General features: G+C 45.2%; 2 protein-coding genes and 1 long non-coding RNA gene across 3 annotated transcripts; 1 reads left to right on the top strand and 2 right to left on the bottom strand.

The window, feature by feature from the left end:
* Positions 1-31,153: 31,153 nt before the first annotated feature.
* Positions 31,154-33,040, bottom strand: LOC149450106 (uncharacterized). Its single transcript, XR_016315308.1, has 3 exons — positions 32,881-33,040; positions 31,732-31,860; positions 31,154-31,312 (listed from the first exon to the last, which is right to left on the bottom strand). It is a non-coding gene; the product is annotated as an uncharacterized LOC149450106 (long non-coding RNA).
* An 8,266-nt stretch (positions 33,041-41,306) lies between these two features.
* On the top strand, positions 41,307-43,160 carry LOC149450105 (uncharacterized). Its single transcript, XM_089692364.1, has one exon. It carries the CDS (start codon positions 41,366-41,368, stop codon positions 42,503-42,505), a length of 1,140 nt encoding a protein of 379 aa, XP_089548490.1. The 5' UTR covers positions 41,307-41,365; the 3' UTR covers positions 42,506-43,160.
* A 12,017-nt stretch (positions 43,161-55,177) lies between these two features.
* Positions 55,178-55,787, bottom strand: LOC149450104 (uncharacterized). The gene is made up of 2 exons (XM_089692343.1): positions 55,560-55,787; positions 55,178-55,452 (listed from the first exon to the last, which is right to left on the bottom strand). Exons 1-2 carry the CDS (start codon positions 55,785-55,787, stop codon positions 55,300-55,302), a joined length of 381 nt encoding a protein of 126 aa, XP_089548469.1. The 3' UTR covers positions 55,178-55,299.
* Positions 55,788-72,089: the final 16,302 nt, after the last annotated feature.

Here is a 72,089-nt window from a genome sequence, read left to right as displayed (position 1 = left end):
ATTCAGAGAATGTGGTGAAAGGTATCCTCAGTGGATAAGAGCACTGTTAGCCAAACACATTGTGATAGGTATAGCTGTATCAGACAAGTCTCTATCTCACATTCACAGCAACACATGTATTACTGAAAAACACTCTAACACCAGAATAATGACATCAGCACAAAAAACAGTTATGCATATTTCTAATATTATAGGGATGAGAACAAAGGCATAATCCTTTGTCATCTCTGGGGTGATACAAAACCTTTCTTTGTTTAGTAAAACGGGGTTTTGCGGTCATGACCTATGATGAAATATTGCTGACCTATGATGAAACATTTTAATAATCCTTTTATTCTGATACTTACATCCATATTAGCATAATATTAATATTATTATTATTTTTTATTTTTACATATTCATATACTGAATGTTTTTTGGTTAAAACTTCACAGAGTTATTCCAGTTAATAGAATATCTTTTGGTAAAAGGTTAAGAAACATATTACTCTTATAGGAGCAATATAAACTTATGACATATTTTATGGAAAGTATTGTTGTGGACCTTTTGAATTATGTCTCAAAAATATGACTTTATCAAGACATAATATTATATGACAAACAGCTCAGTATAGCCGGATGCTAAGAGTTAATTTTGTCTTGGTTGAACCCTCAAGGATTCTAGTTAAAGAAATGGAGAGAATGGGGGAAGTAAGACTTTTCCAAGACAATAAGACTGTTTGGACTGTCAACAAGGACTATTTGTATATTGAGGTTGAGAAGAATGCATATACAGAAAGTCAAACAAATAGCCAGATAGGACTTCGACTTTCAAACATTTTAACAATAATGAGACGGGAACTCAACTGGTTGAAAGCTTAACCAAAACTTGCAGAGTGTGATGAACTAACAGACCTCTGAAACTATTACAATATACTATTGTTCACCAAGGGTGAAAGCATTAACAGTTGTTTACCATGAGTCCAACACAAGGGCCAGGCAAACAGAGAGTTTTTTTTTCCTACACATAGAAAATGTTGATTCTAAAACAAAGAGGTGAAATTCAGGACATTTAAGTCTAAAAGTTGACTGTATATAATTACAAAAATATATTACAAAAACATATTATAAATGAGATGTTATGGATTTTACACACCACTAAATATTCAGCAATGGGAACTATATATCACTAACTTGAGTATTGAGATGATGGGAAGTAAGATGTATTATAAACTAGCATTAGTTACATGTCTTATCAGGAAACAAACAGGATGGTATTTCAAGAAGGAATAACTGAATATACACCTATATTCCATGGTCCCTATTTAGAATATTATAGGTATGATCACTTATATCTGGAAAAAGACGTATATTTGATCCCTGAAATTACCTTAAGATTCCACCCGAGGTATGAGTCATCTCAAATACTCAAATTGTTCTATGATACATGACCGCCACCTGGCGGGCAGTTGAGAAATAGCTTATGTACACACATTTCTCAACTAGCCAATCAAGAAGCCTGGTGGGAAGGTATCTTAGAACAATGGATTAGTGGATATAAAAGCCCTTGTACCCTCATGAAAAAAAAAAAAACCTCATCAAGAAAAAGATCAAGAAGAGACCTCATCAAAAGAAGACCCTGACATCTGAAGAAGATCTCTGCTGAATAACTACTCTTCCATCCTTTCAAACTTCCTAAAACTTTAACTAAATTTTTAAACCTCTATCCTTATAACTTCCTACATTCTCCCATACTGAATATCTATCACTTGCCCTATGATATCAGTCTAAAGGCGTTCCACTGCCAGCTAAATCCACGGGAGAGTTGCCTAGTCTGAATGCCGGGTGCGGTGAGATATTTATTTGATTTTGTATTACCTATTTTCTCTGTTGTGTGGAATCATAAAATTACCTTAGTGTATCACAACAATATTGGGTAGTTAGATATATGTAGAGAGATCCTGTTTTACTGTAAAAAAATTGTTTGTTGCCATATTATAATTTTTTTTTTTCATATTTCATAATTTATTGAATATTAATAACCAGAGTATCATATATCAAGGGCTTGCTTCTTGCAATCCTATGGCCACGGCTTGTGAGAATATAACCTTTGAGATATTCGAAATTATTAATTATTAATAAATTTAATTAAATAATCAGATCATTTAAAAAGTGTGATATTGATGTAATTAGTCAGAGACCTTATTATTGTGTCTTACATTGGTAGGATATATTTTTGATTGTGTGTACCAATATTCATTTATCACCAGTCTTTTGCGTTTTGTGTTAATATATATATAATTTTTGTACATAAATAAATTTTTATATTTATCTATTATAAGGCAAATTTTGTGTGTATGGTACGAAATCATATTGGCTAAAAGAATTCAAGGTATAATAATAAGTGGTGATCAAATTATCAAGGTGTCCAAATTATTGGTTTACTAAATATTTGCCGTATTTTAACGGCTGGAGGCACTGTAATATTTCATCTAAGGGAACGGGACACGCCCTTTATAAATAATATATATCCTTACATAAACCACCACAGGATAAATTTGGAGGCACTGCTGAGATCCATAGAAATCGTACCATAACACAAAACGCACTGGTGATTGTATATTTGTACACTTTGTCAAACATATATTTTATATCAAAATGGCATCCAGTAATCACGGATCCACCTCTTCCAAGCATAACGAGGAAAATATGGCGGCTCAAGGCATTGAGCAGGAAGCTATGAAGCCAGCTCGGAAAGCTGCCGGTGCTTGGCAGAAGTATGTTGAATGTGAAGTAATAGATTATCTCCGCAAGAGATTAGGTCTGGGGGATAGCAATAATGAATTTGTGGATGAAGAGAAAAAGCAGGCCATGAGCACCTTTGAGGACCTGTTCAACCAAAAGGGCCAGGTTGTTGGGTTTTTAATAGCATTTGCTGGAGCAGAGAGTGATAGAAGCCGTGACAGACTTCTCCTAGAAGCTTGGCCCATGTTATGGTTCATGACCGCTGGAGCTGCCCAGCGGACCATGACTCTAAGGGAAGAGTTGTCAGAGGCCCGCCTCTTGTTAGAAAGCAGAAATCAGGACATTGAATCTTTGAAAGGGAAGCTTGGTCATGCCGGTATTCGTTTAGACGAATCCCAGAAATATTATGATAGATTGGTCGGAGACTTTCGAAGTGCTCAGGACCTGTATGAAAGAAACTTTCAGGAATTAAAACAACTTCAAGAGAAGTATCAGGACTTAAAAGATGAGGTGGAGTACTTCAGATCAGAGAGGTTATCTCCTGTCAAAATTAAAGTTCACCCAGGGGATAAGCATGACCAGTCAGAACTTACCTTGATAAAATCTGAGCAGAAAACTCTGGAGGAGCAGATTATGAGGTTGACGGCCCAAATAAATTCTGGGGTCCAAAGACGGACCAACCCAGTCAAGCCAGAGGCTGATGAGCGGAGATACCCGCATCACAGCGAAGTATCTGATAGTGAGTCAGGGTCAGAATATAGGTCACCTCCTAAGCTTTTAAGATACACTCCAGAGCGCTCAGAAGAAAAGTATGAGGTTTCATATAGGCAGGAAGGGAAATCCCAGGGGTCATTCAGGAGATATGACACCCCAAAGGTCATTAAGTTCCTGAAGGACACTGTTCCTATGTTTTCTAAGAAAGGGTCCCTTGAGATCACCGAACACATGAAAACATATGAACAGACGTTAGAGATTCTGGGCATTAGAGATGACCACACCAAAATAGAATTGCTGCCATGGGTGTTTGAAGAGAAATACCGGCAATTCTTTGAGACCTTGAGGGCCTATTCCAATCAGTCCTGGAGAGAGGTTAAACATAAGTGCCACATGGAATTTGGGCCTTATAAAACTGTAACCTCTGCCAAGGCTGCGGCCTACAATTTAAAGTGTGGTCCTCACCAAAGCCCTGCAGAATTTCTGGCTGTCCTCAGAAATGCCTATTTCCTGGCTGAAAAGGATCCCAATCCTAACCAGCCAGAATTCAAGACACTATTCTATGAAGCATTACCTGCTTACATAAAATTGGGACTTGCAAAGGATTACAGAAAGGGATGCTCTCTTGATTGGTTGGTGAGAGAGAGTGACTATTTATTCTCGATCCAACAGTCCAGTGAGGGCGGGATAAAAAGAGAACCTAAAAATAGCCCCAAGATAGTAGCAGCCACTACCGTTTCCCCTCCAAATCCAAATTTGCAGGCAGAGAAAAAATCATATGCGGAAGTAGTCCGTGGGGGTAAAACCAATGGTTCCCCTAGATTTGTACCTCAAACCCAGCAAGTGAAGGAGGTCCATAACTTTGCACCCCAAAACCAGTGGGTAAGAAAGGATAGACAAAAGCCAGGGAACTACGGTAGTGGAAGTGAGAAGAATAAAAAGTATGGTAAGGGTCAGTACAGTGATGAGAATCAAAGGAGTCAATGGTATCCTCGGAGGTTCTATTATCCTCGCCAAAACCAACATGGGAATTTTTATGGGAACCCCAATTTCAACAGGAACCATAATTACAATAAGAATCCCAATTTTAATAAGAACTCCGACTTCCAAAGATTTCCTCCACGCCAAGAACACCCTCAAGCTCAAAGGGGGGAAACAGTACCCCAGGCTCCCTTTAATAACAGGGAGACCCCAAAACCTCAGAGAGAACAATGGCGTCGGGACCAGAGCAGTAGTTCTGACTCTGAGTCTCATTACCAGTCCCGTCCAAAATACAAGCGCAAGTATAGGAAGAGGGAGAATCAACAGAATGACTCCTCTGAGCGTATTGGACAAATCGAGGCACAGGTCAGCAAAATGGCTGAACAAATGGACAGGCTTGTCACTCAATTTTCATCCAATCCTTTTTTAGGAGCAGCCCCTGTGACCAACCAAGGGTCACAGAATTAACAGGCAACCAAGCCTTAAACCAACAGGGGAGAACACTGAGTCAAATGACAGGAGATGTGTGCCCCGTCCCTGACACGCCTACTAATGGAGAAGCTAGTTCTCAGGCAAAGGGGGACCATTTGTTGGTTATTAATGATTCTCCTGTTTTTCAGTGTCCATCTATTGCCCCTAATATAGTCGCGGTATCGGAAGTCGTCGGGATTGACAAGCCAGACGGAGCGCCAACTTCTAGTTGTGCTTCTGTCTTGAGACAGTCCAAGAATCCCACCAGGGAGGATAAGGGTGATGTGTCCACCACATGCGGTGAGATAAGAGCTAGTCATATGTTATTGAAGGGCCCACAGATCTTCAACCACACTAATTTCATGTGTGAGCTGACTGAATCTGATGGGAGATATTATGCCACGGTGCAGGTGCAGGATGCCAGTGATCTTTCTATTGTCGGCCTAATAGACACTGGATCCCAAGCAACCATCATGTCACAGGAACATTTTGATAAAGTGGCGAATGTCATGCCCACCAAGCCGAGACTTAAAAGCTTTGACAGCTCATTGATTGGTGTAGGTGGAGACCCTTTACAAGTCATGGGTACCGCCTGGCTTAAACTGAAACTGGGTAATAAGGAACTGAGACACCCCATCATCATTGCTAGCATATCCCAGCACCACATGATAATTGGGATGGACTTCCTAAAAAGGCTGAACACCATAGTTGACTGTGTGAACCAAGTACTGTGGTCACAGGTAAATACCCCAATTAAATATGGGAAACTTAAAACTCCCCATTCCCGACAACACTGCCACCTGGTGGAAGAAAGGCCTGGATCATTAGAAATCCATTTCAGGAACAGCCAACTTCCTGATGTAACGGTTATCAAACCTGATGACCATAACCCTATCAGAAGAGATGAGGAACACATTTTTAGAATTCCCCAAGATAAAATAAAAGATATTTCCCTCCAAGATGACATCCTTACGATATCTTTTCATCAGGAGGATAAACCAAGAAAAGGGGGAGATCATACCCAATTCTTGACAGGTATTGAAAGGGTTAACAGCGACTTGTTCATCCCCATCCGGATAAATGGTCTTAATAGGTCAAAATATGCCAAACTAGATTTGAGACAGGAACACAGCTTTGTAAGCCATGGGCTGATAAAACACCTGACCGAAATGGAAATGATCCGTTTCTCCACACCTCAGCGTCATTGGATTTCAGACTCCCTTGATGACTCTGATGATCACAATTCAATGGCTAGGTGTCTCTTAAACGTCACTGTAGGAAACAAAACAGCCGCCCATGTGTTCCTAGTCTTGGATAATCCCCAAACTAAAATTTATTTTGGCAACGATGTGTTACATCGATTTGCAATGCAAGTCGACCTAATTAATGACTGTTTATGGAGTCGACTAAAGGGGGACCCCGAAAAATACCAAAATCTGGACTTAGCTTTAAAATCCCAGCAACAGATGCCTTATGCTGTTGAAGTCCAGGTAGCCCAGAAGATTACAATTCCTAAGGGCATAAATAATTTCATACTCCCCATCCAAGTTAAAAAGGGACATAGACTGAAGGGGTCAGATGCATTAGTATGCCTCTCCCATAAAATGCAGGGGGAGGGACTGAACATTACACACACGCCCCTAGTCAACACACATCAATCCCCGATGTACATTTACATACATAATCTGTCCAATCAGGACATCGTCTTACCCAAAGAGACCCTTATTGGTCTAGCGGTAGAGACTGAATATTATACCTTTGGGGTCACTAACCAGGTGATTGGACTCATCCCCGATGAATATTTGTCGGAGGAACAATTAATTGAACAAACATTCCATTCATTACCAGAGGGTATTTTCACCATAGAGTCCATTTATCCATTCGATTCTAAAGATGGCACCTGTCGAATCGAAGAAACATCAATTGTCTTTGATCACCCAATCAAAGAACAAGAGCACCCCAAAGAACCTGGATGGCAGGAGAACACACACACACATCACATACCTAATGACCTCACCACAAAACTTGAAGAGGCATATGAGATAGGTCAGCCGGAAAGCTTTCCTGGATTCAAGGAGTTAGTGGAAGAGATGGTGGCCCTTGCCGATGCATGTGCCAGTGATCTCGACCGACAATTGCTCCGAGAGCTTCTTCTTGAGTTCCAAGAGATCTTTGCCAAGGATTCTTACGATTGTGGGACTACTGACCTACACATCGCTAGGATCCAAACAGATCCAGATGCCCCACCAGTATTCGTAAGACAGTATAGGTTACCATTGGCTTCCTATGAATCTCTAGCTGAGATTATCAGGAAGTTACATGAAAGGGGTATAATTCGGCCCATCCACAGCTCCTATAACCACCCGATCCTGGGTATTTTAAAACCCAATGGACAATGGCGTTTGTGCACTGATCTCCGTCAGCTGAACAAACGTGTGTACATGTCAGGATGGCCGGTCCCATACATAGACCAATGTCTAGCCCAGCTCCAAGGATCCCAGGTTTTCACAGCCTTGGATTGTGCACAGGGGTATTGGACCATAAAGGTGAGTGAGGAAGACCAATACAAACTGGCCTTCAGTTTTGGGAATCGACAATATTGTTGGGTGCGAATGCCTTTCGGATTCATAAATTCCGGACATGAATTTGCTGTGTTCATGCACAAGGCCATGCCAGACGCCTTCGAAAGGGGGACGTTGGCATATGTGGACGATATCCTGATCAAAAGTACGGATATGGCCAAACACATTACAGAACTTCGGCATGTCCTGGGCCAATTAAAAGCAGCAGGAGTTAAACTGTCCTTACAAAAAGCCCAGTGGTGTCGCACGAAGGTAAACTTCCTAGGCCATGAAGTTACTGCTGAAGGTTTGAACCCACAAAAGAAGAAGGTTGAGGCGGTTCTGAACTGTAAAGTCCCTACTAACCTTAAAGAATTGAGATCATTCCTAGGTATGGTAAACTACTCGCGTAAATTTATTGATAATTACGCCGAGATAAGCAAGCCGCTGCTTCACCTACTGAAGAAGGATGTCGAATGGTCGTGGGGTAAGAAACAGGAGGACGCCATGAAGGAATTAAAGGAACGTCTCACACAAGCCCCGTGTCTCGGATATCCCGAAGGGGGTAAAAATTTCTATCTAGAGACAGGGTTTACGCAGGTAAGTATGAGTTCTGTTCTTTACCAGAAACGTGATGATGTCAGTAAGGTGATTGCCTATGCCAGTAAAACTTTGTCCCCGGTTGAAGTAAAGTTCAGTGACTGTGAAAAATCTCTATTGTCCACCGTGTGGGCGTTACAGAATTTTCGCAGTTACATTCAGGGAGAGAGAATCATTGTTGAAACGGCACACCAGCCTTTACAGTATTTAAAGAGTGAACGTATCAAGGGAGGAAATGTGTCTAATAGCCGCATCACTGCTTGGACTTTGTCTTTGCAAGGGTGGCCGCTTGAAATTCGGTACAAACAGAACAAGGAAAGTCCAGTAGCCCAGGGCCTAGCCGAGCTCCATGATTGTTCCGCAACTACGCCTGTTATGGAGGCCCCGGACACTGACTTTCTGGAAGAACAACTGTTCTCTCCCTACAAGGTTTACGATGAAGAATACTGTAAACAGCTGCCGTGTGTATATGTGGATGGTTGTGCTTTTCATCACAAGGATGGGGAACAGCTCCAACTAGTGGCAGGTATTGGAATCGTTTGGACCCAAGGTGTCACCCCAATTTCTGTGGGATACAAACTTGGACCAAAAAGCAGTCAGGTTGCTGAACTTACTGCAATTCTTAGAGCAGTTGAGATGGCTATAGAGTTCAACATCAGAGAGTGTGCCATCATAACCGATTCCAATTATGTCAGGAATAGTTTTGTGGAGTATTTCCCTAGGTGGAAGCGAAACAACATGAACAAGAGTAATCACAAACCCGTGAAACATGGTAAGCTCTTTTGTCACATCGATGAACTGGTAAGGTCCAATGATATCACCCTGCACTTCAAGAAGACCAAAGGCCACTCCAAGGTTCTAGGTGCCGAGAAAGAAGGGAACGATCTGGCCGATTCTCTAGCCAAGGAAGGGGCAATCACCGGTGAACTGTTAGACATTGATCAATTTTTAGGTACCGTACAGGTTGAAGCTGTCACCAGGCAACAGGCCAGAACAGCTGGTGATCCGAATGCATTACAGTGGAGTCACGATTCTCCTAGTGAGGATTTAATTACTGCCCAAAAAGAAGACCCAATAATTGGCTTGTTTTATAGTCATATAGAAGATCCCAACCAAAATCCCATAAATAAGGAAGTATGTAGTGGAAAGGAGGATTTACGTATCTTAATGAAATCCAAATCCCAATTCTCTTTATACCAGGGATTGTTGATACGAACCTCAAAGGGTGGCGTACAACAATGGGTCGTCCCACTTAAATTTAGAGGTTTGATGCTACAGCATGCCCATGATGCTCCCACTTCCGGTCATCGTGGAGAGAAGATCACGTATGAGATCCTGCGGGATTATGCCTACTGGCCTCATATGTTACGTGATGTGAAGGAGTACTGCCAAGGTTGCCTAATATGTCCCCAATTTCAACCTACCAAGCCAACTCACAGAGCACCTCTCCAGAAGAGGGGGATATGTATGCCTTGGTCAGACCTTCAAATGGATTTTATTGGGCCAGTAACAAAATCTTCACGAGGAAATCGGTATATGTTAACAGTTACATGTTTATTCACCAAGTATGTCGAATGTATACCAGCACCAAATAATAGCTCCGAGACATGTGCTGCATTGCTAATAAATCATGTATTTTCACGTTTTGGTCTACCACAGAGGATAGAGTCTGATAGAGGATCGCACTTCACTAGCGAAGTGATGGCCAAATTGTGGAAAATTTTGGGGGTCAAAAGGAAATTGCATATCGCCTATCGGCCAGCCTCTAGTGGTGGAGTAGAATGATACAATCAGACCATCGTTAACGTCCTTAAGAAATTTGTTAAGGAAACAGGCAAAGATTGGGATGTCAAACTCCCGCTGGTCCTGATGGCGTTGAGGGCTACTCCGAATACAGTTACAAAAATGTCATCTTTTGAACTGATGACAGGTAGACGGATGGTACTGCCCCAGCACTTATTGTATCGCACTACAGATCAAAATTTGATCAATGCTACCACCACACACCAGTACATAGAGGATTTACGTAAACATCTGCAATATGCTTTTGCCTTTGCCCAGCGAAATTTGGAAAGAGCTGCAACTAGTGCTAAGACATACTATGATCTCAAAACCTCCAAGAAGGAATATGAGATTGGTGACAAAGTCTATCTATACAACTTTGCAAGAGACCAGATCAAGGAACGGAAATTCCTTCCATCTTGGAAAGGTCCGTTCTCTATCATTGATAAAATCTCTCCGGTCGCATATAAATTGCAGGTTACCCGGTATGGTGAAATCAGTGATAGATGGGTGCACATCAATCAATTACGTGCTTGCCATCCGAAGTCTCAATTGCAGTTGTTGGAAGAATAACCCACCAGTTCCTATCTGGAGATATTGAGATCATTATTAAATTTCCTTTGAACATATAATTCATCTTGTTCCTTACAGGATCCAGTAATATAAGTTTGTATATATTCAATACTTAAACTCTTCATTTTAATAATTTAGAAAGGAAGGCCCAGACAATGACCAGACCGGCGATCGGAGGTGTCAATGACCAGACCCTAGAAGGAAGCTATAATGTCCTGTGGGAAAGACCAGATGCCAGAGATCGATCCTGAGACGATAACCTGATGTCCCAGGCCACCAAGGGCCAGTCCAGAGGAAAAGACCCGCCTAGGAGACTGTCTAAGAGACCTGTCGTGCGGAGGACCCATGGACCCCAAGGTGGATGTGCCAGGCCAGGCCGGCCTCATCACAAGACCAGGATCGTCATTAGAAGTGTCCATCTAAAGACGCCGAGTCAAGTTGAGGACCAACCAGCATCACCGCTGCCATTTTATTATAAAAAAAAAAAAATTTTTTTTTGTATTTCATTCACTTCACCGGAGAAGACGAACGATCACTCTAGCCAAAAGTCCCACTCATGTTTTGCGACACAGACACCCATCTACACGTGCCTGTACCCCAAAAAAAAAGGGGGATGTGTTGTGGGCTTTTGAAATTATGTCTCAAAAACATGATTTATCAAGACATAATCCTATATAACATCAAGTCAGCATAGCCGGATGTTAAGGGTTAATTTGTCTTGGTTGGAAAGTCAAATGACCATCTGGCTGGAGAGATGTAGACGGTGGGTGAAGGGATTTTTTTTTCCTCCCAGAGACAATATACTATTTTGAAGTTCTACAGGTGGTCAAACACCATTATTCAGACTTCAATAAGCAGGTAAACATATACAAGGTCTGGACATGACAATAGAGGAACCAAACTGATTGTCTGAGAGCTTACCCAAACCTTGTAGAGTGTGATGAACCAACAGACCTCTGAAACTATTACCATATACTATTGTTCACCAAGGGTGAAAGCATTAACAATTGTTTACCATGAGCCCAATACAAGGGCCATGCAAATAGAGAGTTTTTCCCTACACATAGAAAATGTTGGTTCTAAAACAAAGAAGTGAAATTCAGGACATTTAAGTCTAAAAATTGACTGTATATAATTGCAAAGATATACTACAAAAACATATTATAAATGAGATGTTATAAAGGATAGGTTTTACACACCACTAAATATTCAGCAATGGGAACTATATATCACTAACTTGAGTATTGAGATGATGGAAAGTAAGATGTATTATAAACTAGCATTAGTTACATGTCTTATCAGGAAACAAACAGGATGGTATTTCAAGAAGGAATAACTGAATATACACCTATATTCCATGGTCCCTATTTAGAATATTATAGGTATGATCACTTATATCTGGAAAAAGACGTATATTTAATCCCTGAAATTACCTTAAGATTCCACCCGAGGTATGAGTCATCTCAAATACTCAAATTGTTCTATGATACATGACCGCCACCTGGCGGGCAGGTGAGAAATAGCTTATGTACACACATTTCTCAACTAGCCAATCAAGAAGCCTGGTGGGAAGGTATCTTAGAACAATGGATTAGTGGATATAAAAAGCCCTTGTACCTTTAAAAAGAAAAAACCTCATCAAAAGAAAAGACCTCAGCAAAAGAAAACCTGACTGAAGAAAGACCTGATTCTGAATAACTACTCTTCCATACTTTCAAACTTCCTAAAACTTTACTAAATTTCTAAACCTCTATCCTTATAACTTCCTACATTCTCCCATACTGAATATCTATCACTTGCCCTATAATATCAGTCTAAAGGCGTTCCACTGCCAGCTAGATCCACGGGAGAGTTGCCTAGTCTGAATGCCGGGTGCGGTGAGATTGTTTATTTGATTTTGTATTACCTATTTTCTCTGTTGTGTGGAATCATAGAATTACCTTAGTGTATCACAACAATATTGGGTAGTTAGATATATGTAGAGAGATCCTGTTTTACTGTTAAAGATTGTTTGTTGCCATATTATAATTTTTTTTCATATTTCATAATTTATTGAATATTAATAATCAAGAGTATAAAATATCAAGGGCTAGCTTCTTGCAATCCTATGGCCACGGCTTGTGAGAATATAACCTTTGAGATACTCGAAATTATTAATTATTAATAAATTTCATAAATAATCAGATCATTTAAAAATTGTGATATTGATGTAATTAGTTAGAAACCTTATTATTGTGTCTTACATTGGTAGGATATATTTTTGATTGTGTGTACCAATATTCATTTATCACCAGTCTTTTGCGTTTTGTGTTAATATATATATAATTTTTGTACATAAATAAATTTTTATATTTATCTATTATAAGGCAAATTTTGTGTGTATGGTACGAAATCATATTGGCTAAAAGAATTCAAGGTATAATAATAAGTGGTGATCAAATTATCAAGGTGTCCAAATTATTGGTTTACTAAATATTTGCCGTATTTTAACGGCTGGAGGCACTGTAATATTTCATCTAAGGGAAAGGGACACGCCCTTTATAAGTACAATATATCCTTACATAAACCACCACAGTAGCTATAAGGCCGTGCTGCTGCTGATGGAAACCTTACATTGGCCGGAGTGAAAGGGTTCCACTAATGTACATCTGCTAAATCTGTATCTGAGGAGACCATAGAAGCAGCATTAGAAAGAAATGTGAGATTGGCTTCAGTCAGGCGATGGTCCTGGTGGTCCTGGTCTTGTTCTCCTTCAGGTCCTCTCACCTTGTAGATGGTGACATGGACTTGTGTGGGAATGAGCAGGAGGGGCTCGGGGTTCTCTTGTACCCAATCAGCTTGTTGTGGATAAAAGATGAAAGTGTCTTCTGGGAATTTACAGGGATTTGGATGTTTAGAGGGTCACATAAGTGGGTGGGGCTGGTATTAATGAGGGGTGTGTCATATGTTAATCAGTTTCTTAGCATAGATGATATAAATGGTATAAATAGATCCTTGAAATGTAACCGATTTATCTCTTTTCTTCTGTTGTTAAAGTGTCACATATATATGATTAATAAAGTTGAATTATAATTTCATCACACAATACCGTGGTCTGGGTTCTTCTACAACACATCCCCCCAAACATGTCCTCTTCCAGTTATAGGGGTCTGGTGGAATGGGACACCAGCTGATGGTATCTCTTAGGCCCCTTGTACATGGGGGATCCAGCCCCTGTGGGTGCAATGCTGGCATTATAATACACCTGGTAGGCACAGGTACAGCGTCCAGCCCCGCTGCCTGCAGCCTGTCAAAGTCTACACTACAGCTGGACGGGGCTCAATGCTGCACCACCTTTACCTCGTGTTTAGGGCGCTCTGTGTTCAGGAGAAATGACCGCCATCCTGATCAGACAAAGCATAAAGAAGATGTAGGCAGGTGCAGTCTGCTTCTTCTACTGTAGGGGGCACCCAACCAGGGCGACATCCCAGCCTGGAGAGGAAGTCGGGGGACACTTGGTTTCTCTGTGGTTTCCCGGTTCCTGGAGACTGTGTGGAATGAAGGGGTCCATGGAGTCCTGGAGACATTTTTAATTCTTTTGTTTACATGTTTTAAAAATAATTTCTACCTTAAAATTACTTAAAACCCCCAAATATTATATATATTTCTTCACAACAGCAGACACACTAGAGGATAAATTGTTAGTAGTTCTGATGTTTTATGATTTTTATTATTTTACACAATATTAGTGCAATGATTTATGAAAGGTACAATTTCAGTTACAAATACAGTAAAGTTAATTTCTGGGACATAAATGTCATTTATTATCTAAGGTTTCAGTAAAATATAAAGGATACATTTCCCCGCACTGAATATAATGGGATCCCACATAACAGTCGCTGTTCATATTCAGAATTCCTTTCTTACAATGGGATCTTGTGTCCGGATAAAATCTTTTATAGATCCCTTGTGACATTGTGTTCTCATTGTAAAATCCTAGATTTGTAAATCTGTCGCTGATATTTATAATGGTTTTGTCCAGAAAAAGAATGGAGTGATGTGGAGAGATGGAAACATATGTATAGATGAAAGATTGGTCTGTTGACTCCCCAGAGCTCCTTTCCATGAGAGATGTTTGTTTCCCCCCCCCCCCAGAGCTGAACAATGGTACGTTCCTGAATGGCCAGGCTGCTGGTTTGTTGAATCCAGAGTCTACATACAAGATGCCTCCACAGTGTACATTGATGGGGCTGGGAAGGCTGGTACATGTTGTTCATTTGCTCCGGGTGCAGGAGATAGGACAGAATCCCATTGTTGCCGGGTGTCCTCGCTTTCCTCAATTCTGTACTCACTTCATTTACAAAAGCAAACTATGTGAGTGGAGAAGGTGATTGTATCCGGCTGGAGCTCAGACCTGACAGGGACTCGGGATTTTGGGCCTCTTACGTCTAAGACAAATATAGTCTGAGTTGGAGAGAAGATAAAATATCATTTCTTCTCAGAGACATTCTGAGGGGTTTTCCACAATTTGTAATTGCTGACAATTCTTTTATGGACATTCAGCTGTCAGTGGGGAAACCTGCCGACAGATGAGGAGTCATTGGTTAGGGGTGTGACCGCCTGATTTCCAGCCAATCATTAACAACCAGATATATTTCACACAGAATTCAGGTCAGTCCATCAATTGTCAACAGATGAGAATTCTAGAGAATTCAGAGAAAGCTCCACCCTCATTCATTCTCCACCAATCAAGGATCTCCAGTTACCCAGTCACCGTGGGCATGATTTCCTTGACATCCATCATTGGTGTCAGTGAGATAAAATAAGCCCCATTGTTGGTGTCAGTGAGCTAAAATAAGCCCCATTGTTGGTGTCAGTGAGATAATATAAGTTCTATTATTGGTGTCAGTGAGAATAAAGTGTACCCCCAGCCCAGCATAGGTGGTCAGTGGTGGTACTTACCTGATCCCACCCTCCCACTACCTCTCTGCTGATGTCACAATTATACTTTCACTGTAGGAAAGGAGATGCCGGCTCCCAGCAGTCGGGTATAATTGCAATGTCTGGTGATGGAACCCAGAGAGTGTTCCGGAGTCATCACCTCACTGCCACTCTGAAGAGTCCTGGAACCTGCCAGACATGGACATGAACATTCCAGAACACTTAGAAACAACAAGAAGGTTCAAACTACAAAACATTTCTTGGAGCTGCAGTTCCTCTGAGCTCCACCAGGTGGTGAGTGCCCTTCTACCCAGAGAGAAAGTGATGTTAGATACAGACAGGAAGTGATGTCAGGTACATACAAGATGTGATGTCAGGTACACATGGGAAGTCATATCAGGTACATACAGGAAGTGATGTCAGGTATAGACAGGAAGTGATGTCAGGTACAGACAGGAAGCTCTGGGTGAGAGGTGAGTCAGGAGGAAGTGGAGAGGAGACATTGCTGTGTCACCCAGCAGACAGAAGATGTCAGTAATGAGGCTCCACCTGATGCTGGCTGCTGGGAAGGTATATAATCCCCCCCCCCCCCGTAGTTTTCATCAGTGCCTCAGTGTTCTTCCTGTGAGTCGCTTTCCTGCTGGATCCTGCGTCCTGTATCTTGTATACTTTCCCCTGATTCTGGTTTCCTGCATCCTGTTCCCCATCTCTGCTCCCCTGATTCCCAGTCCCGGGTCTGCCCGGTGTATGTCAGCTTCCCTCCATTGTACACAGTGTATTATAGTCAGGCTGTTGGGTTGGTTATTTGCTGTCACATTTATTTGTCACTTTTGCTTTGTTTATGGTCTGTGGGTGTCGGAGGGTGTCGGGTCCATTAGTAAACTCCATTTAAAGCGATTGTAAAAGCAACATTTTTTTTTCTTTTAAAACAAACATGTCATACTTACTGCTGTGTGTGATGGTTTGCACAGAGCAGCCCGGATCCTCCTCTTCTCAGGTCCCCACAGGCGCTCCTGGCTCCTCCCTCCTGTTGAGTGCCCCCACAGCAAGCAGCTTGTTATGGGGGCATCCAAGCAGGCTCGGGAGTGAGCTGCTGCTCTGTGTGTCCACAAAGTCCCCTCTCCCTCCTCATTGGCTCACTGGCTGTGATTGACAGCAGCAGAAGCCAATGGCCCCTGCTCCTGTCTCAGCCAATGAGGAGGGAGAGTCCCCAGACTGCCGAGGATCTTGTGCACATTGCTGGATCAGGATGGGGCTCAGGTGAGTATTGGGGGGGCTGCTGCACAGAGAAGGGTATTTACCTTCATATATAGAATGCATGGAGGTAACAAACCTTCTGACTTTACACCCCCTGTAATCACACTCCTCCTACTCCGTCTTATTCCACATTTGTTAGGCATAGCCCACCGATCTGGTCATCCCGGCTGTCGCTGGATACCTGCATTCCTTACAAGGGTTTATATTCCTCACCAGTGTACTCTGTATACCGGGCTGTATACCACAACATCCTGACCATTGTACTATGCATGCTGGGCAGTATATGACATCCTCCTGACCACTGCGCTCTGTACACAGGCCTAAGATATACTCCTGACCACTGCACTCTATACACAGGGCTGTATATGATATACTCCTGACCACTGCACTCTGTACACAAAGCTGTATATGATATACTCCTGACCACTGCACTCTGTACACAGGGATGTATATGATATACTCCTGACCACTGCACTCTATACACAGGGCTGTATATGATATACTCCTGACCACTGCACTCTATACACAGGGCTGTATATGACATACTCCTGACCACTGCGCTCTGTACACAGGCCTAAGATATAATCCTGACTACTGCACTCTATACACAGGACTGTATATGATATACTCCTGACCACTGCACTCTGTACACAAAGCTGTATATGATATACTCCTGACCACTGCACTCTGTACACAGGGATGTATATGATATACTCATGGCCACTGCGCTCTGTACATAGAGCTGTATATAATATACTCATGACCACTGCACTCTGTAAACAGGCCTAAGATATTATCCTGACCACTGCACTCTATACAGGGGACTGTATATGACATATTCCTGACCACTGCACTCTGTACACAGGCCTAAGATATAAACCTGACCACTGCACTCTATACATAGGTCTGCATATGATATGTTCCTGACCACTGTACACAGGCCTAAGATATAATCCTGAGCACTGCACTCTATACACAGGTCTAAGATATAATCCTGACCACTGCACTCTGTACACAGGGATGTATATGACATACTCCTGACCACCGCACTCTATACACAGGGCTGTATATGACATACTCCTGACCACTGCACTCTATACACAGAGCTGTATGTGATGTTCCTAACCACTGCACTCTTTTTGCTGCGCTGTGTATGACATGCTCCTGACCAATGGCCACATCTAAATGCTGGGCTGTATAAGACATGATCTTACCCACTGTGCGCTGTACATGAAATACTACTTCTGACTACTTCACTCTGTATGGGGATTGTATATCATATACTCTTGACCACTACACTCTGGGATGTAAATCACATACTGCTGACCACTGCACTCTGGGATGTAAATCACATAATCCTGACCACTGCACTCTACTCTGGGATGTAAATCACATACTCCTGACCACTACACTCTGTACTCTGGGATGTAAATCACATAGTCCTGACCACTACATTCTATACTCTGGGATGTAAATCACATACTCCTGACCACTGCACTCTGTACTCTGGGATGTAAATCACATACTCCTGACCACTACACTCTGTACTCTGGGATGTAAATCACATACTCCTGACCACTACACTCTGTACTCTGGGATGTAAATCACATACTCCTGACCACTACACTCTGTACTCTGGGATGTAAATCACATACTCCTGACCACTACACTCTGTACTCTGGGGTGTAAATCACATACTCCTGAACACTGCACATGGTTTGCAGGGCTGTATGAAGTAGTCTCCTGACCCCTGCACTCTGGGCCATTATTCATGGTGAACAAGAAACTGGAAGACCTGCAAAGGCTTGTAAAGTGTCTCCTGTGAGAAATGTTTGGGCCCCAGAGATCCCCATCGTGGCCCCGACACACACAATTCTTTTCACTCAAAAAATTCTTTATTATAGATTTAATTCTAACAAAATTGTAATCATAGAATCAGGAAATAACAAAGGGAGGAATCTGATTGGCCAGGAAGATCCCTTGTCTGGAATGTGGGGGCGGAGTCATTATTATTGGTGTACAATACAATACACAACGTGTTCCATTATTATAACAAAGTATTGTAGAAAAGATCCCAACATGTGACATGGCTGAATGAATGCTGGTCATATTAGTTCATCTATTCTCTAAGTGGGGTGGTATCTATTGGGCCAATCCCTTTTACAAACCACACATAATATCGCCCTTCAAAGTGAAAACAGAAACGATTTGCACAAAATCAAAGAGTAGAAATATTTTCCGGTGGATCCCCTCTACCCAGACCCCATATGTAGACATAGAACAACAAGCTGTGTTCCCTCTCGTGCCGCACTCCTCCAACCACCCAAACCCACACAGAAGCCAAGGGAAATAATGAGAGGAAAGTTCCCCCTAGTTTGGGGCGGTGTTCTCCTTCCCTCCTGTTGGGGGATGGGAGAAGGATGGACTGAAGACAGAGAGACGCTTCGGGGTCACCACTGTTCTGTAGAGCCTTGAAATGAAGGACATCAACTTCAGAAGTTCTTGTTGTCTGTGTAAAGTTCCCCGATAACGAGATCTGGGCTCTCCCGGCTTCTAGCTCTGTAACCCGCTATATCATTATCAGGAAACGCAACTCCGACACCCAAGAAGGGCTGAAGTTGTGTCCTTCATTTCCAGGATCTACTGACCACTCTGCACCCCGACATTTACTGCACTTCATCCATGTCTTTGGGGGCCTCTCATCTCCTTATCAACTGTTTCTTCCATGATGAAGATCAGCCATGGAGTATATCTGAGGTGTATATCAGGGTGTGCTTCTTCCCCACATGAGAGCTGGGATGTCCAGCAACATTCATCTAGAAGACATTTCCCGCACTCAAGGCACTAATACACCTCCAGGGTTGAGTGGGACCCCTGATGTAAAGGAACACAGAGCTTGAGTGAGGAACATTTCCCTCACTCAGGACAGGAATACGGCTTCTCCCCTGTGTGAGATCTCTGATGTTTGTAAAGATAGGACTTCACTGAAAAACATTTCCCGCACTCAGGACAGGAAAATGGCTTTTCCCCCGTGTGAGATCTTTGATGTTTGTAAAGATAGGACTTCACTGAAAAACATTTCCCGCACTCAGGACAGGAATATGGCTTCTCCCCAGTGTGAGATATCTGATGTGTGGAAAGATGGCACTTCTGAGAAAAACATTTTCCACACTCAGGACAGCAATACGGCTTTTCCCCCGTATGAGATCTCTGATGTATGTAAAGATCAAACTTCTGTGAAAAACATTTCCCGCACTCAGGACAGGAATACGGCTTCTCCCCCGTGTGAGATCTCTGATGTGTGTAAAGACTGGACTTCCATGAAAAACATCTTCCGCACTCAGGACAGGAATACGGCTTCTTCCCTGTGTGAGATCTCTGATGTTTGTAAAAATTGGACTTCTGTGAAAAACATTTCCCGCATTCAGGACAGCAATACGGCTTCTCCCCCGTGTGAGATCTCTGATGTGTGTAAAGATGGGACTTCTCTGAAAAACATTTCCCGCACTCAGGACAGGAATACGGCTTCTCCCCCGTGTGAGATCTCTGATGTTTGTAAAGATAGGACTTCACTGAAAAACATTTCCCGCACTCAGGACAGGAAAATTTCTTCTCCCCCGTGTGAGATCTCTGATGTTTGAAAAGATAGTCCTTCGATGAAAAACATTTCCCACACTCAGGACAGGAATACGGCTTTTCCCCTGTGTGAGACCTCTGATGTATGGAAAGACTGGACTTGCATGAAAAACATTTCCCGCACACAGGACAGGAATACAGCTTCTCCCCCGTGTGAGATCTTTTATGCACATTAAGTTTAGATTTATAACGGAACCTCTTCCCACACTCAGTACAGGAGAAGCTCTTCCCTGTTGGAAGGCCGGCCCGGTCCCGCACAGTCTGAGGTTCCTCAGGATACGAGGAATCCGATGGTCCATCTACACTGGGTGGTGCCGGATGGACATTGGAGGGAGCCGGGTTTTCTCCTGGACTATACTGTGTGATGTCCTCATCTTCTACTTTCCAGTCTGGAGACAAAGTGAGACAATCCTCGGAGGTTTTCCTCATCTCCCGGCCATGGACTAAAATACAAAGACAAAGAGGATTACTAGACAGGAGCTGATTGGTTCCCCCAAACCAGGACTCCGCCCACATCAGGCAGCTTGGTATCTGAGGAGCTTACAATTCCACCCTCAAGGGAACTAGGAAATGGCTCCTCTGATCTCCTACCAGGTCATTTCTTTATTCATGGACCTTAGTCAGAGAGTGAGGAAACAACCAGAACTGTCTTTTATAGGAGGGACAGTGATGAGGGGATTATAGGACGAGGGTCCCCACCCCCTCTATCACTCATCGCCATCTTCCCAACACAAGAAGTACTGCACTTCCTTATTTACTCCATGATTTAGTCATGAAGAACAGCGGGGCTGAGCCCCACCAGAGGTCAGAGAGTGAGGATGGGGGGAGAACAACCAAGATGAAGACTGGACTGATCCTGAAGACCACCATCATTGGGGTATTGACTCCTCCCTCATTATCACTTTCTGTTTAAGGGTCCAAAGTTGGAGGATGTTATCACATTATTATCACCATGTAAAGGTCTGTGCTCCAATCACATCATCCGATATAAAATGTCCAGCTGGGAGGAAATGGGTGTAACAAAAGAGAATCCATATTATGTGTATATATAGCAGTGGGGGGAGGGGGAGAGCAGAAGTCAGGACTATGGAATGTACAACATAGAGTATATAGTGCAGGGGTCAGGAGTATGTAATGTACAACATAGAGTATATAGTGCAGGGGTCAGGAGTATGTAATGTACAAGTTATATAGTATAAGGGTCAGGACTCATAATATTGGTATTCAGTAATCAGTGGAAGCTTAAATGTTTACCGTAGACAACATGTAGAGGTGAGCTGGGATTAAACCATCAAGAAACAGGTTAGATTGGAGGTAAGCAAATCCTTGGACAGAGGGGAGGCGGTGGACGTGGTACACTTGGACAGAGGGGTGGCTGTGGACGTGGTACACTTGGACAGAGGGCTGGCGGTGGACGTGGTACACTTGGACAGAGGGCTGGCGGTGGATGTGGTACACTTGGACAGAGGGCTGGCGGTGGACGTGGTACACTTGGACAGAGGGCTGGCGGTGGACGTGGTACACTTGGACAGAGGGCTGGCGGTGGACGTGGTACACTTGGACAGAGGGCTGGCGGTGGACGTGGTACACTTGGACAGAGGGCTGGCTGCGTACATGGTATACTTGGACAGAGGGCTGGCTGTGGACGTGGTACACTTGGACAGAGGGCTGGCTGCGGACGTGGTACACTTGGACAGAGGGCTGGCTGTGGACGTGGTACACTTGGACAGAGGGCTGGCTGTGGACGTGGTACACTTGGACAGAGGGGTGGCTGTGGATGTGGTACACTTGGACAGAGGGCTGGCTGTGGACGTGGTACACTTGGAAAGAGGGGTGGCGGTGAACGTCGTACACTTAGACAGAGGGCTGGCGGTGGACGTAGTACACTTGGATAGAGGGGTGGCTGTGAATGTGGTACACTTGGACAGAGGGGTGGCGGTGGACGTGGTATACTTGGACAGAGGGGTGGCGGTGGACGTGGTATACTTGGACAGAGGGGTGGTGGGGGACGTGGTATACTTGGACAGAGGGGTGGATGTGGTATACTTGGACAGAGGGTTGGCAGTGGATGTGGTATACTTGGACAGTGGGGTGGCGGTGGACGTCGTATACTTGGACAGAGGGGTGGCTGTGGACGTGGTACACTTGGACAGAGAGGTGGCGGTGGACGTGGTACACTTGGAAAGAGGGGTGGCTGTGAATGTGGTACACTAGGACAGAGGGGTGGTGGGGGACGTGGTATACTTGGACAGAGGGGTGGTGGGGGACGTGGTATACTTGGACAGAGGGGTTGGCAGTGGACGTGGTATACTTGGACAGAGGGGTGGCGGCGGACGTGGTATACTTGGACAGAGGGGTGGCGGCGGACGTGGTATACTAGGACAGAGGGGTGGCGGTGGAAGTGGTATACTTGGACAGAGGGGTGGTGGGGGACGTGGTATACTTCGACAGAGGGGTTGGCAGTGGATGTAGTATACTTGGACAGAGGGGTGGCGGTGGACGTGGTATACTTGGACAGAGGGGTGGCGGTGGACGTGGTATACTTGGACAGAGGGGTGGCGGTGGACGTGGTATACTTGGACAGAGGGGTGGTGGTGGACGTGGTATACTTGGACACAGTTCCCCACAAACGGCTAATGTGTAAGGTAAAGTCTATGGGCTAGAAAAATCTGAATGTAAATAGATAGAAAACTGGCTAAAAGATCGTATTCAGAGAGTAGTTATTCAGTGTTATTAGTGGGGTACCCCAGGGTTCAGTGTTATTAGTGGGGTACCCCAAGGTTCAGTGTTATTAGTGGGGTACCCCAGGGTTCAGTGTTATTAGTGGGGTACCCCAAGGTTCAGTGTTATTAGTGGTGTACCCCAGGGTTCAGGGTTATTAGTGGGGTACCCCAGGGATCAGTGTTGGGACCCTTACTTATTAATATATATATAAACAATATGGGGTGTGAGATTATAAACCCCATTCCAGTCTTTGCAGATGACACCAAGCTGTGCCGGGGAATAACGTCCTTACAGGATGTCTCCAACTTACAAGCCGACCTCAATGCTCTGTGTAATTGGGGGGCTATGGGGCCAATGAGGGCTAATGGTGGTAAATGTAAGGTTCTGCACTTGGGGGCTAAGAATATGAATGCATCATACATACTAGGGGGGTACAAAAGGGGGGGGTCAATGGTGGAGAAGGATCTGAAGGGGTCAATGGTGGAGAAGGATCTGGAGGAGTCAATGGTGGAGAAGGATCTGTGGGGGGCCAATGGTGAAGAAGGATCCGGAGGCGTCAATGGTTGGGAAGGATCCAGAGGAGTCAATCGTGGAGAAGGATCTAGGAGACAATGCTAGAAAAGGATCTGTGGGGGGGTCAATGGTGGAGAAGGAACTGTGGGGGGTCAATGGTGGAGAAGGATCTGTGGGGGGTCAATGGTGGAGAAGGATCTGTGGGGGGTCAATGGTGGAGAAGGATCTGTGGGGGGTCAATGGTGGAGAAGGATCTGTGGGGGGTCAATGGTGGAGAAGGATCTGTGGGGGGTCAATGGTGGAGAAGGATCTGTGGGGGGTCAATGGTGGAGAAGGATCTCTGGGGGGGTCAATGGTGGAGAAGGATCTGTGGGGGGGTCAATAGTGGAGAAGGATCTGTGGGGAATCAATGGTGGAGAAGGATCTGGGGGGTCAATGGGGGAGAAGGATCTGTGGGGGGTCAATGGGGGAGAAGGATCTGTGGGGGGTCAATGGGGGAGAAGGATCTGGAGGAGTCAATGGGGGAGAAGGATCTCTGGGGGGTCAATGGGGGAGAAGGATCTGGAGGAGTCAATGGGGGAGAAGGATCTGCGGGGGAGTCAATGGGGGAGAAGGATCTGTTGGGGTCAATGGTGGAGAAGGATCTGTTGGGGTCAATGGTGGAGAAGGATCTGTTGGGGTCAATGGTGGAGAAGGATCTGTTGGGGTCAATGGTGGAGAAGGATCTGGGGGGGTCAATGGTGGAGCAGGATCTGGGGGGGTCAATGGTGGAAAAGGATATGAGGGACTGTCAGGGATCGCGGCGGCAAGCGGGTCTACGCAAGCGCAGAACACCGACTCATTCTAGCCGGCGGGCACTAGGACCTGGGCGGCACTCACGATCGCGGATGCTCGTCTAGCACCAATGACAGGGCGCACTATTTAAACCTGCCCTGCACAGACTCTCATGCTCTTGTATCCTGTGTTCCTTTTCCTGTGTATCTGCTGATTGACTTGTTACCGACCCTGCCTGATCCTGACCTCTGCTCCTGACCTCCGCTGACTTCTCCTGCTCCTGACCTCCGCTGACTTCTCCTGCTCCTGACCTCCGCTGACTTCTCCTGCTCCTGACCTCCGCTGACTTCTCCTGATCCTGACCTCCGCTGACTTCTCCTGCTCCTGACCTCCGCTGACTTCTCCTGATCCTGACTTCTCCTGATCCTGACCTCCGCTGACTTCTCCTGCTCCTGACCTCCGCTGACTTCTCCTGATCCTGACCTCCGCTGACTTCTCCTGCTCCTGACCTCCGCTGACTTCTCCTGCTCCTGACCTCCGCTGACTTCTCCTGATCCTGACCTCCGCTGACCTCTCCTGATCCTGACCTCCGCTGACTTCTCCTGATCCTGACCTCTGCCGACTTCTCCTGATCCTGACCTCCGCTGACTTCTCCTGCTCTGACCTCCGCTGACTTCTCCTGATCCTGACCTCCGCTGACTTCTCCTGATCCTGACCTCCGCTGACTTCTCCTGATCCTGACCTCCGCTGACTTCTCCTGATCCTGACCTCCGCTGACTTCTCCTGATCCTGACCTCTGCTGACTTCTCCTGCTCTGACCTCTGCTGACTTCTCCTGCTCTGACCTCTGCCGACTTCTCCTGCTCTGACCTCTGCCGACTTCCCCTGCTCTGACCTCTGGCTTATTTGACTTCTCTCCTGGATATCCCTATTTGATCTGACCTCTTGTTACTGAACCCGGCGAGTGACCCGCCTACTCTTTGCCTGCTGCCTTGTACCACGCTGACCCCACTGTTACTGATCCGGCCATCTGACCACGCTCACTACTCTGCCATCCATCCATCCTGCACGGATCCAGTCATCACGTCTCCAGCCTTCCAACCTCTTCACGTCAGGCTCTCTACCTGCATATACCTCTGGCAGATCCCTCTACCACGGGTGGGTGTACTCAGGGGCCGCAACCTGGTCACTGTCTGCTCCAAGTCCATCCCCACCATCAGGGGCCCTGGTGAACAAGTAGACTGGGACTTAGACTCCGCGCTCCGGGGAATCCTGTCCTGTGGACTGCTAGAGGTACCGCCAGGCGGTGTTTGACAGGGACAGTGGTGGAGAAGAATCTGATGAAGGTCAATGGTGGAGAAGAATCTGGGGGGAAATTATGAAGGAGGATCTGGGGGGTCAGTGGTAGAGAAGAATCTAGAGGGGGGGTTAATGGTGGAGAAGAATCTGGGGGGGTCAATGATGGAGAAGAATCTGGGGGGGGTCAATGATGGAGAAGGATCTGTGGGGAATCAATGGTGGAGAAGGATCTGGGGGGTCAATGGTGAAGAAGGATCTGGGGGAATCAATGGTGGAGAAGGATCTGGGGGAATCAATGGTGCAGAAGGATCTGGGGGAATCAATGGTGGAGAAGGATCTGGGGGAATCAATGGTGAAGGATCTGGGGGGATCAATGGTGAAGAATCTGGGAGGATCAATGGTGAAGGATCTGGGAGGATCAATGGTGAAGGATCTGGGAGGATCAATGGTGAAGGATCTGGGAGGATCAATGGTGGAGAATCGGGGGGTTCTGGTAGATTACATGCAATGCAAAGCTACGGGTTCTAAAGCGAGCAAAATCCTCTCTTGTATTAGGAGAGGTACAGACTCCAGAGAGAGATATCACCCCCCCTCCCCCCGGTACAAATCATTAGTAAGACCTCATCTGGAATATGCAGTTCAGTTTTGGGCTCCAATTCACAAAAAGAACATTGGGGAACTGGAGGAAGTACAGAGAAGGGCAACCAAACTAATACGAGGCATGGAGGAGATCAGCTATGAGGAAAGATTAGAGGAACTGAATGTATTCTCTACTGAGAAGAGGAGATTAAGGGGGGATATGATCTCCATGTATAATACATAAGGGGGGGATATGATCCTTATGTATAATACATAAGGGGGGATATGATCTCCATGTATAATACATAAGGGGGGATATGATCTCCATGTATAATACATAAGGGGGGATATGATCTCCATGTATAATACATAAGGGGGGATATGATCTCCATGTATAATACATAAGGGGGGATATGATCTCCATGTATAATACATAAGGGGGATATGATCTCCATGTATAATACATAAGGGGGGATATGATCTCCATGTATAATACATAAGGGGGGATATGATCCCCATGTATAATACATAAGGGGGGATATGATCTCCATGTATAATACATAAGGGGGGATATGATCTCCATGTATAATACATAAGGGGGGGATATGATCTCCATGTATAATACATAAGGGGGGGATGTGATCACCATGTATAATACATAAGAGGGGATATGATCACCATGTATAATACATAAGGGGGGATATGATCACCATGTATAATACATAAGGGGGGATATGATCTCTATGTATAATACATAAGGGGGGGATATGATCTCCATGTATAATACATAAGGGGGGATATGATCTCCATGTATAATACATAAGGGGGATATGATCTCCATGTATAATACATAAGGGGGATATGATCTCCATGTATAATACATAAGGGGGGATATGATCTCCATGTATAATACATAAGGGGGGGATATGATCTCCGTGTATAATACATAAGGGGGGATATGATCACCGTGTATAATACATAAGGGGGGATATGATCTCCATGTATAATACATAAGGGGGGATATGATCTCCATGTATAATACATAAGGGGAATATGATCTCTATGTATAATACATAAGGGGGGATATGATCTCCATGTATAATACATAAGGGGGGGATATGATCTCCATGTATAATACATAAGGGGGGGATATGATCTCCATGTATAATACATAAGGGGGGATATGATCTCCATGTATAATACATAAGGGGGGATATGATCTCCATGTATAATACATAAGGGGGATATGATCTCCATGTATAATACATAAGGGGGGATATGATCTCCATGTATAATACATAAGGGGGATATGATCTCCATGTATAATACATAAGGGGGATATGATCTCCATGTATAATACATAAGGGGGATATGATCTCCATGTATAATACATAAGGGGGATATGATCTCCATGTATAAATACATAAGGGGGGGTTATGATCTCCGTGTATAATACATAAGGGGGGGATATGATCTCCATGTATAATACATAAGGGGGATGTGATCTCCATGTATAATACATAAGGGGGGATATGATCTCCATGTATAATACATAAGGGGGGATATGATCTCCATGTATAATACATAAGGGGGATGTGATCTCCATGTATAATACATAAGGGGGGGTTATGATCTCCGTGTATAATACATAAGGGGGGGATATGATCTCCATGTATAATACATAAGGGGGATATGATCTCCATGTATAATACATAAGGGGGGATATGATCTCCATGTATAATACATAAGGGGGATATGATCTCCATGTATAATACATAAGGGGGATATGATCTCCATGTATAATACATAAGGGGGGATATGATCTTCATGTATAATACATAAGGGGGGGATATGATCTCCATGTATAATACATAAGGGGGGATATGATCTCCATGTATAATACATAAGGGGGGATATGATCACCATGTATAATACATAAGGGGGGATATGATCTCCATGTATAATACATAAGGGGGGATATGATCTCCATGTATAATACGTAAGGGGGGATATGATCTCCATGTATAATACATAAGGGGGATATGATCTCCATGTATAATACATAAGGGGGGATATGATCTCCATGTATAATACATAAGGGGGGATATGATCTCCATGTATAATACATAAGGGGGGATATGATCTCCATGTATAATACATAAGGGGTGATATGATCTCCATGTATAATACATAAGGGGGGATATGATCTCCATGTATAATACATAAGGGGGGATATGATCTCCATGTATAATACATAAGGGGGGTATGATCTCCATGTATAATACATAAGGGGGATATGATCTCCATGTATGATACATAAGGGGGATATGATCTCCATGTATAATACATAAGGGGGGGGATATGATCTCCATGTATAATACATAAGGGGGGATATGATCTCCATGTATAATACATAAGGGGGGATATGATCTCCATGTATAATACATAAGGGGGGTATGATCTCCATGTATAATACATAAGGGGGATATGATCTCCATGTATGATACATAAGGGGGATATGATCTCCATGTATAATACATAAGGGGGGGGGATATGATCTCCATTTATAATACATAAGGGGGGATATGATCTCCATGTATAATACATAAGGGGGGATATGATCTCCATGTATAATACATAAGGGGGGATATGATCTCCATGTATAATACATAAGGGGGGATATGATCTCCATGTATAATACATAAGGGGGGATATGATCTCCATGTATAATACATAAGGGGGGATATGATCACCATGTATAATACATAAGGGGGGATATGATCTCCATGTATAATACATAAGGGGGGATATGATCTCCATGTATAATACATAAGGGGGGGATATGATCTCCATGTATAATACATAAGGGGGATATGATCTCCATGTATAATACATAAGGGGGATATGATCTCCATGTATAATACATAAGGGGGGATATGATCTCCATGTATAATACATAAGGGGGATATGATCTCCATGTATAATACATAAGGGGGATATGATCTCCATGTATAATACATAAGGGGGATATGATCTCCATGTATAATACATAAGGGGGATATGATCTCCATGTATAATACATAACAGGGATATGATCTCCATGTATAATACATAAGGGGGATATGATCTCCATGTATAATACATAAGGGGGGATATGATCTCCATGTATAATACATAAGGGGGGATATGATCTCCATGTATAATACATAAGGGGGGGATATGATCTCCATGTATAATACATAAGGGGGATATGATCTCCATGTATGATACATAAGGGGGATATGATCTCCATGTATAATACATAAGGGGGGGGGATATGATCTCCATTTATAATACATAAGGGGGGATATGATCTCCATGTATAATACATAAGGGGGGATATGATCTCCATGTATAATACATAAGGGGGGATATGATCTCCATGTATAATACATAAGGGGGGATATGATCTCCATGTATAATACATAAGGGGGGATATGATCTCCATGTATAATACATAAGGGGGGATATGATCTCCATGTATAATACATAAGGGGGGATATGATCACCATGTATAATACATAAGGGGGGATATGATCTCCATGTATAATACATAAGGGGGGATATGTTCTCCATGTATAATACATAAGGGGGGGATATGACCTCCATGTATAATACATAAGGGGGGATTGCTGTAGGAAAGTCCTGGATTCTTTCTTGGATACACAGAATATAACTGGATATAACATGTATAGGGAAAGTTGATCCAGGGAATATCCGATTGCTTCTCGGGGGGTCAGGAAGGAATTTTTCCCCTGCAGGAGGAGATTGGATCGTGCTTTGCTGGGTTTTTGCCTTCTGGTGGATCAGCTGTGGGTGTCGGATTATAACTTTTATTTTTAATGGTACAACTAGATGGATGTCTTTTTTCAGCCAGACTAACTATGTAACTATGTAGGTCCCACACCGCTGCCTCCCATCTCCTGAGACTGCACTCAGTGACTTGGGTCTGAGACACTACAGACATATCCCTCCACCCGGCACAGCCAGCAGATAACAGAGAAGGTCCCCTGGAAGAGTCAGGCACAAGGCAGGAGACCCCAGTCACATGTCCTGGGTGCCTACATTATGCAATGCTTATAGGAACAATGAACATTTTTCTGCCAGCTGAACCCCAGAACCTCCATAAATCCAGTCTAGATACATAAATTGTGTCTGCAGCACAGAGAAGGAAGATTATCCGAGAGAAATCCAGGAATACAGGACGGGGAACACAGCTCAGGAAAGTGACCAGGGGATTACAGGCTGATATCACCCAGTCCCCGCCCTACTCTGGACCAATCAGTGAGCAGTATGGGTGGAGGAATGGATTTAGTGTTCATGACCCACCTGTGCTGATCTCTGTAGGAGTGTCCTCCTCTATAAATGTCCCCGTTATTCCATCCTCCTCCATAGACTGCTGATCATCCCTCACATACGCCTCTTCTTCTTCTGCTTTCACCTCAAATTCTATATCGATTGGATCTCCACTCTAAATCAAGGAAATGAGAGAAAATATCATCTGTAAAATTTAAGATCACATACAAATTCCACATATCATCTCCACAAGTCCATGTTCTAGATGCTCAATCCCACCAACCTTGCAACAATGAGGGATGGTGTGACCTTCCTGTGTGGAATCCCGGGAATACAGAGGACGGGGACATCTCTCTGGTGGGTTCCCATGACTGGATCCATCTGTAGGAAACACACACACTGACTGAATCCATTGTTTCTATGTGTTTATCAGATGATGGGGGATCTAGGTGGATCCTCCGTACTGCTCTCTCCTTTACAATAAAGTCTCCTCTTACCCGGTGATGTGAGGGGCGGCTGATTGTCCATCATGACGTCCTTGTAGAGATCCTTGTGTCCTTCTAAATACTCCCACTCCTCCATGGAGAAATAGACAGTGACACCCTGACACCTTATAGGAACCTGACACACACAATGATACAGTCACCATCCAGACACATCCCTTGTCTGTTACTGGAGAATGTCCCAGAATTCCCGGCACCGCTCACCTCTCCTGTCAGCTGATGGACCATCATGGTGGTCAGTTCCAGAATCTTCTGCTCTTTCTCCCTCTCAGGTATCAGAGAATGAGATGGAGGCACCATGGTGAGGCTCTGGGTTCTGCTCCATCCTCCTGAGATTGGCCACTAGACTTCTTCTTTACAACATAATCCTACAGATCAGGAGACAAATAAAACAATATCAACCACCTGACATCATCTAAATGTGTGCAAAAATAAAATGGTCTATTGACCAGAATAGACAAGAGTGATGTCATGTGACCTCCCAGAATCCTCCTCACCTCTCCGGTCAGGTCTGTGTTTTATTAATAGAGATGAGAGTGATGTCATGTGACCTCCCAGAATCCTCCTCACCTCTCCGGTCAGGTCTGTGTTTTATTAATAGAGATAAGAGCGATGTCATGTGACCTCCCAGAATCCTCCTCACCTCTAAGGACAGGTCTGTGTTTTTTTAATAGAGAAGAGTGATGTCATGTGACCTCCCAGAATCCTCCTCACCTCTCCGGTCAGGTCTGTGTTTTATTAATAGAGATAAGAGTGATGTCATGTGACCTCCCAGAATCCTCCTCACCTCTCCGGTCAGCAGGTAGATGATCTCCAGGGTGAGGTTTAGTATCTTCTCAGTCATGTGACTCCGGTCCTCCTCCATCCTCATTGGTGCCATCATGTGATCTATACAGGTCTCCTTGTAGACGGATAACTTTGGGAAATGAAAGTAAGAATGATTTGGATGGTATTGGTCACACAATAATAGGATGTGGATGTGAGGGGGGAATAGGAGGGTTGCTGGACATTGAAGAACTACTCCCCCCATGGGAAGACATTTTGTTTGGACTGTTTAGTGTTTACTACAATTTTGAGGTCCGGGGCCCCTTTTTTCTGTTGGGTTTGTTTGGTCTCTGAACTGGTTTTGATGAGTTTTAGATCTGCAGACAAGGTCGCTATAAAGCGACCTGGTCGCTTTTAGTCGCTATAAAGCCCCTTTCATTCTTTAACCCCAGATATTCCTAAAAGCACCTCAGATTTATATACATTTTTTGTTAAAAAGGAATGTTTCCTTCCTCCTGAGCAGCAATGTAAGGGGCTCTATGCTCCATACTCCTGACCCCGGCACTCCATCATTGTGTTGGCTGCATAGTGTAATGATTGCCCATTGGCTGCCTGTGTAGTGTCATCATTGCCCTTTGTAGGCCATGTATGGTCAGGATGGTCCTTGTCTTGTCTATTTATTGTCAGTGCTGTTTGTTTAGAGGACCATATTACTAGAATTTATCTCCACAATGAGGAGAATGTTCCGGCCCCGGAAGTGGGGGAATGTTCTGCCCCTGAAGGGGTTCATCTGGGTTCCCACACTATATATGTGTGTATCATCATCTGCTGGAGATAAAAGACGTCACAGTGACTATGGAGGAAGAGGACGGGCATGACTATGGAGGAAGAGGACAGACGTGACCATGGAGGAAGAGGACGGACGTGACTATGGAGGAAGAGGACAGACGTGACTACGGAGGAAGAGGACGGACGTGACTATGGAGGAAGAGGACGGACATGACTATGGAGGAAGAGGATGGATGTGACTATGGAGGAAGAGGATGGATGTGACTATGAAGGAAGAGGACGGACGTGACTATGGAGGAAGAGGATGGATGTGACTATGGAGGAAGAGGACGGACATGATGGGGGGGTTACTGGGTGTAAATAGGAAATAACATCTTATTACCTCCTCTGCTGCCACGTCCAGCAATGTCTCTGATCTGCTTCCTCCCCACTCACCTCTCCGAATGTCCCGTCTGTACCTGACATCACTTCCTGTCTGTAGCTGACATCACTTCCTGTCTGTACCTGACATCACTTCCTGTTTGTATTCCATAGAGAAGTCCTGTCTGGGGAGAAATGAGATCACCATCTTGTGGATTTCATAGGAACTGCAGCCGCAAGAAACATCCCTAATAACCATTCCTGCATTGTATCTACCTTACAGACATACCAGGGAAGATCAAAAAGAACTAAAAAAGTAAGAAACAATAAACCTAACTCTTATGCAACCAACTGTTTATATAATATATTTTACTACAGATAGAAAAGTCTTAAAGACACAGAACACAAGATAAAAACAAAATACCTAATAAAACAGAAACCTCCAAAACAGATCTTTTTGGGTAAAAAAAATGCAAAAATACATCCTAAAGTATAAGAATAAATATCAATCCACTGATAATGAAGATGTCAGACATAAATGACAAGGATGTAATGGTCACAGAGGAATGGTGGTGGAGATCTCTCACAGTAAGAACACTTCCTTGAATGGTTCTATAAATAAAGAATGAATCCTGGAGGGAATAAAGCTGTAAAGCAATAAATAATATATAAACTGGGCCATCCACTTCATCCATAAAGACATTGTGATTGAAGATCTTCTAGATCACATAGAAGGAGGACTCATCCATGATTTCATCCATTTGTTTGGAAGGATAGAACAATCCTCAGAAGGGAACATGTAGGATGACAGGAAAGGCTCCTGACTGGTGAGATCCTCCAAACATAATGATGACATCCATGAACTGGAGCGAGCTCGTTGGGGTGATAAAGCCAATCTGGAAACACTGTGTAGACGTTCTCCAAGAACTCAGCACACTCCAGGTGTGGAGAAAGTCTCCAGGTGGGTTTAGCCTGTCATTTATCATAGGTAGGAATGTCCACACATGGACTTCCACAGGGACCCCCGAGACTACATGTAGAACCTGTACAGTGTCCCCTGTAATGAACTGCTTCCCACCAGGCCTATAGCAGAATGACAGCTGAGCGGGATCTCTCCCATCCTGGGAGGACATCATATGAAGTCCTCCAAGTCTAGTGGCTCTGCTGTATCTTGATATGTCACCTGCTGTGTCCACCAGATGACAGATCATTGTACCAGGCCAGCCCAGTACCATTTGATTGCTATGACCAATCACAGTGATCACATGACAGTTTTACACAATGAATGGCTTGCATTCATAGCCATTCATTGTGTACTATTGTGATGATCTCTGTGATTTGTCTCCGGCTCACTACCTCTACTGGAAGTTTACTCCAAGCATCAACTACTCTTTCAGTAAAATAATACTTTCTGAGATTAGTTGTGAACTTTCCTCCAGTTAGTTGGAGGTCATGTCCTCGTGTTCTTCATTTTGGTTTTACATTGAAAATCCTGCCCTCCTGAACCTTATTCACTCCCTTGTTGTATGTAAAGGTTTCAGTCATGTCTCCCCTTTCCCTTCTCTCCTCCAGACTGGACATGTTACGTTCCTGAAGTCTCTCCTGATATCACTATTTGTATTCCCTGTCTCTGGACTCGTCTCTTATCCATACCTTTATGTAAGTGGAATTGAGGAATCGGGACCCCTTTCTTCCTGCCAGTGACCCCTCTAGTGATATATAGATCTATATAGAGGAATCAGGACCTCCTTCCTCCTGCCGGTGACCCCTCTAGTGATATAAAGATCTATATAGAGGAATCGGGACCTCCTTCCTCCTGCCGGTGACCCCTCTAGTGATAGAAAGATCTATATAGAGGAATCGGGACCTCCTTCCTCCTGCCGGTGACCCCTCTAGTGATAGAAAGATCTTTATAGAGGAATCGGGACCTCCTTCCTCCTGCCGGTGACCCCTCTAGTGATAGAAAGATCTATATAGAGGAATCGGGACCTCCTTCCTCCTGCCGGTGACCCCTCTAGTGATATAAAGATCTATATAGAGGAATCGGGACCTCCTTCCTCCTGCCGGTGACCCCTCTAGGAAAATAAAGATCTATATAGAGGAATCTGGACCTCCTTCCTCCTGCCGGAGACCCCTCTAGTGATATAAAGATATATATAGAGGAATCAGGACCTCCTTCCTCCTGACGGTGACCCATCTAGTGATATATAGATCTATATGGAGGAATCGGGACCTCCTTCCTCTTGCCGGTGACCCCTCTAGGGATATAAAGATCTATATAGAGGAATCAGGACCTCCTTCCTCCTGCCGGAGACCCCTCTAGTGATATAAAGATCTATATAGAGGAATCAGGACCTCCTTCCTCCTGACGGTGACCCCTCTAGGAAAATAAAGATCTATATAGAGGAATCGGGACCTCCTTCCTCCTGCTGGTGACCCCTCTAGTGATATATAGATCTATATGGAGGAATCGGGACTTCCTTCCTCCTGCCAGTGACCCCTCTAGTGATATAAAGATCTATATAGAGGAATCGGGACCTCCTTCCTCCCACCGGTGACCCCTCTAGTGATATAAAGATCTATATAGAGGAATCAGGACCTCCTTCCTCCCGCTGGTGACCCCTCTAGTGATATAAAGATCCATATAGAGAAATCAGGACCTCCTTCTGTGATGATTGTGTGCAATAGAGGCATGGATGTTGAACATGACAGCCATCTTGTTAGGTCTCCACCATGTTCTCTCCAGTCCTCCCTCCTCCCTTTGTCCATGGAATGAGGACGTTGTTGGTGACGAAACACGTAGGGTGTGGCCTACTGGATGCCAAGGTCTGAGACAGTCTCTGAATTTGAAAGGAGGTGATCCATGGTGAACAGAGTTACGTTCGTGTACCACTGCCTACATCTATGCTTGTAACACTGGTGTTGGTGCAGACACCTCACTTGTGAGTTTTATTCATTCATTAAAAATGTGTTCTATGTGTGAACCTTGCTGCACCGTGATCTTTTTCTCTTACCTTTAAACATGGTCCCAATGGTATGGAGGTATATGAAAGAGAGATGAGTTTTATTCCTGGAAATTACCTATATCCTTGAATGGTGGCCATTTATCTGAGGAGAGTTTGTTTATTTGCACAGCATTGCATCCAGGAACTGGACTGCTATATATTGCCCCAGAGCAAAAAGTGCTTGTTGTTGTTCAATTATTTGTTCAGCATTGAGCTCTGGTGAGTGATTCCATTTTTCTGGTGGTGGCTTCAACACAGTGTGGACATTATTTGAAGACTTTTTTGAATATTTAATGATTTATGAACATTTTTTATAATTTTTTATATTTTTCACATTAATTTTGTATTTATTTAGCGCATTCCTTATATTTAAATGCATAGCTACAAGCTGAACGGAGGCCAACAGGATCTCTTATCCTAAATAAAACACAGATAGATCATCTCCAGGGCTGTACACCTCTAATTAGTCTGGTTCCAGGGGGTCTGCTGGAAAACCACTTCCCTCTGCTGGATCATAAAACAATAACTCAGTCAGTCATGACCTGTTAGGCTATTAGAGCAGAGCGTGCCATAAAACGAACATTCCACAAGAGACATTTTTCATACAATTCATACACTTCAGCAGGAACTGGGCACATTAATATGAAGTATATATTCGGATGGATCACTTTAATATGAGTCACACAAGACCTTACATCACTATATTAGTACCTACAAGAGAGAAGAAGCCGTCTCTTCCCTCCTGGGTGACAAGGGTGCGCTATGTTTGGTATCTTTGTGTTTGGAATATAATTCTGAATATTAATCTGCCAGTTGCTAGGATGCTGCCTGTACCTATTGGAGGTTATTGACCTTAGTATGACATTGGAAGGGATTTGGTCATAACCTTGGTCACCGCCTAACACCCCTCCCCAACCTGGATGATTGGTCATTTGTTCTCAGGAGACATACCTTTAATATGATAGAAAAAGACTGACAGCCTGGAGAAGACAGCTCTCGTGTAACATCAATCAGGAACCATCTAAGAGACCTGAGAGCCAAGGCAATCCTTTTGTTCTGACAATTGGACTCTGCTAAACCAAGGACATTGCAAGTATCCTGCCTTCAGAACTCCTTTCTTTTATTTATCTGCTGTTTTATTGTTCTCTTTATATCTTTGTTACATCTTTTTCTGTAAATATTTTAATTGCACCATTTTGCTGAGACGTAGAAAGGGAAATGAGCGCTAATAGGCTGCAGGAGATCTGCTGAGACATAGAAAGGGAAATGGGTGCTAATAGGCTGCAGGAGATCCGCTGAGACATAGAGAGGGAAATGGGTGCTAATAGGCTGCAGGAGATCTGCTGAGACATAGAGAGGGAAATCAGTGCTAATAGGCTGCAGGAGATCCGCTGAGACATAGAGAGGGAAATGGGTGCTAATAGGCTGCAGGAGATCTGCTGAGACATAGAGAGGGAAATGGGAGCTAATAGGCTGCAGGAGATCTGCTGAGATATAGAATGGGAAATGGGTGCTAATAGGCTGCAGGAGATCTGCTGAGACATAGAAAGGGAAATGGACGCTAATAGGCTGCAGGAGATCTGCTGAGACATAGAAAGGGAAATGGGAGCTAATAGGCTGCAGGAAATCTGCTGAGACGTAGAGAGGGAAATGGGAGCTAATAGGCTGCAGATGATCTGCTGAGACATAGAAAGGGAAATGGGTGCTAATAGGCTGCAGGAGATCCGCTGAGACATAGAGAGGGAAATGGGAGCTAATAGGCTGCAGGAGATCTGCTGAGACATAGAGAGGGAAATGGGAGCTAATAGGCTGCAGGAGATCTGCTGAGACCTGGAGAGGGAAATGGGAGCTAATAGGCTGCAGAGGATCTTCTGAGAAAATGAAAAATGAAATGTGTATGAAATGGATGGATGTGCAGACACTCCCAGAAGATGATGTCATTATGAGTGGATTGATATATATTTTTGCATTGTCCCCCCCAGAAGGATCAGGTTTGGCGGGATCGCTCTCATTAGCTATACATTTGTATTTTGTGTTCTGTGTTTGTAAGACTTTTCTATATGTAATAAGAGATGTTTGTTGAACAGTTGGTTACATAAGAGTTACATTTATTTCTTCTTCCTTTATTCAGTAATGTTTCATCTCCCGTAGTATCCCTGTAAGGTACATATTATACAGGAAGGGGGATTATGGGATGGATCTCGGGCTGCAGTTCCTCTGAGCTCCACAAGGTGCTGATCTTACTTCTATGCAGACAGGAAGTCTCTATGGAATGCAGACAGGAAGTGATGTCAGGCGCAGACAGGAAGTGATGTCAGGCACAGACAGGTAGTTCCAGATGAGAGGTGAGGCGGGAAGAAGTGTAGAGGAGACGTTGGTGGAAGAGGCAGCAGAGGAGGTAATAAGATGTAATTTCCTATTTACAACAAATGTATATAAATCTGAGGCTCTTTTAGGAATGTTTGGGGCTTTAAAAAATAAAAGGTGTTTTATAGCAACTTAAATGTGTAATATGTGTAACATTGTTCTGTTTATCTCCTCCTCCCCTCCCCCGCCTGTCTCCAGCACTGAACCCGGGGACTAGCAGGGAGGGGAGAGACCTTGCAATGTAATGAGAACCGATTGGCTGCACCTCAGGAAAGGGGCGTGTCCGGCTTATCCTTTCTCCCTTTCACTCCCAGAGCCCTTTTTGCACACATTTGAAAAATAATTTTAGGCCTGAAGATGACAGAAAACCCCCAAAATATCGATTTTCTGAAAGTAGAGACTTTAGAGAATAAAGTAGTGGCAGTTATAATATTTTACGTCACAAAATATTATCACAAAGTCTAGGAAATGCCAAATTTCAGTAAAGATACACTTAAGTTAATTTCAGGGCACAAAAAAAGCTCTCATTCTGGTGTGATCGGCGATATGTAACATGTGTCACAATCAATGTTATCACGTGTAGGCGATCCAGCGTGTGCTCTTACGTTTGGGCGTGCATATATGTGGGGGTGGGAGGGGCCTTACATTTTTCTGAGGGGAGGAGTTATGTACTTGGGTGTAACTTTAATTCTTTACAATTAAAAAAAAAACATTTTTAATTAAGGGGACAAAAAGTCCTCTATGAGATGACTTTTGATGAGAGTACCAGGCGTCGGGCGATGTAAAGTGACCATCCCTGCATGATGAGCCGACATTGACCTCACAGCACTGCCTCAGAGCAAACTAGTCATAGGAAGGATCAGATTTATCATTCCTTGTCTGCAGATCTAATACTCATCAAACCAGTTCAGAGACCAAACAAACTCAACAGAGAAAAGGGGCCCCGGACCCCAAAATTGTAGTAAACACTAAACAGCCCAAACTAAATGTCTTCCCATGGGGGGAGTAGTTCTTCAATGTCCAGCAACCCTCCTATTCCCCCCTCACATCCACATCCTATTATTGTGTGACCAATACCATCCAAATCATTCTTACTTTCATTTCCCAAAGTTATCCGTCTACAAGGAGACCTGTATAGATCACATGATGGCACCAATGAGGATGGAGGAGGACCGGAGTCACATGACTGAGAAGATACTAAACCTTACCCTGGAGATCATCTACCTGCTGACCGGAGAGGTGAGGAGGATTCTGGGAGGTCACATGACATCACTCTTATCTCTAGTAATAAAATGCAGACCTGACTGGAGAGGTGAGGAGGATTCTGGGAAGTCACATGACGTCACTCTTATCTCTATTAATAAAACGCAGACCTGACCGGAGAGGTGAGGAGGATTCTGGGATTCTAACATGATATTCCTATTGCTTCCCCAATACAGAGATTTCCTCTTCTGAAGTCAGGTGATCATATGACCATCACAATGCCTCCATGTGACTCCCTAAACCCTGAGAGACACAACATGCAGAAGATTCTAGAAGTCACCAAGAAGATGATGGAGCTGCTGACAGGAGAGGTGAGCGGTGCCGGGAATTCTGGGACATTCTCCAGTAACAGACAAGGGATGTGTCTGGATGGTGACTGTATCATTGTGTGTGTCAGGTTCCTATAAGGTGTCAGGGTGTCACTGTCTATTTCTCCATGGAGGAGTGGGAGTATTTAGAAGGACACAAGGATCTCTACAAGGACGTCATGATGGACAATCAGCCGCCCCTCACATCACCGGGTAAGAGGAGACTTTATTGTAAAGGAGAGAGCAGTACGGAGGATCCACCTAGATCCCCCATCATCTGATAAACACATAGAAACAATGGATTCAGTCTCAGGAGATGGGAGGCAGTGGTGTTGGACCTCTGCAGCTTGTCTCATGTGGACATCTAGGCACCACTGCTTGCTGAATACCAATATTATGAGTCCTGACCCTTACATTGTATAATTTATATTGTACATTACATACTCCTGACCCCTGCACTATATACTCTGTGTTGTACATTACATACTCCTGACCCCTGCACTATATACTCTATGTTGTACATTACACACTCCTGACCCCTGCACTATATACTCTATGTTGTACATTACACACTCCTGACCCCTGCACTATATACTTTGTGTTGTACATTACATCCTCCTGACCCCTGCACTATATACTCTATGTTATACATTACATACTCCTGACCCCTACACTATATACTCTATGTTGTACATTACATACTCCTGACCCCTGCACTATATACTCTGCTGTACATTACATACTCCTGACCCCTGCACTATATACTCTGTTGTACATTACATACTCCTGACCCCTGCACTATATACTCTGTTGTACATTACATACTCTTGACCCCTGCACTATATACTCTATGTTGTACATTACATACTCCTGACCCCTGCACTATATACTCTGTTGTACATTACATACTCCTGACCCCTGCACTATATACTCTATGTTGTACATTACATCCTCCTGACCCCTGCACTATATACTCTATGTCGTATATTCCATACTCCTGACTTCTGCTCTCCCCCCTCCCCCCACTGCTATATATACACATAATATGGATTCTCTTTTGTTCCCCCCATTTCCTCCCAGCTGGACATTTTATATCGGATGATGTGATTGGAGCACAGACTTTTACATGGTGATAATAATGTGATAACATCCTCCAACTTTGGACCCTTAAACAGAAAGTGATAATGAGGGAGGAGTCTATACCCCAATGATGGTGGCCTTCAGGATCAGTCCAGTCTTCATCTTGGTTGTTCTCCCCCCATCCTCACTCTCTGACCTCTGGTGGGGCTCAGCCCCGCTGTTCTTCATGACTAAATCATGGACTAAATAAGGAAGTGCAGTACTTCTTGTGTTGGGAAGATGGCGATGAGTGATAGAGGGGGTGGGGACCCTCGTCCTATAATCCCCTCATCACTGTCCCTCCTATAAAAGACAGTTCTGGTTGTTTCCTCACTCTCTGACTAAGGTCCATGAATAAAGAAATGACCTGGTAGGAGATCAGAGGAGCCATTTCCTAGTTCCCTGGAGGGTGGAATTGTAAGCTCCTCCGAGACCAAGCCGCCTGATGTGGGCGGAGTCCTGGTTTGGGGGAACCAATCAGCTCCTGTCTAGTAATCCTCTTTGTCTTTGTATTTTAGTCCATGGCCGGGAGATGAGGAAAACCTCCGAGGATTGTCTCACTTTGTCTCCAGACTGGAAAGTAGAAGATGAGGACATCACACAGTATAGTCCAGGAGAAAACCCGGCTCCCTCCAATGTCCATCCGGCACCACCCAGTGTAGATGGACCATCGGATTCCTCGTATCCTGAGGAACCTCAGACTGTGCGGGACCGGGCCGACCTTCACACAGGGAAGAGCTTTTCCTGTACTGAGTGCGGGAAGGGTTTCAAATCTACATCTGGTCTTAATGTGCATAAAAGATCTCACACAGGGGAGAAGCCGTATTCCTGTCCTGAGTGCGGGAAATTTTTTTCAGTGAAGTCCAATCTTTACAGCCATCAGAGATCTCACACTGGGGAGAAGCAGTATTCCTGTCCTGAGTGCGGTAAATGTTTTGTAAAAAAATCAGATCTTGTTACACATCAAAGATGTCACACAGGGGAAAAGCCGTATTCCTGTCCTGAGTGTGGGAAATGTTTTTCAGTGAAGTCCCATCTTTACAGCCATCAGAGGTTACACACAGGAGAAAAGCCATTTTCCTGTCCTGAGTGTGGGAAATGTTTTTTACATAAATCAGAACTAATCAGACATCAAAGATTTCACACGGGGGAAAAACCGTATTCCTGCCCTGAGTGCGGGAAATATTTTTCAGTGAAGTCCAATCTTTCCATACATCAGAGTTCACACATGAGGGACAAGCCGTACACCTGTCCTGAGTGTGGGAAATGTTTTTCACACAAGTCCATTCTTCACAGACATCAGAGATCTCACATGGTGGAGAAGCCCCTTTCCTGTCCTGAGTGCGGGAAATGTTTTTTACATAAATCAGATCTTCACAGACATCAGAGATCTCACACGGGGGAGAAGCCTCATTGCTGTCCTGAGTGCGGGAAATGTTTTTCAGCGAAGTATAATCTTTACAGCCATCAGAGATCTCACACGGGGGAGAAGCCGTATTCATGTTCTGAGTGTGGGAAATGTTTTGTACATAATTCGGGACTTGTCAAACATCAAAAATTTCACACGGGGAAAATGGTTGGATGATTGATTGTCACATTCATCCAACAAATTTTCTATAATTATCCCCCTTCTATTTCATGGTCAGGCATGGCTTCATACTAAACCCTGAGATCATACTCAGACACGGATGAGTACAGTCCACACTGAAGGATATACGTTATTAACCCAACACCATTATACCAACCATTGATTTAACATTGAAATTGCAGCTAGGGGGAGCTCTAATGTCACCCCAGCAGAGGGATCCCATCTAGCCCACATTAACCCTCTCACTGCCAGAGCTGTTTCTGCATGATTTTGCACACATGGGAAAATGCAGATTTTGGTCCTGAAGATGAGATAAACCCCCAAACATCTATTCTGTGACATCAGAGGCCCTGGAGAATAAAATGGTGGTGATTGTTAAGGTGTTCCCCGTACACAGATTCCCCTTCATATCCGCCTTTATTTCCTCCTTTCCCCCATTTTCTATGTTGGGATCTTTTCTACAATACTTTGTTATAATAATGGAACACGTTGTGTATTGTATTGTACACCAATAATAATGACTCCGCCCCCACATCCAGACAAGGGATCTTCCTGACCAATCGGATTCCTTCCTTTACTATTTCCTGATTTTTATGCTTCAATCTTTTTAAAAGTGAAATTGTAATAAAAATGTATTGAATGAAAAACAAAATCCTGTGTGTGTGCAATGATGACAAAGCTGTGTATCCAGAAACGGCTGGTCGGTGACACTTCCATATACAGCCCAATGAAGTGACAAGGAAGCCCTAGAACCCTTTGGAGGAACCCTGGCTGAGAAAGGCTGGACTAGGCAGTCACATATCTCTGCCCCCCTTGCAGGGTTCCCAACCCTCCGTGACTTTTATTACTGACACAACATGAACATTTACTGACGGAGGACATGTTTTACTGACATCCTGAAAAATGACAGAACTCCTGTTAGGATGTCAGACGATGGATATTGAATCCATATAACAGGACATGTGATCACTGACAATCCCCAGAACAAGCCATCTGCCTGGTTTACACCTAATAATTCAATCCATGGTGACCACAAATCAGCCCAACGCAGACACATGAAAACCAAGTTCTGCTCGGCATGCCATGGAGAGTAATGGGCACGGTCAGATGGGAGGGGCTTAGAAAAGGATGATGTCACAGACCCGCCTCCTGATCACCTACCTCTAAATGAAGAAAGCAGCTGATTGGGTGAGTACACATTGCTGTGACCTCCATGCTTAGCTTCACAGTGCGGCAATGTTACCTTCACATGCCGAGTCTCACAGGTGGCACCGCCTGTCATACCATTGTGCTGAAATGTCATTGCAGCAACTCAGAATGGTCCTCAGTAGTCTGTATGGCCCCCATGTGCTTGTATTCATGCCTGACAACATCGGGGGAGGCTTCTAATGAGATGATGGATGGTGTCCTGGGGGATTTCCTCCCAGATCTAGATCAGAGCATCACTGAGCTCCTAAACAGTCTGAGGTGCAACCTGGTGGCATTGGATGGACTGTAACATGACATCCCAGAGGGGTTCTACTGGAATTAAGTCATGTAAGCGTGGGGGCCATTCAACGGTATCAATTCCTTCATCCTCCAGGAACTGCCTGCATACTATCCCCACATAAGGCCAGGCATTGTGGTGCACCAGGAGGAACCCAGGACACACTGCACCAGGAGGAACCCAGGACCCCCTGCACCAGGAGGAACCCAGGACCCACTGCACCAGGAGGAATCCTGGACCCACTGCACCAGTGTAGGGTCTGACAGTGGGTCCAAGGATTTCATCCCGATACCTAATGGCAGTCAGGGTGCTATTGTCTAGCCTGTAGAGGTCTGTGCGTCCCTCCATGGATATGCCTCCTCAGGCCATCACTGACCCACCACCAGAATGGTCATGCTGAACCATGTCACAGGCAGCAGAACGTTCTCCACGGCTTCTCCAGACCCTTTCATGTCTGTCACATGTGCTCAGGGGGAACCTGCTCTCATCTGTGAAAAGCACAGGGCGCCAGTGGTGAACCTGCCAATTCTTGTGTTCAATGGTAATTGCCAATCAAGCTCTATGGTGCCGGGCAGTGAGCACAGGGCCCACTATAGGATGTCGGCCCTCAGGCCACCCTCATGAAGTCTTTCTGATTGTTTGGTCAGAGACATTCACACCAGTGGCCTGCTGGAGGTCATTTTATGAGGCTCTGGCAGTGCTCACCCTGTTTTTCCTTGCACAAAGGAGCAGATACCGGTCCTGCTGATGGGTTAAGGACCTTCTATGGCCCTGTCCAGCTCTCCTAGAGGAACTGCCTGTCTCCTGGAATCTCCTCCATGCTCTTGAGACTGTGATGGGAGACACAGCAAACCTTCTGGCAATGGCACGTATTGATGTGCCATCCTGGAGGAACTGGACTGTCTGTGCAACCTCTGTAGGGTCCAGGTATGGCCTCATGCTACCAGTAGTGATACTGACCCTAGCCAAAAGAAAAACTAGTGAAAAACAGTAAAGATGAGTAGGGAAAAATATGTCAGTGGCCACCTGTAAAACCATTACTGTTTTGGGGGTCATCTCATTGTTGCCCATCTAGTGCACCTGCTGGTAATTTCATTAACACCAAAGTGGCTGAAACTGATGAACAACCCCCTCTGCTACTTACCTGACCAGATCAATATCCCAGGAGTTTCATTGACTTGATGCTACTGATTACAAAGTCTTCCTTTAATTTTTTTGAGCCGTGTATATCCCAGGGGTGGGGGAACAGGGGATAAAAAGAGGAGTCTGTCTGTATATCTAGGGGGAGATCACAGCGGAGAAAAAGAGGGGTCCAAATGTATTTCTGGGGGTGATCACAGGGATAGAGGGGTCTGTCTGTATATCTAGAGGGAGATCACAGCGGAGAAAAAGAGGGGTCCAAATGTATTTCTGGGGGTGATCACAGAAATAGAGGCGTCTGTCTGTATATCTAGGGGGACATCACAGCGGAGAAAAAGAGGGGTCCAAATGTATTTCTGGAGGTGATCACAGGGATAGAGAGGTCCACATAAAATGAATGAACAATCATCACCAGGCAGAGTATCAGCTCCGTCTTCTGGTGCTAATAGCCGGTCCTTTATTGGGTATATATGGACAAATGAGAGGTTCCCCAGTATATAGGAAGGACAGACTACCTGTGGGAGGTCAGATCACATTTCTAGCTGGAGCTTCCCGGGCTGATGGCCTCCCTACAATACAAGGAGCCAATCAGGTCATATGCTGACAGAAGCCTACTGACATGAGGAGAGAGCAGAGTGATGAGATGAGTTCATTACTGTGCTGCTTCTCCTTTCAGTGTCCAATCACAGGTTGTAGCAAGCCCAGGATGACAACACCGAGCCCAGAAAATGGCTATTGTCAGTTCAAATGGTAAAACAACAATATGCAGCATAAAACAGTAAAACACCAAATAACCCAGACACAAGGTCAAGGACTGGAAGAGTCTCCACCAAAGCATAGCAGTGGGGAGAGTCTTCCAATTAGGAGGAGCACATAGACGCTTCCCGGCACCATGGGGTCTGTAACAGACATGTATAAGAAAGGTTCCTAACCCCAGAGAAATAGAATACCTGACATATATCCAATCTAGCCAGTAAACAGGTAAAAAGCAATAAAATAAAAACACATAATATTCCTTTACCAGTCAAGAAAGAAAACTCACTTTTCTTCGGGGGATTCACCACATTTTTACTATGCGGTCACACAACCGTGGGGCTCTCTATATACAAACTTTGGTTGGGTTGGTAAATATTTTGATAAATATAGTTAAAAATGTGGAGAATCCTCCTAAGAAAAGTGAGTTTTCTTTCTTCACGGGTAAAGGATTTTTCCCATGCAAAAAATGCTATGGATGTACAAGAACTAAAGGGATTAATCGGAAAATAATTCATTTTAAAGCAACAAGTACAAATAAAGATGATTTCATGAGAGATTGTATTACATACAAGACAGAAGGGGGAGTTTATGTGCTGGAATGTGGCTGTGGATACAATACGTTGGACGCACAAAAAGACCTTTATGGGAGAGGATTAGGGAACATGTTCAGAATATCGCTAAAGGATTCAAAAACCATAATGTATCCAGACATTTTACTACTGTGCATAATAAAGATCCTTTAATAAAGAGTCTAGATGTGAAATTGTTATTAAATGGCCAAAAAGTTCAACAAGAACTACCTTTGAACTCTCGTTGGCGAATGTTACTCCCCTCACATTCACATTCATTATATCCAATATCAGGTACGATGGCAAGTCACAAATCACACCTGAAATTGCACACCCTGGATGTGACTTGTCATGTGATTGGCATGGCCAGCAGCTTGCCCTTTGCATGGCAAATTGCACCCAATGTTACTGGGGGCCAACACCACTGTCACATCTAATCCGATGCGGCAATTGCCCAACTTACAGTGAAGTTGCACGAGTTCACAATCCAATTGGATGTGAACAGAGCCTACAGTGGCCAATAGGGTGCGACTTGGTCTATGATTTGCAAGTCGCATGTCATGCCAATTACATGGCAGTCGCAAACAATGTTACTGGGGGCCACCCGGTCACATTAAAGCAGATTTCTAAGTGGTGTTATTGACACCACAGTCACATCATGTGACTTACATTGATGTCACATGATTTCCAAGTCGGGGTACATGGTGATTTCAAGTGCAATTTGCAAGAAATCTGACACAGATCTTGATCCCTTGAAAGTATGTGTACATGTAACTAAACTCTTCTTTAAACATAGATGAATCTATCCCAATATACAATAAAATAATACATAAATAACATTTACAATAAAATAAATTGTAAAATAAAATAAAAATCCCCAAAAATTATATATCCAACTAAATGTTCCAAAAAATAAATGTCCAAAATGTCTCTGTAAAGATGTCTTTCCAAATTGCAAAGCAAACTCGTATCATCTTTAATCATCCAGTATGGAAATTCCACAATTCTTTGTGAACTTCAAAAAAATAAACTTCTGATAGTGTATTACCTTTATACTGAACATACATGTAAAATAGAGAAAACGTTTGTGTATTTGGTAGATTTTATATTAACTGTTAGTGTTTTTTTAGGGGTTGATTTTATTTATATATTATATTTTATTTATTATATATCATATTTATCATACTTTTATGAGATAGTTTGGGGGATATGGATCAGGTGTAGTTTGTGTGTGAGTAGATGTAGAATGTATTGATCTGGGAATGCATAGATTGACCAGTAGAGGGAGTCATTACCATAGGGGGTATAAGATTGTCATTGTATTGAATATCGGTCTGTTATATATTTATATATTATATAAGAAGGGTGTATATACATTGCTACTATTTAGTTGGATTCACAGTATATGTTGATCCTTTTTAGCATTTTAATTACATGGGGATTTAGATCAGGTATGGGGGCGTGTACCTGTTAGGAGGAGTGGGGGGGTCATTAAGATGGAGTTTTTATTACAGTATAGGTACACAGTTATATGGTTCTAGTATAGATGCTGTGTGATTGCAGTGTTTGTATAGGGATTGCAGTGTTCATATAGGGATTGCAGTGCTCGTATAGGGATTGCAGTGTTCGTACAGGGATTGTAGTGCTCATATAGGGATTGCAGTGTTTGTATAGGGATTGCAGTGTTCGTACAGGGATTGTAGTGCTCATATAGGGATTGCAGTGTCCATATAGGGATTGCAGTGTTCGTACAGGGATTGCAGTGTTCGTACAGGGATTGTAGTGTTCGTACAGGGATTGTAGTGCTCATATAGGGATTGCAGTGTCCATATAGGGATTGCAGTGTTCGTACAGGGATTGTAGTGCTCATATAGGGTTTGCAGTGTTCGTATAGGGATTGCAGTGTTCGTATAGGGATTGCAGTGTTCGTATAGGGATTGCAGTGTTTGTATAGGGATTGCAGTGCTCGTATAGGGATTGCAGTGCTCGTATAGGGATTGCAGTGCTCGTATAGGGATTGCAGTGTTCGTATAGGGATTGCAGTGTTCGTATAGGGATTGCTGTTTTCGTATAGGGATTGCAGTTCTCGTATAGGGATTGCAGTGCTCGTATAGGGATTGCAGTGTTCGTATAGGGATTGCAGTGTTTGTATAGGGATTGCAGTATTTGTACAAGGATTGCAGTGCCCGTATAGGGATCACAGTGCCCTTATAGGGTATGGGAATAAAGATATACATGCCACCATTTTTCCATATAGTAAGATAGCGGATTCGATTTCCTGCCCTTGATGTGGGACAGAATATAAGGAACCACCTCTCAGACATCTTGATCTCTTGTGAAAAAGTCCAGGAAGTGACGAAACATGTCGGGACACGTGACGTCTGAAGAACTCACGCAAAACCGGAAGTGTGGTGGTGGCCATTTTGGAAGTGGGAACATGCGGTTCTCTATACATAGGACTACACCTGAGCTGTTCTGAATGCTGGAAGCTGATATTCTTCAATTGTAATGTAAGATATTCAATAAATATTGACTTCTGTTACTATATAGCGCTGATTGTCTCCTATCTCACCTGATGAGGAATATGGAAGAGTGCCAACAGGAACATTAGGAAGCCTGGAGAGTGCGACTATCCCCTGAAAGCCTGGGATTTATTTCCAGAGGGGAATGATCCATTGTTGCACCAGTTGGAGGAGAGCACTTTATTGTTCACTATTATTGAGTTTGTAGAGCTCACTATTAGAGATTTGGGTGATTCTCCATTCTCACTATTTGGAGGTGATGACGTTTCATGGTTTGGACTTGGAATGGTCACTCTTCTGATTCTTGTCACGAGTGTATTTACATATTCAGAGACTGATATATTGGTAGAGGAATTGGTTTTTCACGTGTGAGCTCACGGTATGCAGTTGGCATGATACACGGTTCTTTCACTATTTTACATGTATGTTCAGTATAAAGGTAATACACTATCAGAAGTTTATTTTTTTGAGGTTCATGAAGAATTTTGGAATTTCCATACTGGATGATTAAAGATGATACGAGTTTGCTTTGGAATTTGGAAAGACATCTTTACAGAGACATTTTGGACATTTATTTTTTGGGACATTTAGTTTGATATATAATTTTTTGGGATTTTTATTTTATAATTTATTTTATATTGGGATAGATTCATCTATGTTTAAAGAAGAGTTTAGTTATGCTCATTTATGTACCGTATTGCATGACCGCGCAATTGTCAGTAACACTAGTGCAGTGCTGTATAGTAAAACAATGGTGTAAATTCCATGATCTCTCCCATAGTTTGTAGACGCTATAACTATCACACAAAGCAATCAATATACACTTATTGGGATTTTTTTTACCAAAAACATGGAGCAGAATACATTTTGGCCTAAATTTATAACTAACTTTGAGTTTACTATATATTTTTTATAGCCAACAGTAAAAAATATTGTTTTTTTTTCAAAATTTTTGGTCTTTTTTTGTTTATAGCACAAAAAATAAAAAACGCACAGGTCATCAAATACCTCCGAAAGAAAGCTCTATTTGTGTGAAAAAAAGGACATAAATTTCATTTGGGTGCAGCATTGCATGACCGCGCAATTATCCGTTGAATTAGTAGAGCGCCAGAGGTCTGGTCAAGAAGGGGGGTAAATCCTCAGGATGGCGAGGGGTTAAACTGGGTCCTAGTGCCTGCCGGTGCCGTCATTGGTGACAGGCGCGCCTGGGTCATATTGCCTGCCGGTGCCGTCATTGGTGACAGGTGCGCCTGGGTCATATTGCCTGCCGGTGCCGTCATTGGTGACAGGTGTGCCTGGGTCAAATTGCCTGCCGGTGCCGTCATTGGTGGAAGGCGCTACTGGGTCCTAGTGCCTGCCGGTGCCATCATTGGTGACAGGCGCGCCTGGGTCATATTGCCTGCCGGTGCCGTCATTGGTGACAGGCGCGCCTGGGTCCTAGTGCCTGCCGGTGCCATCATTGGTGATAGGCGCACCCGGGTCCTAGTGCCTGCCGGTGCCGTCATTGGTGATAGGCGCACCCGGGTCATATTGTCTGCCGGTGCCATCACTGGTGACAGGCGCGCCTGGGTCCTAGTGCCTGCCGGTGCCATCATTGGTGACAGGCGTGCCTGGGTCCTACTGCCCACCTGCCTGTATGTCTTGTCAGATTCATGCGTCATGGCGATCTTCTCATTCCTGGACAGAAACAATGGCCGTGAAATGACAGAGCTGAATCCTTTAAGGCCCCGTGGGTGTCTGCCATCCGGTCCAGGGGCTTTATTCAGTCTAAATATTTCTGGATCATATCAACTGTGAGCCAATGTGGATCATCTGGGGGGGTGTCAGTACCACCCCCCATTATGGACAAGAGCCCCCCCATGCTCCTTTGTATACACAGAGCTGAAGAAGGGATTTCATACATTGTCCTTCTCTTTGTCGTCGTCCCCCCTCTAGATGGTTCTGTAAAGGGCCTACATGCTGGGACCGGACCTTTCTACTATTCATATATTGGAGGAATGTTTTGGGGTCGTCCTGATAGCTTTCTGTCGTTTGTTTTCAGTTTTTGTGCCTTTATTTCCTTTTTGCATCTTCTGTTCTATTCTTTGTAATGTGTAAACGATGATCGCGTTCCTTCATTGTTATATTTAATAAAATCTCTTTTCTTATTATCTATAGCTTTTGTAACTTTGGCCGTAAGCCACATAGGTTGGATTTGTAGCCTTTTATACTTGTTGCCCATGGGAATATATTTTGCAGTGTGGTCACATACAGTCTTTTTGAAGAACTCCCATTTCTGTGTTGTGTTCATCGATGCCAATATTCCCTCCCAGTCTAAGTCTTGGAGAGCAGCTCTCAGCTTTGGAAAATTAGCTCTCTTAAATTTGAGCATTTTTATTTTTCCTGTGCTTACTGTTTATAGCTAACAATAAATGAAATCATGTTATGGTCACTGCTACCCAGATGTTATTTTATATGGACATTCATAATAAGCTCTGCATGGTTGAAGATGACCAGGTCAAGCAGAGCATCATTCCTAGTTGGGGCCTCTATGAACTGGACCATAAAATTGTCCTGTAGTAGGTTTATACATTTTTGGCCTTTAACTGTTCCTGCAGTACCATTACTCCAGTCAATTTCCGGGTAGTTACAATCCCCCATTATTATCACTGTCCCAGCCCTTGCAGCCCTTTCCATCTGTGGGAGGAGCTGAGTCTCCACCTCCTCATTAACACTGGGAGGCCTATAACAAACTCCAATGATGACCTTTGTAGTACCGCCCCCCCATGTGCAGCTCCACCCATAATACTTCAGCCTCATCACACTCTCCATCAACTAGGTCCTCTTTCACACTCGCTCTGAGATCACTTCTCACATAGAGACAGACACCACCACCTTTCCTATTTCCCCCGTCTCTCCGAAAGAGAACCTAGCCAGGAATATGAATGGTCCAGTCATGTGAGGAATGAAGCCAAGATTCAGCAATACCAATTCAATCCTAGTTCTCTTCATGCACCAAACCTTCCAACTCACCTATTGTGCTGGGCACACTTCTGGCATTGGGGAACAAACACTTTCATTCACTGACACCTTGTTCATTCGCCGACACCTTGTTCACATGGATTTTTTGTATTTTTTATTTGCATACAAAAATGGTACCAATTGCACTGGTTGTTTGTAACATGGGAACCTTCTTATCATCTACCATAGCCCTCCCCCCATCTTTCCCCATTCCACCCCCCAATAAGTATTGACCCATCTGATCTGTCTACCCCGTTATAATACCTGATGTACAGGAAAACAGGACTTCAGTGAGGAACATTTCCCTCACTCAGGACCGGAAAGTGGCTTCTCCCCTGTGTGAGATCTGTGATGTATGTAAACACTGGACTTCTGTGAAAAACATTTCCCGCACTCAGGACAAGAATACGGCTTCTCCCCAGTGTGAGATCTCTGATGTCTGTTAATATGGGATTTAACTGAAAAACATTTCCCACACATAGGACAGGAATACGGCTTCTCTCCCGTGTGAGATCTCTGATGTGTGTAAAGACTGGACTTCACTGAAAAACATTTCCCACACTCAGGACAAGAATATGGCTTCTCCCCAGTGTGAGATCTCTGATGTGTATTAAAATAGGACTTAACTGAAAAACATTTCCCACACTCAGGACAGGAATACGGCTTCTCTCCCGTGTGAGATCTCTGATGTGTGTAAAGACTGGACTTCACTGAAAAACATTTCCCACACTCAGGGCAGGAATACGGCTTCTCTCCTGTGTGAGATCTTTGATGTATGTAAAGACTGGACTTCAATGAAAAACATTTCCCACACTCAGGACAGAAATGTGGCTTCTCCCCTGTGTGAGATCTCTGATGATAATCAAGTTTGGACTTCAGTGAAAACCATTTCCCGCACTCAGAACAAGAATACAGCTTCTCCCCTGTGTGAGATCTCTGATGACTTTTAAAATGGGACTTAACTGAAAAACATTTCCCACACTCAGGACAGGAATATGGCTTCTCTCCCGTGTGAGATCTCTGATGTGTGTAAAGATTGGACTTCAATGAAAAACATTTCCCACACTCAGGACAGGAATACGGCTTCTCCCCTGTGTGAGATCTTTGATGTGTGTAAAGATTGGACTTCACTGAAAAACATTTCCCACACTCAGGACAGGAATACGGCTTCTCCCCTGTGTGAGATCTCTGATGTGTGGAAAGACTGACCTTCTCTGAAAAACATTTCCCGCACTCAGGACAGGAATACGGCTTCTCCCCTGTGTGAGTTCTTTGATGTTTGTAAAGATTGGACTTCTCTGAAAAACATTTCCCACACTCAGGACAGGAATGTGGCTTCTCCCCTGTATGAAATCTTTTATGCCCATTCAGACCAGATTTAGACTGGAAACCTTTCCCGCACTCAGTACAGGAGAAGCTCTTCCCTGTTGGAAGGCCGGCCCGGTCCCGCACAGTCTGAGGTTCCTCAGGATACGAGGAATCCGATGGTCCATCTACACTGGGTGGTGCCGGATGGACATTGGAGGGAGCCGGGTTTTCTCCTGGACTATACTGTGTGATGTCCTCATCTTCTACTTTCCAGTCTGGAGACAAAGTGAGACAATCCTCGGAGGTTTTCCTCATCTCCCGGCCATGGACTAAAATACAAAGACAAAGAGGATTACTAGACAGGAGCTGATTGGTTCCCCCAAACCAGGACTCCGCCCACATCAGGCAGCTTGATCTCTGAGGAGCTTACAATTCCACCCTCAAGGGAACTAGGAAATGGCTCCTCTGATCTCCTACCAGGTCATTTCTTTATTCATGGACCTTAGTCAGAGAGTGAGGAAACAACCAGAACTGTCTTTTATAGGAGGGACAGTGATGAGGGGATTATAGGACGAGGGTCCCCACCCCCTCTATCACTCATCGCCATCTTCCCAACACAAGAAGTACTGCACTTCCTTATTTAGTCCATGATTTAGTCATGAAGAACAGCGGGGCTGAGCCCCACCAGAGGTCAGAGAGTGAGGATGGGGGGAGAACAACCAAGATGAAGACTGGACTGATCCTGAAGACCACCATCATTGGCGTATTGACTCCTCCCTCATTATCACTTTCTGTTTAAGGATCCAAAGTTGGAGGATGTTATCACATTATTATCACCATGTAAAAGTCTGTGCTCCAATCACATCATCCGATATAAAATGTCCAGCTGGGAGGAAATGGGTGTAACAAAAGAGAATCCATATTATGTGTATATATAGCAGTGGGGGGAGGGGGGAGAGCAGAAGTCAGGAGTATGTAATGTACAACATAGAGTATATAGTGCAGGGGTCAGGAGTATGTAATGTACAACATAGAGTATATAGTGCAGGGGTCAGGAGTATGTAATGTACAACATATAGTATATAATGCAGGGGTCAGGAGTATATAATGTACAACAGAGTATATAGTGCAGGGGACAGGAGTATGTAATGTACAACATAGAGGATATAGTGCAGGGGTCAGGAGTATGTAATGTACAACATAGAGTATATAGTGCAGGGGTCAGGAATATGTAATGTACAACATAGAGTATATAGTGCAGGGGTCAGGAGTATGTAACGTACAACATAGAGTATATAGTGCAGGGGTCAGGACTATGGAATGTACAACATAGAGTATATAGTGCAGGGGTCAGGAGTATGTAATGTACAACATAGAGTATATAGTGCAGGGGTCAGGAGTATGTAATGTACAACATGGAGTATATAGTGCAGGGGTCAGGAGGATGTAATGTACAACAGAGTATATAGTGCAGGGGTCAGGAGTATGTAATGTACAATATACATTATACAGTGTAAGGGTCAGAACTCATAATATTGGTATTCAGTAATCAGTGGAAGATTAAATGTTTACTGTAGACAAGTTGCAGAGATCCCACACCGCTGCCTCCCATCTCCTGAGACTGCACTCAGTGACTTGGGGCTGAGACACTACAGACATATCCCTCCACCCGGCACAGCCAGCAGAACACAGAGAAGGTCCCCTGGAAGAGTCAGGCACAAGGCAGGAGACCCCAGTCACATGTCCTGGGTGCCTACATTATGCAATGCTTAGAGTAACAATGAACATTTTGCTGCCAGCTGAACCCCAGAACCTCCATAAATCCAGTCTAGATACATAAATTGTGTCTGCAGCACAGAGAAGGAAGATTATCCGAGAGAAATCCAGGAATACAGGACGGGGAACACAGCTCAGGAAAGTGACCAGGGGATTACAGGCTGATATCACCCAGTCCCCGCCCTACTCTGGACCAATCAGTGAGCAGTATGGGTGGAGGAATGGATTTAGTGTTCATGACCCACCTGTGCTGATCTCTGTAGGAGTGTCCTCCTCTATAAATGTCCCCGTTATTCCATCCTCCTCCATAGACTGCTGATCATCCCTCACATACGACTCTTCTTCTTCTGCTTTCACCTCAAATTCTATATCGATTGGATCTCCACTCTAAATCAAGGAAATGAGAGAAAATATCATCTGTAAAATAAAAACTCACATAAAAATTTACACATCTTCTCTATAAGTCTATGTACTAGATGCTCCATCCCACCAACCTTGCAATGGTGAGGGATGGTGTGACCTTCCTGTGTGGAATCCTGGGAATACAGAGGACGGGGAGATCTCTCTGGTGGGTTCCTGGTATTAGGTGGCTCCATCATTTCCTTGTGTCCTTCTGAAAACTTCTCCATCACTCCATACTCCTCATCCTCCTCTTTATACTCTTCTTTAACATCAATATTATCATCCCCGAGGATTCCACTCTGAAAGATATAATAAAACATTCATTGTAACAAACATGCTGTGTATAAATCACAACTACCAATAATTGTCATCATCTACCTGATGATGGTGAGGGATGGTGTGACCTTCCTGTGTGGAATCCCGGGAATACAGAGGACGGGGACATCTCTCTGGTGGGTTCCTGTATCTGGATGACTCCACCATGGTGTCCTGGTACAGATCTTTGTGTTCTCTTAGAAGCTCTGACTCCTCCATCCCCCCATCCTCATCCTCCTCCTCTTTTATCTCTTCTTTAACCTCAACTTTAGGATCTCTCAGGTTTCCACTCTGAATATATAATAAAAATGACATCAATGGTAACAATGCAGATAATGTACAGATCCTAATGATACTATCAGTGATTGTTCCTCATCTACCTGATGATGGTGAGGGATGGTGTGACCTTCCTGTGTGGAATCCCGGGAATACAGAGGACGGGGACATCTCTCTGGTGGGTTCCCATGACTGGATCCATCTGTAGGAAACACACACACTGACTGAATCCATTGTTTCTATGTGTTTATCAGATGATGGGGGATCTAGGTGGATCCTCCGTACTGCTCTCTCCTTTACAATAAAGTCTCCTCTTACCCGGTGATGTGAGGGGCGGCTGATTGTCCATCATGACGTCCTTGTAGAGATCCTTGTGTCCTTCTAAATATTGATGCGTATCATCAACATGTGTGTATCATCTGCTGGAGATAAAAGACATCACAGTGACTATGGAGGAAGAGGACAGACATGACTATGGAGGAAGAGGACAGATATGACTATGGAGGAAGAGGACAGACATGACCATGGAGGAAGAGAATGGACATAACTATGGAGGAGGAGGACGGATATGACTATGGAGGAAGAGGACGGACATGATGGGGGGTTACTGGGTTCAAATAGAACATAACATCTTATTACCGTTTTATGACTGTAGTCTGTGTCTGGTCTGTGTTTGAGAATCATCCCCCCTATTCATGTGATCCTTATCAGTTCCTAATTGGGGCGGAGATGAGTGCTCATTGGGCCATCTCCCTATAAATTTAGATCAGCTGATGGGGGGAGATCACTGATGTTGGGGCACAGTCACTGAGGGGGTGCTGCTTTTGAGTGAGTTCTGCGTTGATGGAGTGCTAAGAAGCAGTTGAACTCAAGCAGCAGGAAGATACAACAAGAAACTCTCCTGCATGCTGGACAGACTGCGAGCAAACACCCCGGGAAACATCTCTTACAAGTCTGAGTCCCACTCCGTGTACCTTTCATATGTCCCCTCTACTCCTCCTTTTCATATTACTTTCCTGCGTTCCCAAAATCTCACTTCTTTACCCCTCTGCTCCACCCCAGAACTTGTACATCTCCCCCTCACTGCTACCATCTCCCTACTACTGCTCTCATCACCTCCTGCTGACCCAAACACCAGGACTGGAAGGCATGTGCGCTCGTGTACAACCCGCTCCCATCTTATTTTCCTCAACCTCCTTCTCCTAACCTCTGGGGGTATCTCCCCAAACCCTGGTCCTCCACTATCTCACCCCCACACCAGGCATCCTCCTCCTAACCTCTGGGGATATCTCCCCAAACCCTGGTCCTCCACTATCTCACCCCCACACCAGGCACCCTCCTTCTCATAACCTCTGGGGATATCTCCCCAAACCCTGGACCTCCACTATCTCACCCCCACACCAAGCACCCTCCTTCTCATAACCTCTGGGGATATCTTCCCAAACCCTGGTCCTCCACTATCTGACCCCCACACCAGGCACCCTCCTTCTCATAACCTCTGGGGATATCTCCCCAAACCCTGGTCCTCCACTATCTCACCCCCGCACCAGGCACCCTCCTTCTTCTCCTAACCTCTAGAGATATCTCCCCAAACCCTGGTCCTCCACTATCTCACCCCTGCACCAGGCATCCTCCTTCTCCTAACCTCTGGGGATATCTTCCCAAACCCTGGTCCTCCACTATCTGACCCCCACACCAGGCACCCTCCTTCTCATAACCTCTGGGGATATCTCCCCAAACCCTGGTCCTCCACTATCTCACCCCCGCACCAGGCACCCTCCTTCTTCTCCTAACCTCTAGAGATATCTCCCCAAACCCTGGTCCTCCACTATCTCACCCCTGCACCAGGCATCCTCCTTCTCCTAACCTCTGGGGATACCTTCCCAAATCCTGGTCCTCCAGTATCTCACCCCCGCACCAGGCACCCTCCTTCTCCTAACCTCTGGGGATATCTCCCCAAACCCTGGTCCTCCAGTATTTCACCTCCACACCAGGCACCCTCTTTCTTCCAGGAATAGCCGCAATCCCCTCAATTTAATTGGAGTTCCCGTGCTTCCAAAAACCACCCTCCCTTTTTCTTGTGTGCTCTGGAATGCCCGCTCTGTCTGTAATAATCTCACCTCTGTCCATGACCTTTTTGTCTCCCGCTCCCTTAACCTAGTAGCAATTACAGAAACCTGGCTCCAAACAGCAGATTCTGCTTCCCCCACAGCACTTTCCTATGGAGGCCTCCTCTGGACCCACTCACCCAGACCCAGTGGTCAGAAAGGTGGTGGGGTTGGTTTGCTTCTATCCTCACTGAGCACCTTCCATGTCCTCCCTAACCCTCCCTCTCTATCCTTCTCTTCTTTCCAGACTCACTGCATCCGGCTGTTTTCTCTGATCTCTCTGAGGATTGCAGTGATCTATCAGCCTCCTGGACCCGTGTCCCGCTTTCTTGATGATTTCTCCTCCTGGCTACCCTACTTTCTCTCCTCTGAGCTACAAACTATCATTCTCGGAGATTTTACCATTCCCATTAATGTCAAAAACCCGGCTACATCCCAACTCTTCAACATAACCTCATCTTTTGCATTAGCACAATGTATACCGTCCTCCACTCACTCTGATGGGAATACATTAGACCTTGTTTTCTCCCGTCTTTGCACTCCCTACAACCTCACAAACACCCCCTTTCCTCTCTTTGATCACAATCTCATCACCTTCACGGTCTCCTCGTCTTCAAACACCTATCCCTCCAAGCAGCCAACAATTACCCGCAGAAACCTTCACAACTTGAACCCGGCTCCTTTCCACTCTGCAACTGACCAACTCTATGACAGAATCTCTCCCCTGTCCTGCCCTGGCCACTGCTGTCTACAACAGTTCGCTGTCATCAACATTAGACTCACTTGGTCCTCTTACAACACAAAGCATCAGGCCCCGACCATTACATCCGTGGCAGACTGACCACACCAGAAATCTTAAGTGACATAGTCGTGCGCTGGAGTGATTGTGGCGTAAAACCAAATCTCAACAAGCGTTCACCTGATATAAATCTGCTTTCTTCACATACAATTCCTCCCTTCATGCTGCCAAACAAGACGACTTCGTCACTCTCATCAATACTTTGTCATCCAGTCCTCGTTTTCTCTTCTCTACTTTTAACTCTCTACTTTCTCCACCTCCACCCAGCACCTCACTCACTGCTCACGAGATTGCAAATCATTTCAAAAACAAGATTGATGTAATTCATAGCGGCATCACCACTGCACAGACATCCATCCCACTTAGCATATCTTATACTAAACCTTCCTCAACACTTTCCTCTTCTGACCTCGCTACTACTGAAGAGGTCACTAAGGTTTTCTCAGAAGCCCGTCTCACCACCTGCCCCCTGTATCCTGTACCCTCACAACTACTACGGTCACCCTCTTCTTCCATCCTATGATCCCTCACTCACATCTTCAATCTTTCCCTCTCTACTGGTGCCTTCCCCTCTAAAGCATGCGCACATCACTCCCATACTTAACAAGCCCTCCCTGGACCCCACCAACCTGAACAACTTAAGACTCATCTCCCTGATGCCATTTACCTCTAAACTCCTAGAACGCTTAGTCTACAATCGCCTGAGCTCCTCCCACCTCACCGACAACCTTCTTCACCCTTTACAGTCTGGCTTTCACTCACTACACTTCACTGAAACCGGACTACTGAAACTCACTAATGATCTACTAACTGCTAAAACCAATGGCCACTACTCCGTACTCATCCCAACCAATGGCCACTACTCTGTACAAATCCCAACCAATGGCCGCTACTCCATACTAATCCCAACCAATGGCCACTACTCCGTACTCATCCCAACCAATGGCCACTACTCCGTACTCATCCCAACCAATGGCCACTACTCCGTACTCATCCCAACCAATGGCCACTACTCCGTACTCATCCCAACCAATGGCCACTACTCCGTACTCATCCCAACCAATGGCCACTACTCCGTACTCATCCCAACCAATGGCCGCTACTCCGTACTCATCCCAACCAATGGCCGCTACTCCGTACTCATCCCAACCAATGGCCGCTACTCTGTACAAATCCCAACCAATGGCCACTACTCCGTACTCATCCCAACCAATGGCCACTACTCCGTACTCATCCCAACCAATGGCCGCTACTCCGTACTCATCCCAACCAATGGCCGCTACTCTGTACAAATCCCAACCAATGGCCGCTACTCTGTACAAATCCCAGCCAATGGCCACTACTCCATACTCCTCCCAACCAATGGCCACTACTACGTACTCATCCCAACCAATGGCCACTACTACGTACTCATCCCAACCAATGACCAGTACTCCGTACTCATCCCAACCAATGGCCACTACTCCGTACTCATCCCAACCAATGGCCACTACTCCGTACTCATCCCAACCAATGATCGCTACTCCGTACTCCTTCCAACCAATGGCCGCTACTCCGCACTCCTCCCAACCAATGGCCACTACTCCGCACTCCTCCCAACCAATGGCCACTACTCCGCACTCCTCCCAACCAATGGCCACTACTCCGCACTCCTCCCAACCAATGGCCACTACTCCGCACTCCTCCCAACCAATGGCCACTACTCCGCACTCATCCCAACCAATGGCCACTACTCCATACTCATCCCAACCGATGGCCACTACTCCATACTCATCCCAACCGATGGCCACTACTCCATACTCATCCCAACCGATGGCCACTACTCCGTACTCATCCCAACCAATGGCCACTACTCCATACTCATCCCAGCCAATAGCCACTACTTTGTACTCTTACTACTTGACCCCCTCCTCCTAAAAAAACTACACTCTCTTGGCCTCCGAGACTCTGCTCTCTCCTGGTTCTCCTCCTACCTATCGCAGCGCTCCTTCAGTGTTACCGATAACCCTGCCTCCTCCTCTTCACTCCCTCTCTCTGTAGGGGTCCCTCAAGGCTCTGTCCTTGGACCCCTTCTCTTCTCCATCTACACCTCCTTCCTTGGTCACTTGATAAACTCCCATGGCTTTAAGTACCATTTCTATGCCGATGACACACAAATCTATCTTTCTACCCCTCACCTCACCCCTTCAGTCTCCTCCTCACCTCACCCCTTCAGTCTCCTCCTCACCTCTTCAGTCTCTTCTCGCATTACTAACCTACTAAGTGACATATTGGCATGGATGTCACTCCACTTCCTCAAACTCAATCTTTCCAAAACTGAGCTCTTAGTATTCCCTCCAGCCTGTGCCCCCTCCCCTGACTTCTCCATAAAGATCAATAATACAACCATCAGTCCCTTCCCTCATGCCAGGGTACTAGGTGTAATCCTAGACTCCCATTTTTCCTTTCACTCCCAAATCCAATAACTGTCCAAATCTTGTAGACTTCACCTCCGCAACATCTCCAAGATACGCCCGTTCCTAACCTCGGAAACCACTAAGCAATTTATTCACTCCCTTGTTATATCTCGCCTTGACTATTGTAACTCCCTCCTCATTGGTTGACCTCATCGCAGGCTATCCCCTCTTCAGTCTATCATGAATATTGCTGCCAGACTCGTCCACCTTACTAACCACTCCATATCTGCCATCCCTCTCTGTCAATCCCTCCACTGGCCTTCACCCAGTATCCTCCACCCCTCTTTGCCAATCCCTCCACTGGCCTCCACTCAGTGTCCTCCACCCCTCTCTGCCAATCCCTCCACTGGCCTCCACCCCTCTCTGCCAATCCCTCCACTGGCCTCCACTCAGTGTCCTCCACCCCTCTATGCCAATCCCTCCACTGGTCTCCATTCAGTGTCCTCCACCCCTCTCTGCCAATCCCTCCACTGGCTTCCCATTTCCCAATTGATAAAATTCAAAACACTAACAATAACATACGAAGCTATGTATAACTCTGCTCCAAATTACATCACCGATCTTGTCTCTAAATATCACCCAAACCGTCCTCTCCGCTCCTCGCAAGACCTCCTACTATCTAGCTCCCTTGTCTCCTCCTCCCATGCTCATCTCCAGGACTTCTCCAGAGCTTCCCTATACTCTGGAACTCTCTCCCCCAGTTTATCAGACTATCACCTACTCTGTTCACTTTTAGGTGATCTCTGAAAACCTCTCTCTTCAGGGAAGCCTCTCCTGCCCTCAGCTAATACTGGAATCTTCTACTCCTCCTACCAGTCCATCCCCCACAGTTACTACCTTTTGTACCACTAGCCCCTCCCTTCTAGATTGTAAGCTCCAAGGAGCAGGGCCCTCCTATCCCTCTTGTATTGATCTGTATTGTTGCTGTATTGTCTCCTGTTATATTGTAAAGCGCTGAGCAAACTGTTAGCGCCATAAATCCTGTATAATAATAATTACCTCCTCTACTGCCATGTCCAGCAACCTCTCCGATCTCCTTCAGACCAAAGGGAACTTCTTATCTTTATTCCAGATCACTTCCTGTCTGTTCCTGACATCACTTCCTGTCCGTATTCCATAGAGAAGTCCTGTCTGGGTAGTAGAAATGAGATCACCATCTTGTGGAGTTCAGAGGAACTGCAGCCCCAAGAAATGTACCCTAATAACCATCCCTGCATTGTATCTACCTTACAGAGATACCAGGGAAGTTCAAAAAGAACTAAAAAATGTAAGAAACAATAAACCTAACTCTTATGCAACCAACTGTTTAAAAAAGATATTTTACTACATATAGAAAAGTCTTAAAGACACAGAACACAAGATAAAAACAAAATGCATAATAAAACAGAGACCTCTAAAATCTGACACACTACCCAGAATGTCCCATCCTTCATATCAGAGAGAGACAGACTACCCAGAATGTCCCTCCTTCATATCAGAGAGAGACAGACTACTCAGAATGTCCCGTCCTCCATATCAGAGAGAGACAGACTACCCAGAATGTCCCATCCTTCATATCAGAGAGAAAGACTACCCAGAATGTCCCGTCCTTCATATCAGAGAGAGACAAACTACCCAGAATGTTCCGTCCTTCATATCAGAGAGAGACAGACTACCCAGAATGTCCCGTCCTTCATATCAGAGAGAGACAGACTACCTAGAATGTCCCGTCCTCCATATCAGAGAGAGACAGACTACCCAGAATGTCCCGTCCTCCATATCAGAGAGAGACAGACTACCCACAATGTTCAATCCTTCATATCAGAGACCGAGACAGACTACCCAGAATTTCCCGTCCTTCATATCAAAGACCGAGACAGACTTCCCAGAGTGTCCCGTCCTTCATATCAGAGAGAGACAAACTACCCAGAATGTCCCGTCCTTCGTATCAAAGACCGAGACAGACTACCCAGAATGTCCCGTCCTTCATATCAGAGAGAAAGACTACCCAGAATATTGCATCCTCCATATCAGAGAGAGACAGACTACCCAGAATGTCCCGTCCTTCATATCAGAGAGAGACAGACTACCCAGAATGTTCATCCTTCATATCAGAGAGAGACAAACTACCCAGAATGTTCCGTCCTTCATATCAGAGAGAGACAGACTACTCAGAATGTCCCGTCCTCCATATCAGAGAGAGACAGACTACCCAGAATGTCCCGTCCTTCATATCAGAGAGAGACAAACTACCCAGAATGTCCCGTCCTTCATATCAGAGACCGAGACAGACTACCCAGAATGTCCCGTCCTTCATATCAAAGAGAGACAGACTACCCAGAATGTCCCATCATTCATATCAGAGAGAGACAGACTACCCAGAATGTCCTGGCTTTCATATTAGAGAGAGACAGACTACCCAGCATGTCCTGTCCTTCATATCAGAGAGAAACAGACTACCCAGCATGTCCAATCCTTCATATCAGAGATCGAGACAGACTACCCAGCATGTCCCATCCTTCATATAAGAGACCGAGACACACTACCCAGCATGTCCCGTCCTTCATATCAGAGAGAGACAGACTACCTAAAATGCTCCATCCTTAATATCAGAGACCGAGACAGACTACCCAGAATGTCCTGTCCTTCATATCAGAGAGAGACACACTACCCGGAATGTCCCATCCTTCATATCAAAGGCCGAGATAGACTACCCAGATTGTCCCATCCTTCATATCAGAGAGAGACAGACTACCCAGAATGTCCCGTCCTTCATATCAGAGACTGAGACAGACTACCCAGAATGTCCCGTCCTTCATATCAGAGACTGAGACAGACTACCCAGAATGTCCCGTCCTTCTCATCAGAGAGACAGACTACCCAGAATGTCCCATCCTTCATATCAGAGAACGAGACAGACTACCCAGAATGTCCCCTCCTTCATATCAGAGACTGAGACAGACTACCCAGAATGTCCCATCCTTCATATCAGAGAGAGACAGACTACCCAGAATGTCCCGTCCTTCATATCAGAGAGAGACAGACTACCCAGAATGTCCCGTCTTTCATATCAGAGACTGAGACAGACTACCAAGAAATGTTGCAGTCGCGCACTGGAGAGACTGTGGTGCAAAACCAGGTCCCTTCATACATTCTCCCTCTACAAATCTGCATTTCTCATCTACACCTCCTCCCTCCACGCCACCAAGCAGGCCTACTTTGTTAACCTGATCAACACCCTCTCCTCCTGCCCCCGCCGACTCTTCTCCACCTTCAACTCCCTGCTCTCTCCCCCCCTCCTCCACTCAGTACCTCTCTCACCGCCCACGAGATTGCCACCCATTTCCACAACAAGATTGACGCTATCCATAAGGACATCGACAACTTGCAATCTACCTCCCCACCTAGCCTCCCCACCCCCGTCACCCCTTCATCTCCCACTCCTCTGCCCTCACAACCGCACTGCCCCCCACCTTTCCCAAGGCCCCACCCACCATAACCCCCCTGCACTGCACTCCCTCAGCCCTGTCACTACTGAGGAAGTTGCCAAAGTCCTCTCAGAAGCCCGCCTCACTACCTTCCCCCTGGACCCTATCCCCTCTCAACTCCTCCGGTCACCCCCGCCTCCCTCATCCGCTCCCTCACCCACATCTTCAATCTCTCCCTCTCTAATGGCGCATTCCCCTCCCCCCTAAAGCACGCGCATATCACCCCCATCCTCAAAAAGCCCTCCCTGGATCCCGCGGACCCCAACAACCTCAGACCCATCTCCCTGCTGCCACTCACCTCCAAGCTCCTTGAGCGCATAGTCTACGATCGCCTAAGCTCCCACCTTACAGACAATAACCTCCTTGACCCACTACAGTCCGGCTTCCGTCCCCTACACTCCACTGAAACTGCCCTACTCAAAATCACTAACGACCTACTAAACGCCAAAGCCAAGGGCGACTACTCTGTCCTCCTTCTCCTGGACCTCTCTGCGGCCTTCGACACAGTTGACCACCCCCTCCTCCTTAATAAACTACTCTCCCTTGGCATCAGAGATACCGCTCTCTCCTGGTTCTCATCCTACCTATCCCGACGCTCCTTCAGTGTCACCTACAATGGTGCCAGCTCCCCCTCCCTCCCCCTCTCTGTTGGGGTCCCCCAAGGCTCTGTCCTTGGGCCCCTTCTCTTCTCCATCTACACCTCCTCCCTGGGCAAACTCATACACTCCCACGGCTTCAACTATCACCTCTACGCTGACGACACCCAAATCTACCTCTCCACCCCTCTCCTCACCCCCACTATCTCCGCCTGCATCACTCACCTCCTAAATGACATCTCAGACTGGATGTCGCTCCATTTCCTCAAACTCAACCTCTCCAAAACCGAGCTTCTCGTCTTTCCCCCTGCCAACACCCCCCCCCCCATCCTTTCCATCATCACCAACAACTCCACTATCACTCCCGCCCCGCAAGCCAAAGTCCTTGGCGTCATTCTTGACTCGAACCTCTCCTTCCTCCCTCATGTCAAATCACTCACAAACACATGCAGGCTCCATCTCCACAACATTGCCAAGATTCGTACCTTCCTCACCCCAGACACCACCAAACTTCTAGTACACTCCCTCATCATCTCACGCCTTGACTACTGTAATTCTCTTCTCACCGGCCTACCCAAGTGCAGGCTCTCCCCGCTCCAGACCATCCTGAACTCAGCGGCTAGACTCATCCACCTCACCACCCGCTCCACCTCTGCCACCCCCCTCTGCCTCTCCCTCCACTGGCTCCCGATTGCCCAACGCATCAAATTTAAACTTCTAACCCTGACCTACAAAGCCGTTCAAAACACTGCCCCTGACTACCTCACCAACCTGATCCCCAAGTACCGCCCTACCCGTACCCTTCGTTCCTCACTGGACCTCCTTCTATCCTGATCCCTGGTCTCCTCCTCCCATGCACGACTGCAGGACTTCTCCAGGTCCTCCCCCATCCTCTGGAACTCACTGCCCCAATCCATCAGACTGTCGCCTTCCCTCTTCACATTCAGGCGCTCCCTCAAAACCCATCTCTTCAGGGAAGCCTACCCCACCCTCACCTAACGGCCATTCTCCCTCTTTCCTCCCACCCCTCATTCCCCTCAGCCACTTCCTACTGTACCTTTACCCCCTCCCTCCTAGATTGTAAGCTCAAAAGAGTAGGGCCCTCTTACCCCTCGTACGTTGTTTGTTATTGTTGTACTGTGCCATGTATTGTCCCCCCCTCTATTGTACAGCGCTGAGCAAACCCTTTGGCGCTATATAAACTCCATGTAATAATAATAATATTAATCTCCCTTCATATCAGAGACCGAGACAGACTACCCAGAATGTCCCGTCCTTCATATCAGAGACTGAGACAGACTACCCAGAATGTCCGGTCCTTCATATCAGAGAGAGACAGACTACCCAGAATGTCCGGTCCTTCATATCAGAGAGAGACAGACTACCCAGAATGTCCCGTCCTTCATATCAGAGACTGAGACAGACTAGCAAGAATCTCCCTTCCTTCATATCAGAGACCGAGACAGACTACCCAGAATTTCCCTTCCTTCTTATCAGAGAGACATACTACCCAGAATGTAACATCCTTCATATCAAAGACCGAGATAGACTACCCAGAATGTCCCATCCTTCATATCAGAGACCGAGACAGACTACCCAGAATGTCCCGTCTTTCATATCAGAGACTGAGACAGACTACCCAGAATGTCCCATCCTTCATATCAGAGAGAGACAGACTTCCCAGAATGTCCCGTCCTTCATATCAGAGACTGAGACAGACTACCAAGAATCTTCCATCCTTCATATCAGAGACCGAGACAGACTACCCAGAATGTCCCGTCCTTCATATCAGAGATAGAGACAGGCTACCCAGAATGTCCCGTCCTTCATATCAGAGACTGAGACAGACTACCCAGAATGTCCGGTCCTTCATATCAGAGAGAGACAGACTACCCAGAATGTCCCGTCCTTCATATCAGAGACTGAGACAGACTAGCAAGAATCTCCCTTCCTTCATATCAGAGACCGAGACAGACTACCCAGAATTTCCCTTCCTTCTTATCAGAGAGACATACTACCCAGAATGTAACATCCTTCATATCAAAGACCGAGATAGACTACCCAGAATGTCCCATCCTTCATATCAGAGACCGAGACAGACTACCCAGCATGTCCCGTCCTCCATATCAGAGACCGAGACAGACTACCCATAATGTCCCATCCTTCATATCAGAGACTGAGACAGACTACCCAGAATGTCCCGTCTTTCATATCAGAGACTGAGACAGACTACCCAGAATGTCCCATCCTTCATATCAGAGAGAGACAGACTTCCCAGAATGTCCCGTCCTTCATATCAGAGACTGAGACAGACTACCAAGAATCTTCCATCCTTCATATCAGAGACCGAGACAGACTACCCAGAATGTCCGGTCCTTCATATCAGAGAGAGTGTCAGGAATCAAGGAGTGACCAAAAAGGTGTGGACTAACACAGGGAAACGCAGGTCTCAGGTACAATATAATACAGTTTATTATTAGCCACCCAGATATATATCTATATAAACGCACAGTGAGCAAACCAACCTTCCACTAATCTTTAGGAGGTGCAGGAACACAGGCGTAGTCAGGGCTGGAGAGGTGGAACAGTCAGGCCGGCCGTAGGGTTCTGTAATGACCGTTTGGTGGTACCTCTAGCGGTCCTCAGGGCAGGATTCCCCAGGGCGCGGAGTCTAAGCCCCAGTCTGCCTTTTCACCAGAGCCCCTGATGGGGGGGATGGACTTGGCGCAGGACTGAGACCAGGTCGCGGCCCCTGAGTACACCTGCTAGTGGTAGAGGGATCCGCCAGAGGTATGTGCAGGTACGGCAGGATCCGTGCAGGATGGATGGATGGCAGAGTAGTTAGCGTGGTCAGACAAGCCGGGTCGGTAACGGTGGAGGCAGATCAGTACAGAGCAGCAGGCAAAGAGTAAACGGGTCACAAGCCAAGGTACAGCAACAGGAGGTCAAACAGCATAGGAGTAGGCAGAAGAATAGTCAGGGATGAGCCAGTAGTCAGAACAGGAGACGGTCAACAGAGATCAGGATCAAGCCGGGTCAGCAACGAAGCAGGAACACAGGATACAGGTACAGAGGCTCATGGGAAAACATACACCAAGGCCCAGAGCACAGGCCTGGTTATGGCTTAAATACACCTTTCTGCAATCAGCCCCAGGTTTGGCTGATTGTGAGCTTCTGGCTGCTAAGAGCACCCGCTGGTCAGCTCTGGTACTGCAGCCCACACGGCAGGTGAGTCCCACCACCAGTGCTGAGTCCATTGCTGAGAGCACCCGCTGGTCAGCTCTGGTACTGCAGCCCACACGGCAGGTGCGTCCCACCACCAATGCTGAGTCCATTCCTGACAGAGAGACAGACTACCCAGAATGTCCCATCCTTCATATCAGAGACTGAGACAGACTACCAAGAATCTCCCTTCCTTCATATCAGGGACCGAGACAGACTACCCAGAATGTCCCGTCCTTCATATCAGAGAGAGACAGACTACCCAGAATGTCCCATTCTTGATATCAGAGACCGAGACAGACTACCCAGAATGTCCCATCCTTCATATCAGAGAGAGAGACACAGACTACCCAGAATGTCCCGTCCTTCCTATCAGAGAGAGACAGACTACCCAGAATCTTCCATCTTTCCTGTCAGAGAGAGACAGACTACCCAGAATGTCCCTTACTTCATATCAGAGAGAGTCAGACTACCCAGAATGTCCCATCCTTCATATCAGAGAGAGAGAGAGAGAGAGACAGACAGACTACCCAGAATCTTCCATCTTTCCTGTCAGAGAGAGACAGACTACCCAGAATGTTCCATACTTCATATCAGAGAGAGACAGACTACCCAGAATGTCCCATCCTTCATATCAGACAGCCAGCCAGCTCTTGAAGGCTGGTAGGAAAGAACCCTAAGAGTACCTAAGGGCTTGACTAGAAGAGGAAAAAATGCCAAGACACCTCCACAGGAATAAGCAGTGAGAAGAAATATGGCGCAACCCATATGGTGCACAAAACACCAGCAGGTCATAAGGATGCACAGGGACCCATGTGCCTAAACACCCACCGCTGCCTCTAAGCAAAACTGCCGACATCTAATCATGGAGCATGGTCCAACAAAGCATCCTCAGCTGAGGAGAGGGGAAGGGGGAAGGGATCCTAGATTTTCTACCTGATTAGGAACAGGATCAAGGGAAGGAGTCTGGAGGAACTGCACATCGGTCATCAAATGAGAACTTAAGCTCCAGTGACCAGGTCCCACAAAGGTCTCCAGGCAGACCCCCTACCTGCTGGGGGAACTAGCAGCAATAATGCTGACAATGTGGAGAGCACAGGGCCATCCAGCAATTAAATCTTCCTGCCAGGTGGGAAATCAACAGCTTTCAGGTGCTGAATCAGAAGAGAACCAGATGGCAAATTCCATGTCCATCCATATCAGCGCAGGAGGTACTATATATTATTTTATTGACTTTTACATAACAGTAATTGGCTCTTGTCTGAAGCGAAGTAAGACTCCTATGAGATTGTTGTTCAGATTAGACCCAGTGAGAAGATTGTCATTGAGGGAGACACCTTCATGATGAGCACTTGAGTCAAAGACCACCCTAATGTGATCAGGCTTGCGAGGATGGTAGACACCAAAGCATGGTAGATACCAACATTGTTCTCCTTCCTTAAGGGGAGGTGCAGGCTCAGCATGATCTCTCTCAAACACCTTCTGCATAAAGTCCTCAAAGTGCTTTTTCATCTCAGGCTTCTGGTTCAAACTGCGATTTAAAGAAACAAACTAAGATTCTCCATGTACCCTGTTGTTTGGTAGTCTCTTTCTTGGGCTACGAAATGATAGAGGTGCTACCCAACTGTTGGAATCATCTTGGTAGAACTCTTTACTCATGGTTTTCAAGAATTCTTTGTCTTCTGTGGTAGCTGCTAACTCATTGTCTTTAGTGGTTACCTCGAACACTGTGTTGCCGATGTTGTCATCCCAGAGATTAAGAGCTTTCTTATTGTCTTGTATGATGTGCTGTTGTGCACCTTTTTTAAACAGTCTTTCTTTCACAATATATTTATGTGGTCGTTGTTCCGAACAAGTTGTTCATCCATTTGACAGGACATGTGTTTTAAAAAAAGCGACTGAGTAGGACCTATTGTCCTTGTCTAGGCAGGCATTGCCTATGATGACCCATCCTAGATCCAGACGCTGAGCATATGGTGCATTGTGTGGACCATTGATTTGATGATGAACTTTGTGCACCCTTAGGATGTCTTGACCAGATAACAGCAGGATATCAGCACTTTCATGGAGGGAATGTATTTGGTTGGCTATGTGCCTTAAGTGAGAATGGTGAAAAGCAGCTTCAGGAGTAGGGATCTCCTCTTTGATGCTTGGAATCTGGTTGCACTCAGTGATAGTGGGCAAAGATATTTCCACATTGTCATTCAGAGGAGCAACTACAAGACCACTGGCTCTCCTACCTAAGACTTCTGTAGTGCCGGAACAAGTGCTTAGAGTATAAGGCAGAGCATCTCCAGTTATGTTCAACAGTTCAAAAAACTGTGTTCTTGCAAGAGATCTGTTACTCTGATCCTCCAGAATAGTACACAGTCTTATGGCCTTTTCAGGTTGACCTTTGGGGTATACACGGACCAAGCATATCTTTGTACAGGAGTTGTCACAGAATCCTTCTCTGCAGACCTCTGTACATGTAGAGAACACTGGGATGGAAGGTGCTGCTTGATCTGGGCGCTCCCCGCCTTGCCTCAGGAAGATTGTTTGTGAGCGTAGTAGAGTTGTGCAAATATTGATGAAGATCTTGCACATGGTCATCGCTGTCATACACACTCTATACATTTGATGATCGCTTTACAGTCCTTTGCAAAGTGTTCTGTGGAGGCACAGCATTTGTAGCAAACCCCAAATTTCTTCAAAAGTTCCTTATGTTCTTGGAGGGATTTCTTTCTGAAGCCGATACATTTCTTAAGTGGATGTGGTTTGTTATGTATTGGACATTGGTGATTTGCGTCCTCAATTCTCTTGCTTTGATCAGTCTTTTCAAGAACTGTAGAAGGTGCAGGTAGAACATTAGTCCATATGGTAGCTTTAGAACAATAGATTTGATGCCATGAGAGGTGTCAAGGTAACTGAGACCAGGTAAGTTGATGTCAGCCTTAACAAGTTGAAGCTCTAATAGAACATCGCTGATTTCTTGAAACTTTAGATTGTAGTTAGCAGCAATCCTTGGGAAGCTTTGCAACCTTTTGAATAAAGCATCTTCAGTGGCCTCTGGGCTGCCAAAGGTATGTTCAAGTCTGCCCCAAGCAGCATTAAGGCCTGCAGCAGGGTTGTCAATATGAACTGCTTTGAGTCTCTTGATGCATTCAGTGGACTGGGGACCTAGCCATCTGATGAGTAGATCTAATTCCTCTGTGGCATTGATGTCTAGGTCACTCATTGTGGCCTTAAAAGTGGATTTCCAGCCTCTGTCATTTTCAGGCTTGTCATTAAACTTGGTGAGGCCGGTCTTAACAAGCCCTCTGCGGAGCATGTATTTAGCAAGCTGTGACATATCCGTGTTTTCAGATTTTGGGTGAATGACTGCAGGTGGAACAGAGTTGGTT

The sequence above is a fragment of the Staurois parvus genome, unplaced genomic scaffold (assembly GCF_062004578.1).
Source record: "Staurois parvus isolate SC_StPar_1 unplaced genomic scaffold, SC_StPar_1.0 ptg000582l, whole genome shotgun sequence".
Lineage (NCBI taxonomy): Eukaryota > Metazoa > Chordata > Amphibia > Anura > Ranidae > Staurois > Staurois parvus.
The sequence above is the reverse complement of the archived record's forward strand: the minus strand, read 5'-3'. Positions and strand labels throughout refer to the sequence as shown.

What these genes read in the sequence shown, in the direction of transcription:
- LOC149450105 (XM_089692364.1), top strand. Translation starts at nt 41,366, where the DNA reads ATGTGGGCGGAGTCCTGGTTTGGGGGAACCAATCAGCTCCTGTCTAGT.
- LOC149450104 (XM_089692343.1), bottom strand. Translation starts at nt 55,787, where the DNA reads ATGTTTTATTATATCTTTCAGAGTGGAATCCTCGGGGATGATAATATT. An exon ending in CCATCCCTCACCATTGCAAG is followed by an intron (nt 55,453 to 55,559) that starts GTTGGTGGGATG and finishes TCCTTGATTTAG; the next exon opens with AGTGGAGATCCAATCGATAT.